The sequence below is a fragment of the Carassius carassius genome, chromosome 50, assembly GCF_963082965.1.
Source record: "Carassius carassius chromosome 50, fCarCar2.1, whole genome shotgun sequence".
Taxonomy (NCBI): Eukaryota; Metazoa; Chordata; class Actinopteri; order Cypriniformes; family Cyprinidae; genus Carassius; species Carassius carassius.
The window spans coordinates 10,590,178-10,643,803 of record NC_081804.1 but is presented as its reverse complement, the minus strand read 5'-3'; the positions used below and the strand labels follow the sequence as shown (position 1 = coordinate 10,643,803).

Genomic DNA, 53,626 nt, shown 5'->3' with positions numbered 1-53,626 from the left:
GTTTACAAAATAAAAAATAAGTGCCAAAAAAAAAAATTGATTTAATTACAGAATTGTATTTATATGAACAACATTTCACAAAACAATTTTTTTGTGTGATTGTTTTTTGTTTTTATTATTAATATTATTATTACAGTTTCTTAGAATATTTCGCCAGTACTAGTCCAAATAATGCAAAGGGTAATTATACCAATTTTTCATCTCTCCTCCAGAAAAATGTGCATTCCACTCGCTTTGTGACATACTTCTGTGAATTTGTTCTGCCCAACCTCAGTCTGCTCACCAGCCCTGTAGCAGAATTGGACATCCAGCTGGAGGTGTGTATCACATGCTGGGAATCATGGAATCATTTCTGCATATTAAGCTTGTATATATTTTTTTTTTACATGGGGGGAAAAAAGCACATCTTTATTAAATTTCCCCCCACTCGCAGATATTCGTAGGATACTGGAAAATGAACTTAATATTTTCTGTTTTTCAGGTACTAAAGTTATTAGCTGAGATGAGTCCATATTGTGGCGACATGGACAAACTGGAGGTCAATCTCAACATGCTGTTTGAGAAGCTACTGGTAAAGGCATATTCCTGACCTCACATAAGGATTTACATTTAATCATTTAGCAACCGCTTTTATCCAAAGTGACTTACAAATGAGGAGAACAACAGAAGCAATCAGACCAACAAGAGAGCAACAGTATTCAAGTGATGTGACAAGTCTCAGTCGAGCACAGTACACATAGCAAGGGTTTTTTGTTGTTGTTGTGTTTTTTTAAATAAATGAGAAAAAACAGATAGAATAGGTAAGTGCTAATATGAATTGGTTGAAACGAGATTGGACGAAAAAGAAAAATTTAGAAAGCTTTCATCTCATGCTTTGGCTCTGCATCTTTCTGTCCCCTAATGACTTCAGGAGTTCATGCCCCTGCCTCCAGAGGAGGAGAACGGAGAGAATGCTGCCAATGAAGAGCCCAAGCTGCAGTTCAGCTACGTGGAGTGTCTGCTCTTCAGCTTCCATCAGCTGGGCAAAAAACTACCAGACTTTCTTATCGACAAAATCAGCGCAGAGAAGCTGAAGGACTTCAAGATCAGGTCAGAGCTCATAGTAATCATCTAAAGGACAACAGTGATATTGAATTTTGCTATTGAAAGCATTTCAAATTAAGTCTTTATATAGAAAAACGTGGTAGTACCAATACTAATGGGCTTTTGTGATCCTAAAATACCACAGCAAAAACAAATACTTTTTCAACTTTAGAATACACACTACTGCTATATACTTTAGCTATATACTGCTAATACTTTTATTCAGAAAGGACCCAAATAAATTAATCAAAAGTGACATTACAAAATCTTTCCTTTTCAAATAAATGCTGTTCTTTTTAACTTTCTATTCATAAAAGAAACCTGGAAAAACTAAAATATTAAGCAGCACAACTGCAGTAATGATGCTGAAAATTCAGCTTTTTTGCAACACAGGAATAAATGACATTTTAAATTATATTAAAATAGAAAGAATTTTTAAATTGTAATATTTAGCAATATTTCTGTTTTTACTGCTTTTGGTTAGAATACAAGACTTTAAAAAAATTGCATTACCGGTACATTACTTTGTGGAAGGCAGACGAACTCTGCATTAAATGTATTATATTTTTGTTGTTTATTTCTCAGGTTACAGTACTTTGCACGGGGGCTCCAAGTATATATTCGACAACTGCGTGTCGCTTTGCAAGGCAAGACTGGAGATGCACTGAAGACAGAGGAGGTATGATTTTATACTTTTTACACTGATCTTTGCTTTGTAAAGTTAATAGAAGTAAAGGTATTTATTTACTGCAATTCACAGGTGTTTGTCAATTTACCTAATGAGTTTCAAAAACCATGAACAAGTATACTGAAAGATGTAATGTGTATTCTAATTTTGTTTCTTCACAGAATAAAATCAAAGTCGTGGCTTTGAAGATCACCAACAACATAAATGTTTTAATCAAGGTAACATTCATGAATTCTGACAGTTTTGAAAGTCTTCGCTGTTTTGTCAAATATTGATCTAATTTGTTTTCTTCTATCTTCTCCAGGATTTGTTTCATAACCCTCCATCCTATAAAAGCACAGTCACTCTGTCCTGGAAACCGGTGCAGAAGACCGAGGCGGCAGCAGCAGCAATCGGGTACATGTACAGATCAACCTTGGACATTCAGATCACCATGTTTAGTCTGCTTATTAAAGGTTTTGCCATGATCTCTGTTTGTCCTACAGCCAGAAGAGGCAGTCAGTAGAGGACATTGGGGCAACAGCCACAACAAAGAAGCTTCTCACAAATCTGCCCAGGAGGGACGCCCGACAAATATACAATCCGCCCAGTGGGAAATACAGCGCCAGCATTGGAAACTTCTCTTACGGTGAGTATCTTATCAAAACTTAATCACTAGTGCTGTATGAATTAGTATCTGTACATATAAATGATTTCATCTGTGCCATCAGAACAACGAGGAGGCTTCAGGGGCGGCAGAGGACGGGGCTTCGGAGGAAGAGGCAACAGAAGCCGAGGCCGGATTTATTAAGAGGACTGCATATGCTTCTATACCCATGCAACTACATTACCACAACACATTATCTTTGACAGAGTTTCTCCCGTCTGGTCCTTCCTGCATCTTACGGCCCTCCATCCATCCTTTTTCGCTCTACATTTTTCTTAATTTTATTCTTGAGTGTGTTTTTGAAAATCCGTTCTCAGCCTCCTGTCATTGGTTACAAATGTGTTGGTTGTTTTCTTTCTGGATCATCTTTGTGGAACAAAAAACTGCCAAGGTGTGTTTTTTTTTTTTTTTTTTTTTTTTTTGGGTATGGTGTTTTTGTATGGTGACATGCATCCTTTGTATCTTTTCTTTTTTAACTTTTTAATTTTTCAGAGCTTTTGTTGGATCAAAAATTACAGATTTGTAAGTGAAAAATAATATCCTTCTGAATTTTATCAAACTTGTGTGGGTAAAATCTTATGCTGACTTTCTTAATTCAGGACATAAATATTAAAATTTGTATGACACCCCTTATCCCCAATGTTTGTTTAACGTAATTAGGGTTAAAATAGGTTTTTTAGTTTTTTCAAAACAAGTAAAATATTCCACAGAAATTGTACTTTTAGAGTAGGATTGCCTTGTCTTTTCAAACTGTTACAAAAAATAATGACCCAATCATTTTCAAATATTGCATGCATAGATTTGAGTTCACTTTCGATTTCAAACATGCATGATTAGTTTGTAGGAAGCATTCAAATTTTTGATGGAGGAAATCAGACATTTATGTATTACAGCTGATGGTTTTCATTTCAAACAAGATTTTTCACTCACATTAAATCTTTTTGCCTTTTTCAACAGCTTTTCATTGGTTGATATATGAATATTGGGTTAAATATTTAATCTGCATCGAAGATGCCATGAGTCTTGCATTTTACATATTTGCTATCAGCATTCATGTGCTTATTAATAGTTAAACTGTCCTAACTGTAGTTAGCATGAAAGAATCACACCACTAGATGGCCATCCAAGTGCACAGTCTGCAACCAATAAAAGCATATTTACATTCAAAACATGACAATTTAGGATACTACAGAACTTAAAACGGTTGAAGACCAGTTTAATGTTTGTTTGTTTTTTCTAATCACATCCAAATCTTAAGAACTCTGCTTTTCTAGTGTTGTGCATCTACCAATCATTGTTCACCCAAAAAAAAAACAGGCTTTATAGATGCATCACAAATAAGATGCAAGTAGTCAATAAAAATCTATTTTAATGATAATTTAGAACCTAAAAATAAAAACCTAAAAATACGAGACGTTTGTGTAAGGGGTAACGTTTAGATAGAGGAAGAGAATCGAAAGTAATAATAGTCTAATTTAATCAGATATAGATTATAAGGGAACTCAATTTCGATCCTTCTACAATAAAAATATGATTATCAAATTACTAATTAAGGCATTTTTGCTATGTCAGATGAAATGACCACCTCGTGAGATGTATAGCAAACAAAACATGCCACAGACGGATTTTAAGTGTTAAATCTGTCGGGGTTTTTCCACACTTCAACAGGTGTGTCGTTCCGCGCTGTTCATTGAACGCTAGGTGGCGCTATCAGACAACTATCAGCGTCGGCTGCTCGTGACTAGGTATTTCCCAAATAAGTCAATGTACGTTAGCTCTTCAGCTGAGAGAGAGATAAAGTGACTTAATAAGAAACCTTCTGTTTATGATCTATTCTGATCGTTAAAGACGCGCTTTGCTTTTGGCTTTTAACAAGACCGGAACGATTAAAGTGCAGCACGACAGTGCAGTAGGCGTCTGATAGAAATCGGCTATTTTTGTAAGACGCGATAAATCGATGGACTAATCAAGAGGTGTGCAAATAAGCTGGAACGACAAGCGTACGATATCAAACAATATGTTCATGGTACTGCACTGAAAGATGGACTCAAATGTGTCGGTTCTTTTTAGTAGGCCTAAATAACAAAAAAAAACAAGCGCGATCAGTGTAGACTATTTTCTAATTACATGACTCATATGAACCGGTTATTTTAAGTTAATTAAAAGCAAATTAAATAAAAGCGAATGACTCTTATGAACTGATTTTTTTATAGGGAATTAAAAACACACAATGTGACCAATGTGGTTCGATTCCAGATCAAATTTAATAATAATAATAATAATAATAAATACTATTAAGAACAATTTCTTTAAATTAATTAAAAGCATTCAGCTTGACTAGTGTAGTCCTATTCCTGAGTAAATGACTCTTATGAACCAATTATTTTAATTAAAAAATAAACAACGTGACCAGCGTTGTCCGATTCCCGAGTGAATGAGTTTCATAAACCGATTCTTTTCAGTGAATCAGAAGCATTCAACATCACCAGTGTAGTCCGATTCCCAAACAAATACTCTAATGAAGTTCTTTTTAGGGAACACTTAATGAATCGGTAAGAGCTGTTATTGTCTTTATGTTGTAGTAACTGACTGGTTGTAGTTAAACATGCCCATCATGAGTTCTCTTGTTATCAGTGGTATTACATACAAATGTTTTATTGGCTTACATTTTTAGTTTAATGTATGTTTAGAAGCATTTACTAGTTTATTCCGCCTCTTAAAAAAATCTGTATAAATGCAGCTTTCAAGATCTGCACTGAATTTATTTCAGATTTGTTATGTTTGTACTGATAAAGTCTGAAATCATCTCATCATTTGGCAACAGACCATCCAAAGTGTGTAAACACAATAAGAATAGCATTTCTTATGTCTAAATGATCTTTCCTCAATGTTTCTGCTTGAAAAGTAGAACCATTAATGGAACAATTAACAAATGGTTTGTGAATCAGAATCACAACCAGAATGGTTTAGTTCTTAAATAAGCACACAATACATATTCATTTGTTCGCAGTGTTGTTCTGCAGCAGAAGTTGAGTTGTTGCACCTTGCGCAGACAAGCGACGCGACTCAAGGATGGCTGAAGAACTGCAAGAAAAGAACGCTATCCTCTTTTTCATGAAAGACTACCATCCACCCCCTCATGTACAATGCCTGGAATAGTAACAGCACTGCCAGGCTTACTAAATATAGCAACCAGTGACTTTTAACATGTCAACTAGGAAGAATTGGTTTCCATATGTGTGGCTGTTGTGGCTATACACATAATACTATAAATAGATTAATAGCCTATGCAACATGTCTTCAATGATTTATAACCTTTGATTAAATTGTTGCACATCAATGTCAGTTAACCCTGCCTATGTTAACCATAAATACAATTTAGTACCTTTCTCTCTTTTGTGCAGCCTTGTTATAGGCTATGTGAATGGAGACAAGGGGCAGGATGAAACGTGAAGGATCATGCGCTGTGGGCAAAACAGCAGCTGAGAGATGCAAACAAGGCAGGACCCTTCGGGTTTTAGGTTGCTTTTCTGACATTTGGTGCACCCATGAGTTCAGGTCCCAACTAACTTTTGAATGAATGAATTAGAAGAAGGGGGTAATGGATGAATAAATGGCAGAGAACTTAATGGATATTGAGAAGATGTGTACATGAAAGCCCAGTCTGATTTTCTTTCTTAACATGTTACGCAGGAGGTACATCATGTGACAGCTTGCCCGTTCATAAATATTCACGGTCTCTATTCATGCAGACTCGTCTCTTGAGGTAGTCATTGTGCCTCGGCTCTGAACCATGTGATTCTGATGGGAGGGGGAGAGTCTATAAATAGCTCTATAGCTCGGCTTCTATTGACATCATTTAGGCAGGAGAGATGGAAAAATAAACAGAGAGAAAGGGCTATAAGGGTGGAGATTCTTAATCTGAGCTTGAAATTCAAACAAACTCTAATCAATTTTGATTCCCCTCTCAGCTCTCCAATAGAAACCACCGGGACACTGTCCACTGTCCATGAGAGCATCTACCTCTCTCCCCATGGTGGAACAAACCGAGGAGATAGGGATGGGGGGGGGGGGGGGGGGGGTCAAACAAAGGAAAAAGAAACGTGTGACGGAAAGCCAAAGCAAATATTTTGGATTATGTTGTTAATGGGAACTGGAGGAAGATTATGGCCAAGTCTGCCTATGTGTCAGTGTCTGTCAACAATATAGATCGATGACATCCTCCCATCCCAGCAGATAAACTTCTGGTCTCTGTGAATACTAAATCGTTGTTAGGTCTGGGAAATGCAAGGATACTGATGGCTGAAGATCACATTAAAGATGTGAGAAATGCAAAACTTGATGCTTGGAAAAACGTAGGATTGTAATTCACAATTCTGAGTCATTCGACATAATTATTGGCTTTATGTGTAATGCATTGAGAGAAACTTGGACAGCACATGTAACGGGTCCAAGAAACCCCCAAATCTTGCATATTAGATGAATGCCTTGTAAGTTTTGACTTAAGACTTATAATACCACTGCCACTTGTGGCTCTTTCCTGTAGCACTCAAATCACTATTCAGATTTACTTGAGACAGAGATTGTGCACTAGATGTGATATACAGTATATACAGTAAACACTCACCTAAAGGATTATTAGGAACACCATACTAATACTGTGTTTGACCCCCTTTCGCCTTCAGAACTGCCTTAATTCTACGTGGCATTGATTCAACAAGGTGCTGAAAGCATTCTTTAGAAATGTTGGCCCATATTGATAGGATAGCATCTTGCAGTTGATGGAGATTTGTGGGATGCACATCCAGGGCACAAAGCTCCCGTTCCACCAAAGATGCTCTATTGGGTTGAGATCTGGTGACTGTGGGGGCCATTTTAGTACAGTGAACTCATTGTCATGTTCAAGAAACCAATTTGAAATGATTCGAGCTTTGTGACATGGTGAATTATCCTGCTGGATGTAGCCGTCAGAGGATGGGTATATGGTGGTCATAAAGGGATGGACATGGTCAGAAACAATGCTCAGGTAGGCTGTGGCATTTAAACGATGCCCAATTGGCACTAAGGGGCCTAAAGTGTGCCAAGAAAACATCCCCCACACTATTACACCACCACCACCAACCTGCTCAGTGGTAACAAGGCATGATGGATCCATGTTCTCATTCTGTTTACGCCAAATTCTGACTCTACCATCTGAATGTCTCAACAGAAATTGAGACTCATTAGGCAACAATTTTCCAGTCTTCAACTGTCCAATTTTGGTGCAAATTGTAGCCTCTTTTTCCTATTTGTAGTGGAGATGAGTGGTACCCGGTGGGGTCTTCTGTTGTTGTAGCCCATCCGCCTCAAGGTTGTGCGTGTTGTGGCTTCACAAATGCTTTGTTGCATACCTCGGTTGTAACAAGTGGTTATTTCAGTCAAAGTTGCTCTTCTATCAGCTTGAATCACTCGGCCCATTCTCCTCTGACCTCTAGCATCAACAAGGCATTTTCACCCACAGGACTGCCGCATACTGGATGTTTTTTCCTTTTCACACCATTCTTTGTAAACCCTAGAAATGGTTGTGCGTGAAAATCCCAGCAACTGAGCAGATTGTGAAATACTCAGACCGGCCCGTCTGCCACCAACAACCATGCCACGCTCAAAATTGCTTAAATCACCTTTCTTTCCCATTCTGACATTCAGTTTGGAGTTCAGGAGGTCAGTCTTGACCAGGACCACACCCCTAAATGCATTGAAGCAACTGCCATGTGATTGGTTGATTAGATAAGTGCATTAATGAGAAATTGAACAGGTGTTCCTAATAATCCTTTAGGTGAGTGTATATATATAATATTCATATTGTCATAATATCATCTATCACTTGCAGTCTTTTAATTTGTATTTTATTTACATTTTATTTTCTTATATATATATATATATATATATATATATATATATATATATATATATATATATATATATATATATATTCAAAATCATTTTAAAATAAAAGATTAGATTTTATTATATCATATTAATAATTAAATTATAATAATATTTAATATTATAATAATATATCATTAGAGTATATTATGTTAATATTACAATATATAATTTTTCCTGATATCTTTTATTTTTGCTCTTTTTGCAGGTTTGTGATTTTCACTGTATACCAGCAACTCTAGGAGCCACAGACTCGGGACTGCTGTCCCTGTCAAATTTGAGGTAAGGTGGGTTAAGTGAGGAGAAGCTCAGAGCGAGCTCGAGCCCACACAGCCGAAATAGAGGTATTTTTAGATTTAGCGGAGGGTGCAAACGTCCAGCTTCACTGTCAGATCAAAGCCGCCACTTATGACACTCCTGGCAGAACTGGTATTTTAAGGGAAACATGATGACAAATGTTATACTTACGTCCTTGATCTAAATATTTACCTATTTTCAGTCCCCCTCCCCACACACACACACAACTCGTCACCGCCCGCTCATTCACAATCTTCCTATTTTAGCAGCAGGAGTCCGACAACACTCCGGAACATCCCGTGTTTTGCGAAGGTAGGATCATCCCTGCACATCGAAGTACATAGCGTTGTTTTATGAATAGGAGCTTGTGTTCATTCATACACTTGTAGGCAACACGGACATGCCGATGAAATGGTGTCTTCATGGGTTTAATATAGTATAAACAGCTTTTGCATGCATAAAGTGTATTTAAAGTTCATGTCTGTCGGGAAAAGACTGCATAAAGCTTGATGCGATAGTTGAGACTATATTTCAGCACCACGGACAGAGACACTCGAATCGCAAAAACACCACCTTCGCGTGGCTTGTGACATGTTTAGATCATTACAATAAGTAATTTAATAAATAACGACACAAAGAGTAAAACTAGTTTAAGAAGATTTTTAAATGAGTTTTAAGTGAACTGCCACTAGTTTTAGCAGCTGTCGAATGGAGTTTGGCGACATCATGCGGCAAGACGAGCGAATCTACCACGGAATCCATTGGCAAATGAGTTTTTCACGATGCCTGGCGACTGCAAGGAGTGGTTTCGCTTTGGGAAACCGGGGCTGTGGTCACTTGCAGCGCGGACATTGTCTGTCTTTCACCTATTTAGCCCGAGCCATTTTCATCAGCGCGAGGCTGTCTGCGAGCACAACAGGGACGGTTGTAATCAGCAGCCATAAACTGTGAAGTGGGAGAACCTAAACGTGACGTCAATGCCTAGTAACTGACGCAGCCCTAAAAGAGAGAGAGAGAGAGAGAGAGAGAGAGAGAGGGAGAGAGAGATTCTGCAAGCTTTAATGTCATCGTTTGTATACTGCTCTAAAGACAAAATTTATTCCGCTCGCAGTGCGACTGATTACGATTGTTTGCCCGCGCGGGTCCGTCTGTGTGTCTCAGTGTGAGTGTGTGCGTGCGTTCGTATGTTTTTTTATGGGCAGCGAATCCGTCCCGAGTTTCCAAGCTAAAGTTGCATGGAGACACGCTGCGTAAGACGCGTATAATAAAGAGGATGGTGTGCAACATAAAGGAACAAGGAGAGCGAGAACAACTTGTGCTGAGAAAGCGAACATTTAAGAAATATTTTGCCCATAAGAGAGAGGGGCACTGAAAGCAGTTCGTTTGAAAAAAAAAATGGAAAAGAAAAAAGAAATCACTGCAGCGATGCATCGGAGGCGAGTCAGATGGAGTTGGCGAGGCAAAATTAATGTACATTACATGCACTCCACGTAACGCTCCTGAGCGATGTCTTTGTGAGTGTTTTTTTTTCTTACTGGTCGCTAAAAATAGCATCAGTGTTTGATCGTGGTCCAGAAATAGGCAGAGGGTATCACTTGTATAAAAAGGACTGCGATTCTGAGAAAACTTGGACATGTTGCTAAGGATAGATATGAATCAAGGGCAGTATTTGATTTTCATCTTGCTTGTTGTTTTTGTCACGTATGATGGTTTTATATTCATGTCTGTGTTTTCCCTGCTTTCAGCCAGGGCTTCCTGTACTGGTAAGTACACATTCGCGACGATTTCTTTGGTTTGATGACATGTTTTTTTGATTTGATTTTAAAAATTTTTTGCACGATTTCTTGCATGCATTGAGTAACGTGCCATTCCCTCCACCGAACACCAACCATTTGTTTCACGCATAGGCTACTGTGTGCACTTCTGAAACAGGTGTTTTGTTTTCATCCTTGGTTAAAAATGAAATAAACCACACTCTTCTTCAGACCAGGAATCTCGCGATTGGTAAATAAGTGAAATCCACATCCCAACTCCTTTGTCTGACGGCGCTGTTGAGTCGGTGTTTTTTTTTTGTGTTTTTTTGCCTCTTCGCTACAGCTGTGAGTGTGAATTGAACCCGATGACACTAGAAGAGTGAGGGGACATATCTCTCAAAATATGTGAAGAGGAAAATAGGCTAATAAATATGGGTGGAAGACGCCGCGCCAAAAGGAAAATCATCAGCAACAGCCGATCAGGGAAGCCCTGCTGTGGCGTCAAGGGGTTCCGTGCATCCAAAATCGCCCTTAAATAGCCAGCCCTGTTTTGGCCATTACCTTTGAAAGGGATGCCACTCGGCACACGTTCTCAAAATACATCTTAAGGTTTTTTGTTGTTGTTGTTTGTTTGTTTGTTTGTTTGTTTTGTGCAATGTTCCCGCGTGCGTTTTTTGAACACTTCCATCAGTTCGAGACTGCACGAGACTGTGTAACTATAGGCGGACTCACATGGATTACTCTTCCGCCCACGTCATTTTCATTATACAGTACTGTAATCTACAGTTTTATATTGCAGTGGACTATAATACTGATCTTGTGCCAAAACTAACGCGTTTGTGCAGTCGTGCAAAAACAATCACGTTGTGTTCGCCAGTGTTGTATTTATCAAAGCATCTCTTAATAAACGTCTAACTTCAATCCTGCAGCGTGCGCAAGTGCCTTAAGCGTTAGCAGACAGTATTTTTCAATAAAGTACATGTCAGAGTATTGAGTCCAGGAATGACCGCTAATCTTTGCAGAAAAAAAAATAATTACCTTGACCTTTTCAAAGGCACTGTGGCTCTCTATACACCTTTCCCAGACATAGCAAGATCTTCTTAAGTCAATGCTGGCGTTGTTGTTATTTTAGTCGAAACATGGTTTTATCCGAATCGTGACTGCTATAGTGATTAATATGTGCGCGTTGGCTGCGTCAGGAGATGCAGTCGCTGTGCGGTGCAGACAGAAGGGGGAGAATCGTGACTGACTGGAGACGTCCGCAAATGATGCTACCACCAAATACAATCCTCATAATGGTGGCATCTGAGCTTGAATTTATTTTTGTTTTTAGTTTTTTTTTACACCTGTTACATCTTAAGCCATATCTCTTTTGCCTAGCCACCTCAACCTTCCCTTGCACCACGAAGGCGCAAGAATAATATCAGTGATTAAGGGGAAGGGAGGGGGGAGATCTTGGTTCGGGATGAATTTAGACTAGGGGGAGGGAGGAATTGGAGGGGGGGGGGGTCAGATATAGATAGTGACCCTCCCACTCCGTATAGTTCCTTGCATAGTTTCAAGAAGAGCCACTCTTTAACAATTTTGATAAATGATCGAATGGATGCAAGAAAAGAACTTCACGGGTAAGTGAAATGAAGTCACATTCCACAGCTGGACTGAGATTATGGCCAAGATATATGCCAGAGGGATCACACTTTTGATGTGTTGTCATGCCTTTATTACTTTTTTTCCTCAAGTTGTGAGAAATTGACGGCTGTTGATGCATTTGCAAAATGTTGTTGTTGTAAAGTTGGATGTTGGACATTTATGTAACGTTCTTCTGATGCCAATCGCTTAGTAACGCATAATTGTTTTGTTTGTTGTGCCCGCTGGCGATGATGCAACTGTAATGTATAGAATTTGTTATGTTCTGCTGATAGTTTAGAGACCCCCGTGTCCTCACTGAGTGGTATCAGCCCGTGAACTCTCTGTGGTCATGCAATGAAATCACCTCAGAAGCATGTCGTGTTGTTGTCGTCGTGCTGGCGACGTGCTGCTTTGTTATACATGCACGTAAGAACCCCACGCCTCCAAAATGCCAGTCGTTTTGAAAACGACCCTAATGTCTGTTTTGAATGGATACATGTCGATGTACTTGCAGACATGAATGCACGCCACCCCGACATGGTGTGTGAGAGACGTGGCAACCCATTTTGAAACGTGACACGGCGAACGAATTCGGCTTCAAACAAAAAGGATAAAACATTTAATATTTTTGTCTTAAATTGAATATTTCTGGTCACTTGCGCCAACTAGGATACAATTTGGTTTCCCCTTTCTTTTTTCCTTTCTCTTTTTTTTCAAAAAGAGGGGTCCCTATATAAGCAAGAAACCGATTGGTGGATGACGATTTTTTGTTTGCGCCAATAAGATCTCTTGCTGCTCTCTATTTATTGCGAGCAGATTACAGACTGCTCTCTCCTCACCAAGAGCGCTTCATCTGCTCAATTCTCCGACATCACGAACCAGAGGATGTATTTCATAGTAGCAACAAAACGGCGAGGCGAAAAGAAATGGTCGCACTGTATACATAGTGTCTTTGTTTAGATGTAATTATCGCAGTGCACATCGGCGACTAGAAAAGCCAGCGAAAATAAACTACTGGGAAGGAGTGAATTCAGCACCGCGGACAGCGCTCGCACTCAGAACACGGGCATTTGGATGCTGGCTGCTCTCAAAGCTTCCCATGCTCGTAGAATGAGAATGAGTTGGATACAGTTCAGCCACGGAAAAGGGCTTCGCGATCTAGCTTTTCACGATGTCTGGACACAATAGGATTGGGAAACCAGAGCCATGCACAAGCCACCTGGATGTCACTATTTGATGTCACGGACTTCAGACTGCGATTTGTCTTTCGCGAATCTTTTTGCGGTCTGGGCTTGCTGTTCATAAGTATCTAGCTGGGAAGCCCTTACCCCAAAAAGCATTTGCGGAAGGCGCATTCACCGACTGATCCACTGCGTGGATTAAATGCTTGCATTATTATTATTACTGTATTTATTTTCTACAAATACTTTATTTTTTTACCTAAAAATATGTCATCACTGTATTGCGGTTCAAATGTAAAGCCGAACTTCTCTCCCACTTAAGTCCCCAAAGTCTAAGATCCCTCCCTGTCGAGAGTTATCTGGCATCTCCATTGCCAGAATATTTTCTCTCGTTAATGCGATTACAAAAAGTCACCCAAACAAAACCACAGTTCCACCAACGAGCCTCCCAGTTTGCACGTGGGGAAAACACAGTGGTCCATTCGGGCAAGAGAGAGAGAGAGGGGTCATCTCGTTAGTGTGCCAGTCACTTAGTAGCCAAACAATGTCGAAATGACCCCACCCTGTTAGCAAAAACATATAAGATGTTATAACGCAGTTAAAGTTCTACACGGGTTTAAGATTCAAATATCAGCCCATTGACAGAGTGCCAGTGTGTGTGTGTGTGTGTGTGTGTGTGTGTGTGTGTGTGTGTGTGTGTGTGTGTGTGTGTGTGTTTCTTTTCTTTTCTTTTCTTTTCTTTCTTTTCTTTCCTTCTTTTTACACACACCCTCGTTCCTTCTCAAACTCTCTCTCTCTCTCTCTCTCGCTCACACACACACACACACACATTATTTTGGAAATATGACACCTAGATGAAATATGACACACCTACGCACACACAGGATATAACATGTAGACACATTGGGTGATAAAGATTTTATGCCATGCAGATACAGTTCCATTGAGAAATTCTCAGCAACCGAGAAGTGACGTGATCCAAGTCACTACAATTTTGAAGTCAGGTCCCCTTGGTACCTCATCAAGTCATTTCCCGTTTTCGGTGACACTCACCTGTCCCCTGTCCTATATGCGAGAGAAAGTGCAAACACAAATGCCCCTATTATAGGCTACAGTATTTGGAAAAGGCTCCAGAGTCCCTTAGTGACGACAACCCTAAATTCCTTCAGGTCAGACTAACATGAATTTCTTCTCAACCGTATGTGTTCCCTCACATTATTGCATTATAACAAAGATGCATTCCTTCGATTATATGGTTATGAAATTAGAGCAATTAAAAATGACGTAGAGAAGAGTTCCTCTTGAAATTGGTTATAAAATATATATGAAATCTTTAACTTTATGTTAAATAAAGTTAAAGGACTGTTTAATCTTAAAGGCCTGAAAAAGTTGCTAATACTTAAAGAAAATTAGTTCGACGTTATGGTCAAACTTTGCAATGTCGTTAAATTAAAAATCCTCTTTGCTGATAGCTAAACTGTGAAATGCAATAATAAAAGTGTTCGTTTGAACACGTTTTTGAACACGTTTTTTGATTCAAGTGATTCATTTGACGCTCACTCGAAAGAGGCGAGCGGAGACTAAAGGCTGATTTACAGGTTTTCGGATGAAAATTATATTAATGCGGATTTAAATGCCCTAATACATTTAAATCATTATATTATATTTGACTGCAAGAATCCGTGATTAAATTGGGTTAGAACTATTCCCTATATAGGAGGAAGCTCTGATGGCACGTGCCATCGTGAAAGTGTTTTCTTTAGTCTGCTAAAACAGCATTTTAATTTCGGTTCGTTGAACTTATACCAATAGTTTCAATATTTTCTACTCGATTTCAGGAGATTTTGGAGTTTTCTGCATGATGGGTTAAATTCCAAGTGTTCGAAAAAGTGCAAGAAACTTTTCCAAACTAATACATTTAGCCAGCAATTACTGTTAAGCTTTAAAGTTTACTGGCTAGATTTTATTACTGACCTATATGACTTTTTGTACTGTCTAAACACATTTAATGAAGCGTTTCGTGACGTCCGTGTGTGTCGCTTTAGTTCCAAAGACTCCAAAGTGAGTGAAACATATTCTCATGCTCTGCGTATTTAAACCCTTTTTTTAAAGTGCACAAAACGTGTTTTTTGTGTGGACTGAATGGCACGATGCACCTGCGAAGGCCCTCATTTGTTTTTCATCCCTTTTTACTGTCCCCAACTATTTTCAACATCTTGTTCACCAAACGTGCCTTGTATATTTTTCAGAAGCTGCTAAACGGCGCAAACGATCCCACTGCTATTTATGTACAACTTTGTGTTCTTGTATTTGTGCACACGACAGGAAAACTTGATGCATCCATCGTGTCAAGGACGAGGGTGAAATGAACGATCCCAGACGGTGTTGCTCGTGACGTCACCGGCGTCGTAAGTTCATTCTTTCTGTCTCAGCCCTTTGCAAGAGTGGCCTCTGTTCGTGTCACTGTCTGTAAGCGCTTGAAACTGCAGCAGGGACAGGTTTTTTTCCTCTCAGTACTACAAGGTTTTAACAGTTCAAGTTTTCTCTGTTATTTTTATGTTTTTATCAAGCTGTTGTATTCAGCGGTTTCAGGCCAGTGTAAGGTCTTAAGTGCTCCGGTGTCCTTTACAGTTAAACAGTCTGAAAGTCACTAAGGTGGGTGTGGCGCCCTGTATAGTGTGTAACATAACAATTACATGGCCATTTAATAGTCTTTCTTTTAGTTTAACATGTGAGAATTATAAGTTTTGATAAAAAAGCATATGAAGACTTTTATTGGTATTGCTTATGTAAAATAAAGCATGATTTATTTTATAGTGAATTGGATCACTGCTCTGTTTTGTAGTGTTATATATTTATGGGTATTATACATTAAATATTTATTGCTATAACAATTAGGTAGAATGCAAATACATTCTCAGAAGTGTAAGTGTGCTTGATATGTGTAGACGATATGTGATATGTGATTTAATATCTGTAGTAAAAAAAAAAAAAAAAGGTATTTAAGTGTTTTTTAAGTACAACAAAAGTACCTAAAAATATTTGGTAGTTTTTGTGTATGTTTTAGCTCTCACTGCATGCTGTTACTTATATTACAGTCGCAGACTTGTATTGAATGTCTTAAGTGAATTGACCACTGAAGTTATATGAGATATTATGTTAAGCTGCAAAATATAAAAAATGAAGCTACGTTTGTGGGAAAAATTATATATGCATTGGCTTATCAAGAGTTTTAGTTTTCTGTGGAGTTAAATATCTTAGCGTGTGACTTTTAGAAGTATTTTATTGCTCATTGCAGGTTAGTTTAAAATAATGTACAAGGATTCTTTTAGTTCAATGTTGATTAATTGGAAAAAATATAAATGTATCATAAAAATATTTATAACATACAGAGTTAAGGGGCATTATTAACAAATGGCATAGTAAGAAAGACCTTGCAAGATAAAATTATCCAATTATCCAATATTTTTTATATGTTTTTCTTTTTTTAAGGAATAAGTTCCACAATATTGTTTGATTTGGTCTTTAAACACTATAAACTTTTTAAACCTCCCAGCAGAAATTTCACGACATGATGTTGAGGTGCTGAGAGTCAACCTGAGACAAAGAGTTTTAACACAGATTTTAAAAGCAATACTTACAGATTACTGTACTGTAAAATCTTAAATATTATTTTGTACCTTTTCTGTATATAAGTCATATTTACCAGACAATATTAGATTTTTTTTTTTGTGAAGCTAGAGATGGACTGCAACACCGTTTACCATGGGCTATTTTCATTTAACAGTCTATTTAAATTGCAGATTTAAACACGTATTAAAATAAATATTACATTTCATTACATTAAAATAAATATTGACATTACTGTTATAATATCTCATATTTATATTGTTTTTTTTCATACCTGTAGTCTGTGACTTGAGATGCATTCAGATCTCACCAGCACTACACATAGGTCCTTTTTTTTTATCAGAGAGATACTTTACTCATGGCAATATATTTTTTTATATGTCTCAAGAATGAATTAGAAGAATGAATTCAAACACTATGTTTTATTTTTTTTAAATTAGCTACAGGTTTCTTAATTGATTAACAAGGGGAGCAGAAAACTTCACCCGGTCAATTTTAACTTATTAAAGATGCATATCTCAGAGAAAAGACCCTATTGTTTAGTATTATATGTTAGATTTAAATTGTGCTTTTTTTTCTAAACAAATAATGCTTCATTGTTTTTTTTTTGTTTGTTTGTTTTTGTTTGTATCTTTAATTATTTGTCTTTATCTTTGAATGGTATCACAAATTCACGTTAAACTACTAATAACTACAATCTAAATCAGGATATAAACATAAAAACAATTTAAAAGCATCACAAGTAATTTACAACTTCCATTATCTATTATGATTAAAAATATAATGTTGCAGTTATTAAACAGCATACTGATTTTTATGTTGTTCACTTGTTTTATCTTATTTTCCCCCCTCAGCTCATCCCCTCTCAATGTATTACTTTCCAGTCTGAGGAGGACATGTCATGTCAAAAAAAACATATCCTCACAAATATTTCATTATGATACGCTGATACACCAGTACTAGTTAAAGCATTTTTACCTCATTCTTTGACTTTCCTAAATTGTTTGGAAAATGACAATGAGGTGGAGATTTTAAATTTTAACGGTCTTTTTAATCAGTCCACAGGAACAGGAAGCCAACATTAGTGTGCCGTAACAATAAATAATACTTATGGAATGATGCCTGCATGGACTAACAAGAGGGATATTTGCATACGTGGCCCCCCGTCCCTTCTTTCCCTCTTTTCTCACATTCCCTCCATCCATACATGGATGAGTCAGGCAAGGTGTGAGGGATGAGTCAGTTCCGGGTGGAATTTTTAGGGAAGGGATGTGTCTGCTTTTTCATAAGAGGGTGGTCCCATCATGTGAACATGGCATGACCTCACTGGCACAGAAATAGCCATTCACGCATTCACTTGGCATTCACTCTGCGTAACCAGTGCAGAAACAGTTCATGCCTGTGTATATATATTCCCAGTTAATTCCATTTTTTTAGTGAAATCTTTTGGTAAAATATATTAATTTAAATTTGAGCCTGAAGCTTTCAGTCACCTAAACAGCGCTAAACAGCAGTGAAAAAAAACAAACAAAAAAACTTATGCTTATGTTATAATTTAACCTTATGTCCATTAAAACTGGGCTGTTCTTAAAAATATCTCACTATGATGAACTGCTCTTAGTATTTCACAGCCAGTCATACAGATTTAAATAAAGTGTATTGAAATAAAACTGTGATATAAAAGTGTGTAGGAAGTTTATAAGCTGTAATATAACCTAAGGTTGTAATTTGAACTATGAATGGGAAAAAAATCTAACTTTACAGTGTACATAGAGAATAATCTAAAATAATCAAATATAATCTAATCTAAAAATAGTAGTTATTTTGTATTAAATTCAGTAATTTATTTTTTAAATCAACAATTTAAGCACCGATAAAGATTTTATACGCTGTGCGTGTGTGTGTGGGTGTATATTTATGTTTGGCTGCATGTCTGGATGTTATTTTGGGGTTTCTTGGTTAATGTTTGTGTCTTTTATTTGTAGAAAATCTGCTGATGATTGGAGGTGTATGCAAAAGTGAGATGTGAAGCAAACTGACTGTTGTTCCTCGTGGAAGGAGAGGTATGGCTGAAAAAGGAAGGGTTTACAAGGTATCAACCGAAACCTATATAGACCCAAAAACATCTACAATGAAGCATGGGAGTGTCCCGCACTCAAATGAGTTGTAATGCAAAATGCACTTTCTGTGCCATCACGTCCATTCACACCTTAGACTTTGATACTGAGTGAAACTCAGTGACCGGCAAATCTTGACCAAATCTTGATCAAATGTGTAAATTGAAGGAATAATTTTGCTAAAGTGAATTAGTTACAGAGAATGTTCAAAAATAGTAATTGAGAACATGAAAAGTACTTTAACTGGCAAGAAACAAGGAATGATAAGGAAACAAGCAGAATTAGCTTTTTTGAGAAAATGTCATAAAATCACCTTCAGAAATGTAAATATCGTTCTCTTTGTCAAAGAAAATCAAGTGAGCAAAACCTTCAAAGCATACATTTCATTGTGTTTTTGAATGCTTGCATCGTCTGATTTGATTAAAAAATCTTCCAAAAGAGTATTGATATTTATGACGTGTTAAAACAAAAAATTCGGTTTTTAAGTGGTCGCTGATCATGTATATAATATAAAAAAAAAACAATATAGATGTGAAAGGTCAGGTCTGAAAGTACAGGCTCAGACGACATATAAAATATGACGTATGAGGAGGGGAACACAAAATTGATGACAAAATGGATATAGTTTATATATAAAAAAATAACAGCTAGTTTTTTAAACAGTTAATTTAAAAAAGCATTTGAAATTTGTTATTTTTTCTCAAACTATTAAAACCAGCAATCCAGAAGGGATTCATCAAAAACAGAGCATTGCACAAAACTGTTGACTGAACAAATTAGTTCAAATTAATACAATCTATTTGTTGAAGTGAAAGCAATACATTTTGACCTGTGTATGTATAAATGTTGTTTTAATGATACATCAACTAAACTGACATTAAAAGATGATTAAAAAGCTTAGTATGTATTTTATCTGGTATTAAGCTGTTCATCTTTAGTAATACAAAAACTTTAATTAAAAACAAGACAAATATCTTAGTAGAAACTTATTTTATTCAAATCATATGGAAAGTAATAGAAACCGGTGAACTACTCAGCACAGTCACTCAATTTCACCCTAGACTTTGAGGTAGTATGCACATTTTTAAGCCGTCACACACATTTTTAGAGGGTTGCAAAAGTTGTGTGCCCTGTTTTTGGTCTTTTGTGTGTGTGTGTGTGTGTGTGTGTGTGTGTGTGTGTGTGTGTGTGTGTGTGTGTGTGTGTGTGTGTTTGTGTTTTGTATATGAATGTAAAGACTGAGCAGACTGACGTATAAACACATCAGATGTACAAGCATGCTAACTCAGTGGTACTTGATACACTGGAATATTTTATATGTAATAATAATAATTTTGCTGTGTATCAGGTTTCAGCATAGCTTATCATTAAGTATATGTACAGTCTGAATGATTCTGTAAAGCTAATTGTCATCATTTTGTTTGATTTTATATTGATACAATCTTAAACTTAATACTTAACCTATTATATATTGTACCCCTTAAATAGTCTCAGGAAACACATTTGACCATAATGACGTTGTTTTTATGACCGTCATGAGCAGATTTTCATTGAGCAGGCCAGATCTGTGTGTGTGTGTCTGTGTGTGTGTGTGTATCCAGGGCCCACAAATAACTGAGATGTGTTGCTTGTGTCATATGTTTGGTTGTACCACACAAAATGCACTGGGAATGTGTGTGCAATTGTCAAAATGCTTTGTGGATTGTGGATGTGTGTGTAAGATGTCTTGTGTGTGTATATATACATCTGTAAGAGAATGTAAAGGCAGATGTGTGTGTTTCATCAGTATATAGATGGAGGTGGAGTGAGTGTAAGAATACACAAGAATACATAAGAAATGTATGTGTTAGTTTAAAATGTCTGTGTGTGTGTGCATGTGAAATATGCAAATATACCATGCTAATAGTGACGTGTGCACATTTATGTGGTACTAAAATGAGTGCAAAGGGAATATGCATATGTGTAAGTATTGAAGAATGCGTTATTTAATCCATTTATGTGTGCATCAAATAGATAGGAATAGAAATAGAAAAGAATTCAACAGATGAAGCGAGTGTGTGTGAGTCTACGTATGTGTACATTAAAATGAAAGCATGGTTATGTGTCAGTGTGTTAGAATGCTTTGTATATTATTTTAAGGACTGTGTGTGTTTGCTAAACCGAACATTTGAATGTACATTTTAAGTCATGCACAGATATGTATAAATGAGTGTGTGTGTGTGTGTGTATGTTCAATAATAAGTGTAAAGCATTTTTTTGCTGTTTTTACAGACATTAAGTGTGTGTAGTTTGCGTATGAACAAAAAGTGTGTGTAAGTGTATATCAGAAAGCTTTGTATCATTATCGCAAGGCCTCTGTGTGTGTGTATGCAAAATGTTTTGAGTGAGTGTGTGAGTAAAGGGACGTGTGTTTGTTTTTTGTCAACTGTACTAATGATATAAGTGTGTATTTACGCACCTAGAGGAGCGAACATGGATATGTGTGTTTGTGTTGTAAGGCTTTATGGGATTGTTTCAAGGCCCTTAAACCGCTTGTGCGTGAATGCATACATATATGAGCGTGTAAATACGACTGTGTGTTTGTGTGTGTAAATATGCACAGAATGCTTGTGTGTGATTGTTTGAGCACATGTAGACGGCTGTCGGCTGGATATGTGTTTACGTTAGTGAGCACACGGCCGAGAGGTTGTGAAACATATGCATGAGCTTTGAGAATGAGAGAGCAGGGCAGACGAGCCCAATACATTCAGTTATATAGTGCAGGATTGTTTAAAATACATTTGAATTCATTACATTTTCTTTTAAATGCAATTTTAAATTTAAATATATAGTTTTGTAAATATATTTGACGTAAATCTTATATTTATGGGTTTGGTGTGTGTTCAGTAAACAAACATACATTATTTACAAGTAAATTTGCTACATTTAAGCTTATTTTATGAAATAAAATGATGCAGAATAATTTTAAAGACTGTCATGTTTATCTAAAATACAGATATGAAACTTTAGTAGTTTAGGGCAGCTTTGCTCTAAAATATTCATTTTGACAAATTTTGTATTGCAGATGTTTAAGAAAGGACTAACATAGAATGTTTTAAATCACTGGTGTCTATACAGATGTGATTAATATGAAAAGGTTGTTTAAAATCTAATAAAATCTATGAGATGAACAAGGATGAAAGTAGACATGATACAGGTCTTTGGTGCGTGTGTGCGAGCGAGCGAGTGTGTGTGTGTGCAGCAGCATGTGTGATATTGTTTTGTGAGCAGAAAAGAAATATTGTTAGAGAACACACCCTAAACAAATATTTATTTTTCTGCAAATGTTTGTAAATCACTGCTGGTGTATAAAATCATAAATCTTGATATGATTTTGCATCCTTTATCTTTCAAACCCTGTCTAGCATGGCAAAGGCTTCAGCTGTGAGAATAATGTAAACGTTATAAATGTTGTGTATATTTTATGAATGAGCAGTAGTTGTGATAAAAACTTGAACTTTAAACTTGTGTTTAAAAAATGTATTTTAGTGAAATATAATGCCATAAATTATTTATTTTTTTAATTAGGCCTATACATAAGTGATGCATTAAAAATACTAAAAGGTGCTTTATTTTCCTCCCCCATAGGATAAAAATCTGGGAAAACGTTACCTTGTATCCTGCACACAAGATCAAGGTCAACCCAACATATGTTAGACTGCTGTACACCTGTAAATGGATATACAGCAAGTTGATTACTTTGTAGGAACAACATAACATCGTCAGGTATTTGCAATATCTGTCTGTAAACTACTTGTCACGTGCACAGACGCCTGACATGCATGAGCTCTGAGACGTAAGGAAATATGAAAGTGATGTAGTACGTATTTGAGCTAAAAATAATTTTCTTGCACATAAAACCATGTATAGATAAATTTGTTGTAATTATTTACCTTAATAAGTGAAACTGTGCAGACGAGATGCACATGAACGCCTGTGTTGAGCTGTGTTGTTTTAATTCTCAAAGACGTGAAGGCAAACACATACTGATTTAATCTTATTTGCTCTAATTAAATTATAGCATATAAGTAGCTTCAAATGGATTTGTTGTGACTGTGATAATAAGAACGCGTGCGTAACACGAGCGTCTGCGTCTCTGTGAAAATTACAGGCGCGAGTTTTTTTAGCTTCTGGTGCATTATAATTGTTAGGGTTACATATTTGTGAGATCTTAATATCTTGTTTAACATGTTGAATGAACATGTCAGGCGTTTGCTGTCCACTGCACGCTCTGCTGCTGCTGGCGTATCACTCCCACGGCCCAAACGAGTTTAGGACTCAAATAATGATGGGTTTTTATTAGTTCTTTCGCTAAATATGCTTATTATATCGTATATATATGTAATATGGTTTCATAATTTGTGTTTAGGGAACATTTTGAACACAGTAAATGTGAAATATGACTTGTTGGAGTTATCAAAGGGTCAAATGGGTTGTGTCCTGTAGAAAGTGGGGGTAAATAAATGTTTAAATTAAAAAATAAAGATTATAGGCTTCGAGATATTCTTAATCTATTCTGTGGTAGATTAGTGAGTGTCGAGGACTGAAAGCTGTAATGTGTTAAGCTATGTGAGAGGAAACGCGCGCGTTTGTGTGTGTGTGTGTGTGTGTGTGAGAGAGAGAGAGAGAGAGAGAGAGAGAGAGAGAGAGAGATAGTCTAATGTCGAAATTGTATGTTTTAAGGTTTGTCTAACCAAAATATAGTTAAGTAAAATATCTAGAATTTGCATCAGGTATTATTTTGTAAATAAAAAATAAAAAAACTGATAATGCACTATGTAGCCTATTGGATTGCTTGTGCCTTACTTGACTTTTATTTGTATTGCTTCATAATTATAGTATTTTCTGCTTTGCTGTTACTGTATATCATACAACCCAAATGTGCTTAACAGTGTGAGCTGAATTGAGTAAAATGAGTCAAGTGTGTTTGCTTCAGTGTGGACAACATAAGAGTTCTGCATTTCTGAGTATTTAAATGTAATTTCTGTATAGTGCACAGAGACATTAACTATTCGACCCTGACTAACTGTTTTGCTATTTCATTACATGAAACCATCTTTACACGTGGTGTGAGAAATATATGATGTGAATATGTTGCAAAATCTAAAATTTTTGTCGTTCACGTGACAAAGTTATGAATCACGTATTGTGTAATGAAACTTTGCTTTCTGTATTCTCATGTCAGAGAAAATAAAATGTTTGGAGTTATTTTTGAGTCAGCCTGCTTAATTGTCTGTTTTTAAGTGTGGGGAAAACTGGAAAATCAACACTATGTGACAAACTGAAAACGTTTGTGTGTGTTTAAAGCCTGTCAGATATAAAAAAAGAAAGTCAAATGTAGCGTGAGGGGGGCAGTACATAAAGAAAGGTTTCCACAACCAGAGTATCTTACAATTAAAAATACAGACATTAAAATGTTTTTCTTGACGACGCCAATGCTTTTTTCTACTAAACAGCATGTGATTTACATGTTACACGTGTCATTGGAATTATTCCTGTATCGGTGGGCTTATATTTTAGGTTAAGTTTCGGGTCGAGAGTGAACCGAATGGCGACAGTAGACAAGGATGTGTTGGAGGGATCCGGTGTGTAGCAGTCTGACTAAATGTCAAACTGACAAGGTTTGACATTCTTGGACGCGAGTTTCGCTGCTTACAACACTCGTACATCGTTTTCGTACCTGTATGCATGTGTAAGTCGATAAAAATGTGTTTCACAACTGTTTACACTGTATTCTAACAGGTTGCTCAGCTGCATATCTACTACGTGCCTATGTGTTTACATAACCATCCTCTATTCCACGTGACTCGAGCCGAGAGTTCTCGCGATGTTTCGGCGCAGCGCTGTGTGGTGATTGTAGTTTCATGTGGAGGAGGTTCACCATTTGAATGAATAGAAATAATAAGCTTGTCTACATTATAAAATAAGCAGAGTTTCTCAAAATGCGCTTTTAAAATCATCTTAATGTGGGTTATATGCTATTCACGGTGAAAAATATAAATTGCTTCCCCATCCAATGACTTATCACTTGTTTTTTTTTTATTTTTTTATTTTAGTCTTTTTTTTTTTATTAATAGCACAATGAACCAGGTGAACATCAGAACAAAAACAAACAAAAAATATATGTGAGGATACAGTAACAATTACAAGGTAATTAAATATATAAACATTTTACAATCATAAAAAAATTAAAATTTATTAATTATTTTTTTATAATATTGGATGTTTTTAAGGCTTTTTATTGGAGGAGATTCTTTGAAGTGATGAGTGAAGCAAAAATAAATCATAAGTGAATATTTTACAATAATCACTTGTTACAGAACTGGAGGATCTTTATTTGCGTTTAAGTTTTACATTACATAATTTTACATTTTTCGCATTATTTTAAATGATTGCTCTTATCACAATAAAACAGTTTTATTGTACTATTATAAAAACACTTCCCAACTTCCCAACACACAGACACACAAAGTGTAACAATACTGTTAAATATTACACTGTAAATTAATATAATGTGATGTGGATGTGTGATGTGTAAATAATGTATGGCTCTTCATGTATCTATGTATGTATATGTACATTTTTTTATTCTTTATACGATGTTTTTGCAATATTCAAAATAAAATGGGAAATTGAGTCATACATGTGCCTATCGAACTAAAATGCAGCAAATAAGCTTGCCCGTCTTTTTTCCTCCCAAAGTATGACTCATTGATGTGACAGCGCCGGTGAATTAATGTGACTGGCGTTCATGTCGACCAATAGTCTCTCAGCGACTGCTCAGAAGGGGCGGGACAACAGGAGACAGCGTGGCCAATGAGCAACAAACTTCATTCATAAAATAGTGTGGGGGTGATCGTTGGAAGCGTGGGTTTGGAGGTTTCGTAACCCTGACTGAAACAGAAAAACCGGTTCTGAATTACAACCAATGACATTATTTGAATGGAGGTTACTGTTATGTTTGTCCAATCGCTTCTCACTCAGAAGAGTTTTCGGCCCGCCCCATTAAAACGGGCAACCGAATGAATGAGAATAGGCTCTTTGTGATTGACGCGCGAGGTACCCAATGAACGGTAGGTTTTGATTGACGGACGCGAGTTTCGGCCAATCAACAATGGACGTGGGCTCGCATAGGTGGCAATGGAGAATGTGGGAGGTGTGCACTTAAATCTGGATAGACTAGTATGTTAGAGGAGTTGTAGGGGTGTGATGCCACAACCTGCTTATAAAGGGGCGCACACATTGAAGCTTTAAAGCAGTACATAACGACTTATTTTGCAGGACATTCACCACGCACAGCCAGCCGTAGACATGGAGTCGTTTAACGTGGTGGAGACGCTAAAGCCTGCCGAGAGAGCGCTCTTCTGGGTCGGTGCATTTATCACGGCCTCGCTGGCGCTGTGGCTGCTGTACAAGATCATCACTGGCTTCAGGATATGGGTGCTGGGAAACGGGGATCTACTCTCTCCCAAATTGGGAAAATGGGCAGGTAAGTTAAACGACAGGCTGGGAATGAGAGACATGGGTGGGATAAATGTAATGCGCATTTGGCGCAGCCTTAAACAAAATAAAAATGAACTTCATGATTTTGGTAAGGACCTAAAAAAATTCAACTTTTTGCGCATCAGATATAATTGAACACATTTTTGTTATCGTTTACTAAGTCCTAATGCTTGTATCACTCTCATAAATGAATAATCGTTAAGAAAAGATCAGATCAGCAGACTAATTGAGGCATTTGTATGTTATGCTTATGATCAATAGAGGCGACGTGTGTCCCAGGTTGACTGATTGCGCCATACATTCATATATTATGCGCAGATAGCATGTCACTCTTGAGTCATTCAGGTATGTCAGCCTTTCGACATCTTTAAAAACGACTAATTTGATTTTAAAATATACTAATTGAGTGATGTAGCCTATATAGCTGCTTACAAAAACATTGTCAATTTTGATGTTTTATTGAAAACGCATACTTTGTACTATACAACCAGTACAGCCAAGACATCTGTTAATAATTTTTCGCATTTCAAGTTTTTCCTGAATCGTATGTGCCTGGCCTGACCCAGTTATCCAGTTTCCCGGCTGCGCTTGTCAATGTGTGTCCCGACAAATGCGCTTTTCCACGTCGCTTTGACAGTTTCGTGGGTTAAATGCGGCTTAATCTTTCAGCAGATGCCTTTGTAGCCGGTGTTGTCCGCTTCATCTTTTCACTGGGGCACTGAGGTTGGTTTTGGCAACATGACGCAGTTTAAAACCCCAATCTTAATTATAATGCGGGTCCATACCACGTGCGGCATGTGAGAGGAGACTTGTGTGTGTTGCTTAAATGTACAAAAGGCGTGAGGTACAGCGCAAATAATTTCTCCTGAAGCAGTGGTACTTTCAAATGCTTTTAAAGATTTTGAAATGGCTCATCATGCCAGTCTTTCATAGCTTAGGATGATGCCTAGACAGCAAGTGCACTAGCGTTCAACGCCCCTAGCGGTCAGCTGGGGTAGTGCACATGCAAAGCGATTTGAGGGTCGCAGCATCTTCGGTAGAGAGTGCTATGATTAATTTCAGCCCCTCCCCCCCTTCCCCATCGAATGACATTAGCTGAACGATACGTCTTGCAAAAACATGGGTTGGAAGGCATCACCGCTTGAAAGGTTTGAACCGATATGCCTCATTCAGTCAGTTAGATCACCTGTGAGGAATGTAGTTTCCTGTTGAATGTGTGTCAAAGGTGACAATCTTTACTACATTTAACACCATATTATCGATAAACACTATTTAAGAACAAATTAACTTGAAAAGTGGAAAATATTGGTAAATAATGACCAAACCAATTATTGATCATTTTATTTCTATATTTTTTTGCATATAGACACAGCCTAATTATTGAATATTTTGCACTGGGACATTGTTTTCAAAGACAGTTAAAACATTTTTACCAACCTATTCTTATTACATTTAATATATACTGCTATTTTACTTGAACATTTATTTTGCCTTCCAATTTTATACATGCACAAACATACAAACCACATAATTTTAACTATTCACAAACCTGTATATGTATGTGTGTGTGTGTGTGTGTGTGTGTGTGTGTGTGTGTGTGTATATATATATATATATATATATAAGTATATTTCTCCTCAATTAACACTAAATGATCAAATACAGGTATAACCACAATTCAAATTTGGGGAAATTTTGGAGTGAAATATGACCTGCACATTTTACCACTAGGTTTCGCAAGAATCGCCCCTATGCTCCCTAGGTGACACCACTCCCTTTCACATTTTGCTTTCCTTCGTACATTCTGCCAATGTGATGTCAAAAATGGAGGTGAAGAATGCCACTCCCTGAAACTAAAAAAGCAGGGTACTAGTTGGACTCGTTCAGTTTAATATGTGCTGTCGCTCACAGGTTGGAGGTGACTAAGTGGAGTCGGGAGGGGGGAAACTAGTTCCTCTTCCTGCCAATCCAGAAGCACAGGTCTTGTTGGTTCTTTGACACGTTTGCAGTTTCCCTCACCTCTTCACCTTCGTCTTACAGACTTGTTCAAGTGCATGTTGACGTTATGATATCACGTCATAAGATGTTTTTTATTTATTTTTTTATAAAGGTATAATGTGCTGACTTTGCGGTACCTTGAAGGTGAGTCATAAAGAGGAATGTATGAGCAAGTACCAAGAAGAAAGGCCCTGTGGTGTGTTCCTGTAGCAACCAGGCATTCCTCGCCTGAGTCGCTTACTAGAGACCCCTGGTGTCTGTCTTGGGAAATGCACTGCTATGGTTAAGGTTGTAAGCCAGAGGTTTAGTTATTGTGCATGATTTTCTTGCAGCTGTAGAAGCACAGGCTTTTCTTAGACCATTGTTATTAGTCAGATGTGGCCTCTCTCTCTCTTTCGCTCTTTTCACTCTTTGCATTATTAAAGTATACATATTACAGAGGAAACCCAGGCAACATTCTTTTAAGGAATCACAGATGTGTTAACAAACGGTAGAACTATTAAACCTCAAATTAATTCAGTGACATCACTTTTTTGAAAGTAAACTCTGGGGTTCATTATCAGACTCATTTTGATCATTAATACATGTTTGAATGTCACATTTCACCTCAAATTTAAAAGGAAATGCATATTTTGCATTAAGGACATTGTTTAGTTTAGGACAATTAAGATTTGCTGTGCATTATGACATTACAACAATTAAGCACATTTCCCTAAATTCTTATTACAGTAATGCTTTAATAATAATAATAATAATAATGTTTTTTGTGAAAATAATACAAGTTCTATTCACTTGGGATTCTCATCCTCATGCTACAATTTTAGTGCATGAATATGTAATTATTTAAATCCAGTATGAAGGCAAGAATATTTATTAAATGTGTATATTTAAGTTTCAATTTAAAATCTAGAATGTTATTTTAATGTGTGTTATATAAATATATATTGTTCACACACTTATTTTATATTTTAAACCCCTTTGCTCACATTATCCTAATTCTTTTTATAGAAATGCCTTTACTTTCTTTAAGAAGCAAAATGAGATTATTATTATTTTTTTTTTTTTTTTAATTTAGTGGTGACGTATGACCTAACCATGTTCTTGACAGGATTCGTCATGTTCCATCTTTCAGAACCCGTAACTTTGAATGGTGAGGAAAAGAATTCCATCCAACTCATCAACACCACATTAGGAAGCCCATCACTGTGTATAGGCCTATGGTTGAGTTTCGTCTGCAGTTTGTGACTGGTGCAGTGTACTGTGAAAACGAGGCAGGTTGGCCTTTCTCTCAGCCGAGTTGTGATGCTGACCAAGCAACACGAGGAAGCCAGAATTACAGCTTCATCACCCCCACCCTTCCCCATCTCTTTTGTCCTCCAGTGGCTCACTTCACCCTTCCGTAGAACACTAAATGTGTTTGAGAATCACAGTTATGTAACAGAGCTGCAGTCATTCATGGGGATGGGGGCGATTGTGTCACACAAACTTGCTTTGGCATTTAAATCAAGGAGTTTTACTGATTGAAAACCACTATGGCCTAGGCCTTTCTCAGTCCGGGTGAAACTTAGCAGCATTTTGACTTGTTACAATACAGCTAACGCTCAACATTCTTATTCTTTCTGCATGTGAACGCACAAGTTTGTGAATAGCAGCGTTAGCCCATTCATGCTAGCTAAAAGAGGACAATGTGAATGAAACTATTCCCAGGTGCGTGTGAGACAGTGAATGTGGACTGCAGCTTGTGAATGTGTGGGCCCTCCTGCACCGCCAGTGAATGATGACAGAGTGTGACTGGCTCTGGTCTTCAGGTGAGGTGATTGAAGGGGGCTTCAAAGGGAACACTGCCGTTCATGTGACTAACACGCTTGTTGCCACGTGCTGGAACCGAGGATGCTGGGTAAAACTGCTACCCCTCTGTCTATCCCTATCTCCATTCTCCATCTCTTGCTCATCCCCTCCGTCTCCATCTCTTCTCCCCCCTCCCGAATCTGTTTGTTCGCTCTCTGCGAGCCCCCACCCTCCCTGTTCTCTTCTCTGTCACGACTCGGCTCCATTTATTTATTTATTTGCTGGAAAAGGAAATCTTCCATCTGGCGTTTAACGTTACACCTACAAGTCACATCTCATTCCGACCTGCTATATCGCGCGGCGTGTAGCATATCTCTTTGACCAGAATGATAATTTGGTCTCAACCAGAGAATTTGCACTCATTTTAACCGTTTAGATGGCATTGTACTGTTTTATTTATTCATTTTGATTTTGCAGTGCGCTAATATCAAGCACAGTGTGTGTGCCTTGCAAAAATGTGGAAGGCCTGTGGTATGTTAATTGCATCTATATTCGACCAAAAAAATAATTTAACCAAAAATGGCACAATTAACACTATTTTCTTAACCGTTTAGATACCATTTCCGTTCTTTTAAATTATTTTATTTATTTATTTTTTTACAATGTGCTATCAAGCATGATACTTGCAAAAAAGTCTACGTTTAATTGATCTCAATGGCTATTTTAATTGTTTCTACCATAATATATAATAATACTAATACTATATTTTTTAAAAAAAAATGCGTTGTTATTAAGCACAATATAGCCTACGCGCCTTTGAATTAAAATGTTAATATGAATAAGACACTCTTCTCCTACAGTACTTTTACCTCAGTGGTCCGTGACAGGTGTTACTTTTGCACAAAGTTAGTTTGTTACTTTTTCTGTTCTAATTCATTTTTGCAAGGAGGAGACGGTTGCGAGGAGAGCTATTGATTTTTTTCTCTCTCTTTTTTTGGAACGCGTGTGTCTTTTTGCTGCTATTTCTGATATTGCACCCACTCACCCCCACATCTTTTTTTTTTTCTTCAATCCACCTTCATCGAGTATAGATGCTATTTTGGGTGCTGAATTGCTCTGGTGTGTAGTTTTTCCTGCTGGCCATGTGATTGGCTTGTGCTATTTAAAGCATGTTGCTGCTTTGGGGGGAGTGGGTGGAGATGTTCGCGTTCTGCAGTGCTACAGAGCCAAGAACGGGAACGGTTCATTCATGGAGGGAGAGAGAGATGCGACAGATTGCATACAGTAGCGGTCTGAATGTGAAAGGCCTAATCAACCCCCTTTTTAATCTCGCTACACTGGCCTCCGACGTTTTCCTTCACGATTGTCCTCCGCTGCAAGCATTAAGTCCCTGTTCCATAAGAATCGGTCAGCTCCCACCCCCCCCCCCCGAAGGCTCTACAATGAGCTGGGTTGCTGGGGGATGCAGAGAGAGACTGAGGGTGAGCGGGCAGCATCTTGTTGGTATTCAAGAGCTGCGGCTGTTCCAGACGAGGCTGCTATTTTTACTCATTAGGCTGCTTTTTTTAGCGCTGGAATATAGAGTCGGAGGAGGGCCTGTGCGGCTACTTATTTCTGAACGTACAAGAGCACGACTGCTCGAGCATTCTCTTTTGCAAGGGGTGCTCTTCTGGGCCTATTTTTATACATTTATTTTGAAGCTTGCTAATAATGTTCATGCTAACAAAATACTCATGCTCAGGGAAGTGTCAAGCATCAGTTTTCAGAATGTAGCCGCATGAATGCATCTTCATGGTTTGTCACAATTAAAGTGCTTCTGTGGGATAGTCTTGGGTTATGACAGTGCTTAATGATCGGTCTCGTGTTAAAATCATCCCCTGAATGCTCCTCGGATATCTGGGTAATCTAGATGTTGATTAGTCTTGGATTGTGTCAGTTTTTTGTCAGGCCACATCTTTTCTGAAATGCAACCCCAGTTTTAGTGACCTTTTGCTTTTTAAATGCTCCTATGTTGGAGGAATGTTTCTTAAAATGCTTGTAAGAGCAGAATTTACATTTGTGTTCTTTGTGACTAAAATTGTATGTTTTTCTAAAAACTAAGGAAGTACAATGTTTTTGATGTCCGTAATATGAGTATTGTTCTTCCACCATATCCAAAGAATGAACTATCCCCTGAATAACAGCGAAGAGCTTGTGAGGATGAGTTTGAAAAGGAGGTTGTGTATCACTTTCTTTTGTTCCTTCTCTCTTTCGATCCAGTGTTCTCGCTCCCGTTGTCGTGCTCTCTCTTACTTTCCACCCATATCTGACTTTGCGCAGTCTCCCATTACCCCCCACCCTCCCGTTTCTATTTTTAGCAGCACCCAGGATCCATCCTCACCCCTCCTGTGCAGTCGTGCTCTACAGACGTCATCAACCCCCCCCCCCCAGTCTCCCCCACAGCCCTGTTCTTGCGAATGACCACTGCCTATGCCACACTTTGATCAGCCATCACACATTGTGTCTTAATCCTTGCCTTTTCTGTTCCTGTGTATGTTTGTAAAACAAGAGCCTCATGGGACATTAAGATGGGCCTATGAGTGTTGTCGTGTTTGAGTTCATTAGCAATATTTTGTAATCCATATCTGGTCAGACTACATGCTGTTTTTAAGTCAAAGGGAAGTACTGTTGATGGAAAAAGAAAAATTCTTGTTATTGGAAAATTCATTATAAAATCAATAAAAACAATTCTGAGTTCTGTGTGGAATTTATGGTTGCAAAAAACCCCCAAAAAACCCAAACATATTCTGGCTTTTAAAGAATAGTCATAAATGTGAAGGGTGTCCTTCTGTGCCGCTAGCATCACTAAATGGAATGAGGAGCATGACTGTTTTCAAACATCTGATGGCCACGCCCTCAACTAACATCATTGGTTGAGCCAGTGTTGTTGGTCAGAATTGTTAAATGCAAATAAAAAATGCATTTGAGTCACAATGTTTACACCTTTTTTGATAAAAACAATCTAGAAATGGCTAGTTTTCTAAAAGCCAATGTGTCGTGAGCTCAAACTCACAACCCTTCGATTGCGAGTCAGACTCTAATCATTAGGCCACGACTTCCCTGCCATTGAACTGATAGCTCCGCACATTACTTGAGCCAGTGTTGGCATGTTGTGCTGGTTGGGATTCTCAAACAAGTTTTGAAAATGTCAGTGCTACACTTTTCAGGGAAATCAACCTACAAATTGCTACTTAGAACAATTTTTACATATTAAGCTAAAAAATATAATAGGATTTTAACATAAATTAAAATGACACCCTTCAATTTTATCGTCACTTAGATGGCAGTTTACAGGTGTAGGATTGTTTTGATTTGAACCTGGTCTATCCGAGTAACTTTTTGCCTAAAACTAGCTTTTTGACAAGTTTTTTTTCTCTCTCTCTGTGTGTGTGTGTGTGTGAGTAAAATTAGTTAAGATGCTGCAAACACTGATCCCGTCTTTTTCTTTCTGCTTTTTCCAGTTGTGACTGGAGCCACGGATGGGATTGGGAAATCCTATGCGGAGGAGGTAAGGGTTCCTCTTCTTATTTATCTCTTCGCTCCACGGAAAGCACAGTGACTCATCACAAGACAGAGGTTTCACTCTGAGGCCATGAGAAGGAGGGTGACTAGAAGACTGCTTGTAGAAAAAGACCTGTGTTACCTCACATAACTCGTACAGTTAAAAGCCATTCTTTTATGTCACTGCTAACTCCCAAAGTTAACATTCAGCTTCATCTTTGGCTTTTTCCGTTAAAATTTAGTAATTCACAATTGTGAAAAAAATAATTACTGTTTTCAAACAGGTTTCCCCCTTAGACACTCCTATTGTTTGTAAGTGAAAGTGAAAGTGAAGTGTCATTCAGCCAAGTATGGTGACCCATACTCAGAATTTGTGCTCTGCATTTAACCCATCCGAAGTGCACACACACAGAGCAGTGAACACACACACACACTGTGAGCACACACCCAGAGCAGTGGGCAGCCATTTATGCTGCGGCGCCCAGGGAGCAGTTGGGGGTTCGATGCCTTGCTCAAGGGCACCTAAGTCGTGGTATTGAAGGTGGAGAGAGAACTGTACATGCACTCCCCCCACCCACAATTCCTGCCGGCCCGGGACTCAAACTCACAACCTTTCGATTGGGAGTCCGACTCTCTAACCATTAGGCCACGACTTCCCTTAAGCTAGCTCTCCCCGTCGGGGAATCGAGCCCCGGTCTTCCACGTGACAGGCGGAGATACTGTCCACTATACTAACTAGGAGCTCCACTATACTAACGAGGTTTGTTATTGGTCAAACAAATAGCCCCGCCCCTAAACACACACTATTGGTTGAGCCACTGTTGCTATGCTGGTCAGAATTCAAAAAAAGTTTTGAAAAATGGCACAATGTTTACACTTTTCTTCTAGCTTGATTCTAGTTGTTTTTACATATTAACCTTAGGAGAGACTGTCTTAACAAAAAATAACAGACTTAATATTTGACAGACAATGAGCTATGACAAAACTTATGTTGTAATATTTCCTCCTCTCATACAGTTGAAATATGTCAATTCATATTTAGTTTTAGAATTTCTAGGAAAAAATTAGTCGAATATTCTATTTTAAATTCTAACAGTAACTCAAGTATGTTTTTTTTAACCATGAAAATAGCCAAAGAATGTGACCTGGACCACTTTTAGGAGATGTTTTCATTGCAATTATCAACACAAATATTTTGCATTGTTTCTCTTTGTCCTGAATAAGGTGATTCAAACTATCTTCTGTCTTTTAGCTTGCTCGACGAGGATTCTCCATGATGCTCATCAGCCGTTCCCAGGAGAAGCTTGACAACGTGGCAAAGTCTCTCGGTCAGTGTTCGGCCAACTGTGTGTTAGCAAACTGCAGAACTCATCTCTGTGAATGACAGACAGTCCTCCTGATGTTAATGAAATAGGGTTTATTTTTAGCCCTGGCCTGAGAGGCAGAGTGGGGAGAGACTGGGCAGTGACTGGGCAGAGAGCTGATGCAGGCTGGCAGGAGTGCACAGTCAAAGGTCAACGCCGAGCTCCAGGAGTCATGCACAAAACTTCTCCGAATAGGGCCAAAACACTGTTTGCCTTTCCTTTTCCAGTAAATGTGAATTCTTTAGATTCTAGATAATTGCTAAGATGATGTGCATGTAACATGAAGATTCTTCAGTCTGTCACTGGTCCCCTAAGTGCTGAATGGCCAAACATCCACTGTTAGACCATTAAGACGTGTGAAGTTCGCACTGCCATGATCATTCACACATAATACAATAATAATTATTGTTATTATTTTTGTTTCCTCCCCTTCCTTTGAAGTTTTTAGGGTTTATATGCCTTTTTTTTTATTCCTTAAATTGCATTTATTTTTGGTATGAATGAAGTGTGACCGGCCATGATATTGTGAATGGGAGTTTTCTTCTTCTGATTTGGCCTCATTGTGTGCCCTGAATAATGAAGTAACAATGCCTTGATGGTGATTCTTAACCCGCCCATGATCAAACACCCTGTCAGGAATCATATGAGCTCCATGTGGATGCAGACAGTTGTTTATATTAGCATAAAATTTTATTATAATCAACTTTTAAAGCTGTCTTAAATGCCAGCGCTTAACTGTTGAGGTTGGAAGGGGAAAAATCCCAGTCTGCCAGTTCCTCAGTCGTACTGGCAACACAGAATGGGTGGGAGGGGGGATGTTATGGCTAGTCACGATCCAGAATGTAATTTGCCAAATCTAATTCTCAAATCTCACATTTGCATAGATCATTTTCCATTTGGGGTGTTAGAAATCACAGAGAGCAGCATTCCACAAGCCCCCTGGACAAAAAAAAAAAGAAAAAGACTTTGGAGCTAATTTATGTGTTCTTGATCTTAAAATAACCCTTCTATATATATATATATATATATATATTAGTTAGAATATAAAAAACCTTCCCATCTCGCTGCGAGACCTGAGAGGAATTTTCCTCTCATAACTGGAACAGTGTTTAGACAAATGAGCCTTTGGACAATAAATTCTAATTGCTGCAGGCACATCAAACAAGCAGAAGAGGGGAGGGGAGGTGTAGGAAGTTCCTCTGACAGCCATTCTTTGGTAAACAGCGCCTCCTGCTGGCCAGAAATATGTGTTTTGGTGCAATGGGCAAAGTCCCAGAGAAGTTATTTTTAGAACAGCAGCAATAGCAGGGATGCCTGCTCTTGGACAGAGTTCTCCAATGCCAATATTAGGCCTGCAGCTGGATCGATGACCCTTTCAGCAGTTTTCATGGGGATTTGCATCGTTTCTTTGAATTAAGCATCTGTTATGTATCTTAATTACAGAACGCACATATAAAGTGGAAACAAAAACCATCGCAGTGGACTACAGTCAGGATGATATCTATCCTAAAATTGAAAAGGGTCTCGCTGGACTGGAGATTGGAGTCCTTGGTAAGTTTTTTACTTTGAAAGCAACCCAAAACTTAAATTTGTCTTGAAGCTGACATGTACACAACTTTCATTCTCGATTCCCTATCCGTGTTGCTTTTAAACCTTTTATTTGGCCTCCTCTTCTCAAAGTTTTTTGTTGTTGTTGTTTTTTCCACCTGAAATCGTGATTGAGTTTTTTTTTCGCTTGTAGTTTAGAGCTCACGTCTCATTCCTGATTCCTTATCTCCACCTAGTGGGGATATTTAGAACATGCATACGGTATTTCAGGTACCCAATGTCAATCATATTCAACCACATCTGATTCTATATTTCTGTCTTGATTCATAGTGAACAATGTGGGTATCTCATATTCGTACCCTGAATTCTTCCTCCACATCCCTGATTTGGAGAACGTGAGTAACTTCTCTGTCTGAGAAGGAAGGTTTAATTAGTAGTAGCCATTATCGTTAAGAAATATTCACCTTTTAATTTGCTTTCGCAGTTCATCACCACCATGATCAATGTCAACATCACCTCAGTGTGCCAAGTAAGTAGACACAAACAACCTATTGATCTGTTGAACAGTTTCGGAATTCTTAATTAAAAAAATTCTAAAATTCTAAAGTACTGCAACGTGACCGCTTTGATGTACTCCTCCTACTGTTGTACCTGTTCTCTCTCCCCGTGTTGTGCTGATCTCCACCAACGCTCCCCGTGTTCACCACCCACGCATTCTCTCTCTCTCTCTCCCCCTCCCTCCCTCACTTTCTCTCTAATGCAGGAGTAATATATTAGTCTTTCAGATTTATTATATTGTCTCAAGTCATTTGTGGAGCATGTGAGAATGTTTCTTTTTTTTTTTCTTCTCTCCAGATGACTCGTCTGGTGCTGCCCAGAATGGAGGCAAGGTAAGTCCTGGTGTTTGATATGAAAATTCCTAAAACAGCCGCTCTCACTAAAAAAGGAATTCAGTACAGCTTTTGAAAATAGGGTTTTTTCCCACCTGAGTATTGTTCCCCCCACTGTTTGTGTGAAATTGAAAAGTAACAATGCACTGATCCCATTGGCTGCTGCTGAGTCACGTGCAACTCTAGGGCTAATAATTGAGCTGGGCAAAGTTTGTACAAATAGGTCCATCCTTCTGCTATCCCCAGCACTCTTCTGCAGCTGCAGGGGTACTGCATGAGAAAGCTGGTGCCATGGCAACCCACATGGCGACAATCATTAGATGTGTGTTGAAATGAAGTACGATGGGTGACTGCAGCGTTCAGGTTTCCACACCTGGAAATATACCCTATTTGATGTCAGTGTCAAATGTGATTAGTTGAATAAAGTTTGCTTTTTCATTGCAGAGCTAAGGGTGTCATCCTCAATATCTCCTCTGCCAGTGGCATGTTCCCCGTCCCAATGCTGACCATCTACTCCTCCACCAAGGCCAGTATCTTCACAACATTCATCAGAGAGATCAGTGGTCATAGTTGTTTCAAAGTTGTTTATATTAAATCATCTAAAGTTAAATTGGTCGGATCATTGTTTTAAAATGTAATAAATTAAATTATTTACTTGTCCCAGTCCATATTGGATATTTAATTTTAATTTATTTATTTATTTTATTTACTTTTTTCTATTTTTTTTTGTATGTATAAGTGTAATGTCAAGTTTTTTTTTTCTTCTTCTTTTTTTTTTCCTTATATGTATAATTTAGGGAGGTAATTTATTTTAGTTTGGTTTTATTTTTTTGAGGTTTTGATTTTTACTTGTTATCTTTCTACAGGCCTTTGTGGACTTCTTCTCACGTGGACTTCAATCAGAGTACAAGTGCAAAGGGATCATTATCCAGGTAAGAGAACCAAGCATTAAATTAGAATTTTATTATTAATATTACTATTGTTTTTTTTTTTTGTTTTTTTTTTGTAAAGTCTCTTAAGGTTTTTGTTTAGACCTATCAGATATGAATAGTAAAGATCCAGCCAGCCTAAAGTGCCTTTTTAGTGAATTACATCAAATCTCTCTGTCCCTACCAGAGTGTGCTGCCTTTCTTTGTGGCTACCAAGATGACGAAGATCAGGAAGCCCACCCTGGACAAGCCCACCCCTGAACGCTATGTAGCTGCTGAACTGACCACTGTGGGACTGCAAGACCAGACTAACGGCTATTTCCCTCACGCCGTCATGGTACGACAGCCTGAATGTCTCATCTAGTGGTGTTTCACACATCATTTCATTGATCATGTTATCACCCTAAACTTCTTTCTTATATCGGTGTCCCACAGGGCTGGGTGATCGACGTTCTGGCCCCCATCAAGCTGGTCCTCTACCTGGGCCTGCGCATGAACAAAGCCCAGCGCGGCGGATACCTCAGGAGGAGAAAGCTGCGATAGATTGAAGATATCGTGTGATGGAAACCGAACTGGATGAGATGTTTTACAGAACATGTGCTGAGATTTGAGATTCACTGGAGTCATTTTGAATCTCACGTCTTTGAAGTGCTTCGTCTTACTTAATTTTTTTTTGTGTGTGTGTGTTAAATGTTGTGTGTTTTGGATCTCTTTGGATAAATATCTGGACATACTCACGTTCCACAATGACTCATTATTATTGACTTGTTGCTGGTTGCCAGAAATGGAGACTAATCTTCTTTATAGGGTGAAAGAAGTGCGGGGAGGGTTTTGTGGCCACTGCTGTTGTAAGCAGAGGGTTATTTATATGGTGATGGTGTTTTATATTTATTTAATTACTAATTAATTATGCATTTTCTTTTTATCTGGTACTATCTGTTTGCAATCTTGTTAGCTGCCAATAACTAGTTTGCATTCGTGCCTTAGACCTTCTGATGAGTGATAAATGGGTGCTGGCCTTTCTTATCATTAATTTAACATATTTAACAAATCTATGGTGAATATTTCTTTTAATCTTGTACTGTATCAATATAAAACCAAAGGTCTGATTTAAGTACATTTTTGTACATTTGCTTTTTTAGACTGTAAGTTTACATGCCAGATTTGGTTTATTTAAAACCTGTGCCATTTTATAGTCGTATAAAACTAGGTCACGTTTATTGAAAAGGAGATCTAAAGCACGTTTACATGATTTTCTCCACTCAAGACTTAAAGGTGTGGTGGAATGTCACCTGTTTGTCTTGAGTTTCATCCAGAGGTGGATTTGAGGAATACCTCCATAGCTTGGATCTCCGTGTGCTTATTTACGGACCAGTGCCAGTCAAGCTAAAACATCCGGGTGCTTAAACCTCTTTAGTTGCCCCTGGTTTAAAGCTTGAATGTTATCCTTCCAGACGTGTTGAAGAGTGGAACAAAATGCGCTGCTTTACTGATGCGTGACGATCTGAAATCTTGTTTAATAAAAATTATTTCTGTATTGGTTTTTGTATTTTGTCTTTTTTAATAAATTGTATGACTCTATTACGGTTTTGTGTCTTTTGTTGGATTTAGGTTTTAAATGTTACAAAGCGATCGATAAAACGTTTGGCCTTAATTAAACACTGATTTAGAATCGACGGGTTTTGATGCTTTTTGTACTCCAACAAGGAAGAAATATATAGATGCATGCTATGTTATTCTTGAAACAGTACATGATTTAACATATTTTACTACACTGAATTCTCTTGAATGAAACCAATGTATGGATGTAACTGATGTGCAACAGATTTGCATATGATAATACAATTATACAATACAGCTTCAAAGTTTAAAGCTTTGCCAAGTGTTATACAGTCATCTTATTTTAAAAAATGTAATAATCTATAAAATAATATATATATATTTATATGAGGTATTTAACTTGTCAAGTGCCTAATATACAATTTAAGATAAAGCAAATTTATAGTAACTATTCTAGTTTCTAAATAATTTCACTTGTAATACTGGAAAACTACTAGAAGTAGACCTATGTAGGAGCATACGATACGTAGTACATCTTAAACAAATATACAGCATTGTATTTGCATTATACACATATTTTATGCATATTATAAACATGTTCATATTAATACAGCAGGGTACTTCCAGAAGAAGGGGGTAGGAACCGTGTTGGTTTTCACCGTGTCATTGTAGGAACACGGACAGGTTTCGCCGAACACCAGAACTGATTGTGTTTCTTTTCTTCAACGCTCTAAAGAATGAGATCAATTTAATTGAAACTACTGAGTGTAAGTGTTGTTTAGGTTGTTCATTTCTGAGACAACGCTGACAGATTATTAAAAATTTACTGGAAATTTAAAAACAGTGTCTCAGTCTGTGTGAGGTGTGCAAATTTTAGTATACAAGATGTCATAATAAGTCTGTTTACATCAAACATAGCTTATGCGGTTTATAATATAATTCTCTGTGCTCATCATATATACTTTTGAAAAGACTGGTTTTATAAACTGACCTACAGGCACATTCCAGAATGAAAGCGTTATCCTTGAATGAGTGATTTACTGAAATTTCCTGAAGATGGCAGTAAATATCTTCTGTAGTCAATTGCAAAACTTGGAAAAAATAAATAAATCATGTCCTTCTAAGGTACTAAAGCCCACTGACATCATGTTTTCTGTCTTGTCAGATAAGTTTTGAGTTTTTAATGAGTGATAAAAGGCAGCGAGCTAGAGTTCAGGGCTCCTGGGCCAAACCTCTTCAGAAACCACAACAGCCAAGCGGTATGCCATCTATCTCCTCTTATAACTGTACAGCAAAGGTTAAAGATGTCTACAAATAAATAAAACTGAATTATGTTGACATATTATTCCACAACTTGGCTTGATTGAAATTAACAAACAGTGGTTTTCAGGTCTGCAAAAGTCATGAAAATGAATACAATTTTGAAAAGAACAGTGATTGAATAAACGATTTGTGTTTTTATGATTTTTACCGTAAATGCTTAAATGAATTACTTCATGTATCAATGTATTGTTTGCATGTATTGTTTCAGCTCAACATGTCCCGTCGGCAGCAGGATCATGGAAATCTGCACCGCGATCATTTGAGTTCCATCAGCCAGCAGACGTGAGAGCCATTCTGTGGCTTTTTTATGCTGTTTTCTTGGACAGTATGTCAAATCTGAGTTTTCTGATTTATTCTGTATTTCTTTTTCAGCCCATCAGAGAGATTCCTGTGGAGAAAGTGATCGAGTGTGTGACTCAGTCCCAGACACTATCAAGCAATAAAACCTGTTGATTGACACACCGTCTATATCTAGTGTGTTGTTTTCTTCTCTTTCTCAGAAATGCTGGTGACTATGAGATTAGTCAAGGGCCTACTGGTGTGTCCAGGTAACAATGCTCACATTTAAAGTTGCCTTAACTAAAATAAATTACTTTCCGAAGACATCTTCCTGCATTTAAGTAATTGTGTCCTTTATTTCTGTCCAGACTGCGACTCATACCAGGGTTTCTACCGCAGGAGGAAGCTGACTGGATGTTTAGCAAGCTGCTCGCTGAACTGCCATGGTCACAAAAGACCAATTATAGGATGATGGGTGAGTTGCATGTTGAGGTAATGTAAATTGAGGGGGAAAAAATGTCTTTTAACCTCCTAGTGAACTGGAGATAAAGGCCCAATCCCAATTCTGTTTTATACCCCTTCATCTAAAATATTGATATACTTAAATATACTGATATTTATATTTCCAAAAATATTATGATATTTTGCTTGCAATGTTAAACTTTAAGATATCTATTAGTCAATGAGTATAACATTATAATAGACCACTTACGTAATCTATAATAGAAATATCAGTTGTCACTCTGTATCCCCTAATAATGTCTTAGTAAGATGATATTTAAATGATGATTGAGAGCTGAACAAATAAATGTTTCTCAAGAGCACGATGAATCAATATGATATTCACATTTCAACAAGAATTTTCTACAAATTGATGGATAATCGAGGAAAAGTTAATTCAGACTAGTAAGGGGTTTGTCTTGAAATATTATTAACAATATTAAAGTTGTTCTTATGTTGACTTCATAAAGATCATTAAAGATTTCACAGCAAAATGACACGTGAACCATAAACTGAAGGGGGACATTGTTTCAATTATACTAAAATGCTTTTTATTTGATAAAGATGTTTAATCTACTAAATTTAATTACTATAAATCATATCTAGTAGATTGTGTCCATCAGGCTTTTCAAGTTTTAATTATGTTCCTTTATCCAGTATGATACAGTAGGCTTAATAGGGTTAAAAAGTGTCATAAAAGCATCATAGCGGGGTGTAGTGCACAAGTAAAATTTACACATTTTTTTATATTGTAGGATTTGCACTAATTTTTTTCAAGTAACTTTCACACATGGAATTAAGTAAAACCCACCCAACTATGTCAAGTAATATTTAAAAAGTGAACAAGTGCATCAATTAATTTTATTTCACCTTTAAGTCAAGTGTTTACACAAAAGTAAGTATATTTTTAGTTTGTCACTGCACTTCTATTACCACCGCTATGTTCATTGAATGAAGCAATGAAGACCATAGTCATCATAAACAGATTGAAAAAATATATTCATCAGCAGTCATCATAAAGGACCCATGCAGTTTCAGTTAATGCATCTAAAATGATTCATGTACTGTAGTCCCAACAAAAAAAATAAATTAAACTTCAGATTTACATATTTTAAGTGGATAGAAATAAATTAAATTTGTTCTTTTTATTGAAGTAAATTGAACCAGCAGCAAGAACATTATTTTCCAGTCGCATACGAGCATATGTTGAGCCTTGGTGTTAATGTGGGAAAACTGGTTCTAATCTGACCCAAGACCAAAGCAGAAGAATCAAAATAAGCATGCTTTTACGCACATGATGAAATTTTGCGTCTGTCCCACTCACTTGTTCACAAAGTGCTCTTTCCACAATGACTCACATTTTCCAGGCCTTCTTCATCAGTAAATTGGCAGGAATGCCACTGCCTCCAGTTTCTCTCATCTGTTTACCTTCTCCAAGACCGACATCATTTGAAAAAGTCCCAAATATACCAAATGTCTAAACAGTTGCTTTGGACTAAGAGCAGTTCACGTTTGACTGTGACTGATCGAGATCGTTTTTGGCAAATGTTCTTGCTTCGTGAGCTTTCAGGCTGTTTGTTGTGGAGAGATGTGCTATTAGTTTTTAATCATTTTGAAATATGATTTTATACCTTCCAGAGTAAAAATATAGTGGAAAATTCCTCAGTTGTGGAATTACTTCAGTTTCAGCTGTATAGCTGCTCTACAGAAGACAATAGTTTCATTATCCAGCACAATTCAGTTTAAGCTTTCTTCTCATCTGATAGTATTAGTGGAGTCATTATCGGTAATAATACTGAATATTAACTTGATATTACTTAATAGGGATGGTTTACCCAAAAATGAAACCAAGCTGTTTCTGGTCCCCATTGACTTCTCCATATTCTCCATACTATGGAAGCCAATGGCTACCGTCAACTGTTTGGTTATAGCAACACTCTTCAAAATATCTTCTTTTGTGCTCAACAGAAAAAACAAATTCCTTGAGGGTGAGAAAATGACAGAATTTTCATTTTTGGGTGAACTGTCCCTTTAATTTTATTTTAAATAGACATTAGGCAGAATTGAAAGTAGAAATAGCTGAACATGCTTCATATTCAGTATGTTTTTCACTTCAGGTGATGCATATGAATCAGAATCAGAATCAGAATCAGAATCAGAATGAGCTTTATTGCCAGGTATGTTCACACATACGAGGAATTTGTTTTCGTGACAGAGCTCCGCAGTGCAACATAACAGCGACAGAACAAAAAACACAATAAGGAATAAAAAATACAAAAAAATACAAATAGGTGGGTAAGGATTGACAATATACAAATTGACAATGTATGGCAGGTATATTAAAAAGAGCATTTATGTATGTACATGTATATTATGTGGAAAAATTGTAACTGTACGCTAAGTATGTGTGTTTGGATAAATAAGTGTATGTGTATATAAATATAAATATAAGTAGTATAGTGAACCCAGTATATGAGGAACCCAGGCTCACTTGTTGGTATGGAGAGCTCCCGTATACATATTCACGTTCCGCTATGCAACCCAATGCTCAGGTATATCACTATTTCATACTGCATGTGAGCAAATAAAATGAAATCTAGCAATATATTAAGTAAAGCATGTATTTCTGTATTTTTCTCCTATTACAGTGGCATCCAGTTCTCACCACTTTACGTCTGGCCGTTGAGCAGAAGAGCGGTCACAAGTTTAACTCATTGCTGTGTAACCTGTACCAGGACGGTAAAGACAGCATTGGTTGGCACAGTGACAACGAGCCGTCATTAGGACCCAAACCCATCATCGCCTCTCTGAGTCTGGGCGACACAAGAGTGTTCAGTCTCCGAAAGCAGCCACTTCCTGTGAGTCTGCCAATATCACAGTCATGAAAGGGTTTAAATGATGGGAATTATAGCTTGATAAGGATGCATGATATTTTAGCACTGTGATTAATCATAATAAAACCAAACTTCAGATTATGGCTGGCAGCTGTTGTCAACAGAAGAGAAGTTTAAGGGATCCCTGTGGTTTTACGCTAACAACTCGATGGTTTTGAAAATTCAGGATTCATTAGTATTGAAATTTCACAGTGCTGTTACATAAAATTAATATTTTAATTATTTTTTTATTTTATTTTACAATGAAGTATTATAGTAGGAATACTAATTTTCTTATTTTGTCCATTTTTAATTTTGTAATACTAATAATCATATAAAAATAATAATTATTAGAGTAATTTATATGTTATCACAATTATTTTTTTGCCAAATTGTAAAAGCACAGTAATTTTGGAGCTTTAAAAATGCTTCGCGTTTTAAATGGCAGAAAAATCACAATTTATTGGTATATCGACTGATAATAGAGATTTTATTTTTAAATTTGTCAATATCTGTCAATATTGGATATTTCATTTAATATATTTCTAGAAAAATTAATCTTTAAAAATGCTGATAATTGAATAACTTTTAAGTCTAATGTTTGGATATTTAATTTAATATATATTGGTTTAAAATTAGTTTAATTTGATTTCAGCATTGATTTCAGCTTGTTTGTAAAAAAATTTCATGAAATTTTTACCCAGTTTTTGGCCATAACATGAAAATAATGATTGACTTATCCATCAGTACATTGAATTAAAGGTCAGGGTAGATTTTGTGTATGCGTTTCAGGAAGATAAAGGAGACTACACCTATGTGGAGCGCATACGCATCCCACTGACCCACGGGACTCTCCTGGTCATGGAAGGCTGTACACAGGTGGACTGGCAGGTACGTCACTTTTAACTGCTCTAAAGGAAGTACCGTATTTTCCACACTATAAGGCGCACTTAAAAGCCTTTAATTTTCTCAAAAAACGACAGTGCGCCTTACAATCCGGAGCGCCTTATATATGGATCAAGGCGCTCTATCAAAATGTTGACATTCCCTTTAGCACAGCTCCATCTAGTGGATGCATAATGCAAACCCAGTCAAACGTTTGACGGCAGTATCTTCTATTCTATGCGCCTTATAATCCGGTGCGCCCTATATATGAAAACATAACAGAATCAGCAAACCAGGAGAAATCTAGGCATTGTTGCACCACAAGCTCAAACAGCAGCAGAAAAAGCAAATGCAATGATTTCTCTGGTATTTTGTATAGTCTTAAGTGATTTTGTTCTTTACTGATAGACATGAACTTTTACAGAGTATGTATCTTCAAGATTCAAAGTGACACAATAAGAACTGGCATGAGATTTAGTCTAATGTGAGCGTTTGAGCTGCCAGTTAATAACAGTCTTCTGAACACTGTTGATAAGCCAGACTGTGGAGAAAGGCTGAAAATGGCTAAATCGAAGTGGAAGGGTGGAGATGGTGTTCCTTTGTTTTGGCTCGAGTATGTTCTGGAAAACTAATCACACGTGGTAGAGATGATCTGGAACAGTCCACCATCCAGAGAGAGCGTTAAGTGCAGACACTGTTTTCTGCTGATGTGTAACAGTGTGAAGGGGGAAAGTGAACGTGTTTCCTTACTGCAAACTGAAGCAGACAGTGTTTCCAAGAAAGACTTTGCATAACATTGCACGTAAATTACTACAGATAATTGGGAGAATTCACAAAACATGACATCAGAGCAAAATCTGTGTCTTATTCACTACGTACTTGTAATAATTTGACTGGAGGCTAAATGCTGTAAAATAGCAATGCTTTTCATTTAAATTAAGTCACTATAGTCGCTCTTTTCATGCAAACACACCTCTATTAAATATGATGATAATATTGAGTATAGTATAGTAGTAATGATAGTTGTCATGATAGAATAATAATTTGGTAATGTTATTATGACTGTTCACAATACTAAGAAACTGGCAAATGTAATTAAATGTGTATTTTTTTTGTCATTTAATTTCAAAAACCTGCTGGAAGTTATTTTTGTGCTGTTTAAGAGTTGTTTTTGGATTCCGACTCCAAGATAAACCACAGGCCTTTGGTGAGGCACAAAGAACAGAGAAAGGTCAAGAACATTTTATGGCGACATCTGAAAACTGTTCAAGAAAGGTCACTCGCGGACTGCGCCAAAAAACTTCCAGGCGATCTTATTAGTTTGACATAACTCACACTGACCTGTCAAAATAAAGCTAGCTTAACCCATATGTATGGCTGTTCGCAGTTGCCTTTAAAATGTCTTCGAAACATTTAGAGGCTTTGAAAGCTGTTAAATAACTCTCAGCTGCTTTTGCTTAGTCAAGCTACATTCTCTATCATCTGTCTGTATAAATATACATGACACAATGCGTAATCATATCTGAATTATGTAATACACATCATGCATCACTGCTGTCTTTTGAGGCGAATGCCAAGGCCAGTTGGAGTCTGATTATCTTCCATTAACTTTGTCCAATGGTTACATTGCCTTGTTGAGAGTGTAGGTTTAACATTACTAATGTTTTTTTAAATAGCACCAGGTGGCAAAGGAGTACCATGACCGTGGGCCTCGAATAAACCTCACGTTCCGCACCATATACCCAGAGCCAGAGCGTCCCAGTGGGAGATTTGTGAGATGATTGCTGGGAGATGAGGAGAAGAGACTGTGGGTTTGAAGAGATCTGGAGAGGTCTGTCTCATTTACAGAGCACCAGTGATGACTTATATACACAACAGACTACACATCATTTCTGTTCAGTTTAATTGTTTATTAACATGTGGAAGTTCATAAAGACCTTGAACAATGGATTTTTTGTTTACATAATGATTATTTTCTCACTGCAATTGTCCACAAATTGCTTATGTTATAAGAAAAAGTTATAGGGATTACTTCTTTACAATGTTTGGAGAATATATGTCAAAAAAGCAGTGCCAACTGGCTCATATTTCAGTTATGGCCCCCCAAAGGCTCTTTTTCTAGGTAAATTGCTGTTTAAATATTACATGTTGTGCAATTTTGTATTTCTAGCTTGTGGTGAATAAACTTTAATTACATACATTTGTTCAGTGTCATTATAGAGTTGGTTACGCTACCGTTCAGAGTCTGTAAGATTTTTTTTAAATACTTTTGAAGTCTCTTATGCTCTCCAAGGCTTTTTCAAGGATTTAATTCATTTTAATTGTCTTTACTGTCACTTCTTCGATTTGATTAATTTAATGCGTCCTTGCTAAATAAAAATCTTACTGATCCTAATTTTTTGAACCATGGTGTATGTCTTTGTGTTTAACAACTGTTTTATTATCAAAATTACACATATGCAACCTAAAACATTTTATCACTAAGGTAACAAACTCACAGTAAGTCTTTTGTCCTTTTTGTATGATTATGAGGTTTATTATATTTTCAAGGGCTGCCAGACTTTCCAAGACATCTGTTTTTTACAACTTGCAGCCCTCAGACTTGTTTTCTCTGTGCAGATGGTTGGTAAGCTACTGTGTACACTTGACTGCTAGCCTCTTCTCATTATTGATGAGTCACGGTCGAGTTCTTGTGTGGTTGGTTAAGAGCTGAATGGCAGTCTTTGTGTCCTCACACGTCACCGCCAACCTCGAGAGACCAGGACTACGTTAACATGGTGGCAGCTGAGCCAGCAATGCTGTCAAAGAAAATGCTCTTAGTTTAAAAGCATAACACACAGTTAAAAATGTTCTGTCATTTTAAATTGTTGCAGATTCGTTCTCTAGACTTCAAGGCACCAAGGGTCAGATATGGGGCTTTTATGTTACGCTTTTAAAGACTGTATCCCTAAACATGGGAACGCCATTGAACATAGCATAGCATATCTCAATAGCAGAGATTTTCCAGAATGATTAGAAACTGCAAACCCTAAATCTTTTACTCTTGCTTGTGACATCCAGTGATTTGTCGGAGCTCTTTAATTTGAGTTTCTTGGTGTTACTTTCTGCTCGCCTTGGCAATGCAACAACTTTCAGAGCTTCCCCATAAACCCCGACCTGCACATGGAAATGGTGCTTCTGTTATGGAATGCAGGGACCCTCGCTGTGTAATGGGATCATTGGCCATTATTTTTCCACTCCAGTTAAATTGTTATAAATTCATTCCCAGAGTGTGCAGGGAGACCTGTTTGGTTAGGGTAAGTAGTGTACGCAACATCTGTCATGACTGAGCTCTTAGTGAGAAAAAGATCTTTGCAACACAAATGAGAATATATGAGAAACTTGAGAGATTTGTGTTTGTTGTTTAAAAGTCCACCAAAACTTTGATGCTTCAAAAGGTTCACAAAGAGAAATAAGTCCATATTAATGAAACGCTTAAGAATGAATTGAACTCTTCTGAAAAGATAGAAGGCTTTATATGCTGAACAGATGTAATGAAATTTTTATTTCCATATAAACATTGATCAACACAAACAGAGCTCATCAAATGTAGTAAACAGAAGTTTCAACGCTCTTGTTTGACACGCAAGAACCAATGTGGTTTGTTCTCGCATGTCATTCAAACATGTTAAAGTTTCCTCATACCAATGGGGTCTGTTTATCGCAAGTTTTATGCGTGCACATTAAATTTTCCGCAAGAACCAATGAGGTTTGTTCTCACGTCACACAAATATGTTCACTTTCTCTCAAAAACCACCGAGGTTTGTTTTCGCATGTCACACAAATGTGTTTGAGCTTCTGTTTACCATATTAGATGAGCTCTATGTTTTTGTGTTGATCAATGTGTGAATAAAATCCTAAATTGAATCTGTTCACCATATGAAGCGATTGCACAAACTTTTTCTCTTTATGAAGTATTTTTGGAAGTATTAAAGTTTTGATTAATGGCCTTTCAATGGAGGGACAGAATTCTCGCAGATTTTATTAAAGATATCTTCATTTGTGTTTTGAGGATGAATGTAAGTCTTACAGGTTTGGAACAACATGTGGATGAGTAACTGATGACAGAATTGTTCTTTTTAGGTGAACTATCACTTTAACATAAATTGATTTTCAAGATGACACTGAAACCTTCACATTATTGCTGGCCAAAGCACCTTTAAATAACCTTCTGGCATGGTGTCCAGTATGCTGTTAGCATTTCTCAGTTGCACTAGGATCATAACCGAAAAACCATTGGGTAAAAAAAATTAAAATACAATAAAAAAACAACAGCCAAGTCCAGTGGCCCATGTCCTGCCAGGATCCTCACTCCCAGTAGCCCTTCAGTGGCCTTTTATTAAAATGACCACATGGATTAGTTATTAGCACCTGTCTGAAAGCTGGAACTGGTCCCTTGTGTCCATCCACAAGGGTCTGCGTTCATGTTACATCAGAGTTATGTTATATGTTACATAGAGTTTTTGTCATATGAGTTGGACTTAGAGCCAAGATAATGTTCGTAATAACAGCAATTTTCAGCAACGTGGAAATGTCCAGAAGTCGTTCCTTTTCTGTGAAAGATTTGAGGTGACATGAGCAACATGGACTGTGTTCTTGGATGCAAAGTCCACAACTTTTTTTCTCCGCTGGCCGGCTTGAACTTCATGACACACGTTTCCTCTTCTCCTAATTCCCAGATAAGAGAGCTGTATCACGAGTCTAGACACATAAGGCTAGGCGTGGGCACAGATCCCTTAGAAATTGGCAGTGTTTTATCAGTTGAAGTCGAGGCCTGTGCTCCATCTCTTGTTTTCTCATTCCCACCAGTTCTAATACCACCAGTTCTCCAACAGACTTAGGGGAAAACTCCTCCTTTTCCCAGCAGAACATTGGAACAAAAACAACATCCCCTGTAAGTACATTTCGCTTTCCACGACACATCTAGATCGAGATCATGTTTACTCCCACAATACAGTGTGCAACAGAGCTAGTTAATTGCTATTTGTTTCAGTACTTCCAGGAAGACATGGACTGAATATAGCTTTGTGGAGTCATATCTAGGAATCCATATTTAGGCCCTGATATGATCTTGTTTGCCGTATATCTAATTTCTGTCTGTACATACATAGTGATGCACAATATATTGGATATATGTATATATATATATATATATATATATATTTATATGAAATTTTTTTTATTAGTATCATTGACTGTTTTTAATTATTCATGCTCATTTCCTTTATATTTGCATCATTTACATTTAAATTACCATCATCATCATCATCATTTAATACTCTCTCAGAGTTGCTTAAACATAACCTTTACCAAATTACCAAATTACTCAAAATTAATATCTGTTTTTCATGCTGTTCATGATAATGTTGTGACACATTTATTGAATTTCAAATAAATTAATTGTAGTTTTTTTTTTTTTTTATATAGTCACATTTTTATATCGGCAATTTATCGGTTATCAGCCTTGGCATAAAATGAATGATTGGCTTATCTGTATCATCCATCTCATTTTAAGAAACCAAAAATCTAGCATTTTTAAAAGTGTTATACTTTTCATCCTGTTGTATCTCTTGAAACCAAGTTATATAAACTGACATATTTGTGTTGGTTAAAATAAATAATCTGTTGAGGTAATATAAGTAGCTTATGTTTATGTGCTTATGTGTACAGGACTGGAATGTTTTGGTGCATGTTGGAGAGGTCAGTATGTTGGCTCTGCTAATTTTGGATGTTATGTCGGGCTATAAATATATGGCTTTTTTTTGGCCGCTGTAATGTATTCTAGCCAAGCCAAAAAAATAAACAAAGTGGCTCGGTGAGATTTATCTTCACCTCTTTTTTATCATGTTAACACACACACTGCTTAATGTGAAAAACTAATTTGTTAATCCTACTTATAAGCACATGAGCTATCATGCACAGTTTTATATATATGTCACTTTCTTTCTGTATTTCTTTTCTTAACTGTATGTTATCGTTTAATGTTATGGCACAATGTGTGACTAGTTTGGTGAAGCATATGACATTGGTACGGATGTGAGCAATTCTAAGCTCCATATCTGTGGATTACATCTCCTCTTATTCGCTATTTAACTACTCTTTTGCCTTTGGATAGCTCTCAGAATGCATCAAAAATTTCTTAATTTGTGTTCTGAAGATGAATGGAGGTCTTAACCAGAATGAGGGTATGCAATTAATGACAGAATTTTCATTTTTGGATGAACTAGCCCTCTAAGTTTGTTTGTCTAACACAATTTCTTAAATATTCTCCAAGAAAGGCTTTCTTAACCTGTTAATGGATGAAAACCAGATGAGACATTTAACAAAAGTCATTAGCAGTTTTTGTATCATCAAAGCTCTCTTTATCATCCACTGTTTGAGTGAACCAAACCTCCTTATAATGGACGTACATGTGTAAAGGCATTAACTTCAAAACAGATTTGAGAACATTGAAAAAGAATTACCTTTTTTTAAAAGGTACTAAAAAAAATTAAAATGTAATACAAAAAACATTTAAAACAAACAGATCTTTAAAGGAAAAATCTTTACATATGCATGCAATGTGATTAGCAATAAAACATGCAATTTGTAATAAAAAAGGTAGGTGTGATCAAGCCGTACAAAAATGTACAAATGAGATTAAAAAAAAAAAGTTCATGAGACTATGATGATCTGTAAACCTTTTGCTTGCTTCTGTGACAATGGCAAGAGGTCTGAGCTTGAGGATGAAGAGGGGCTCCTGTTCAGTTTGTTCAGGATTGCCCAGCTGTCCCTTGCTGTATTTATTTAAAGTATTCAAAATACCAGCAGCTGTTGCTGATCATGCAGTAGAGAAGATTATGGCTAAAATATATTTCATCTCTTTGACTGGCATTTCACAGTTTTTTCATAGATGGAGACCAATCTATGAAATGATTTATACATGCAGTGAATGCCTTTTTTTATATAAAATATTTAGTTGTTGTCTAGTTACAAAAACAGTTTATAAAGAGGGTGGTTTATTTTTCAAAGGCATCATGGGGCCCTGGCTTATGGTACATGCAGTTTGGTTTTCGAAGACATGTGTCTTTGCTCTTTTGTACATCCCTTCTGCATTAGTCTAGAAACGAGCTATTAATCATCTTGATGTGTTCCTGCAAATGTGGTGTGTGTAGTTGTCCTTGACATCATTACATGATGATACCCTATAGCGTGTGGATAAACTTGCATGTCTGCAAGTGTCTGAGAGCTGGCCTCCCCATACCAAAATAGATGTTACTTAGAGCAGACTTTATGGAAACCCCTTGACATTTGATATATGGGACGAGAATGAGTGTGCTGAGAGTAAGTGAGGTGGCACCGTTATGGTTTCCTGTTTTGCTTCTTAAGGGTCATCCTTAGAGTCCATGACAAAACGGGAGACGCCATGGTGTGTTGTCACAATGTCCAGCCCCCAGTTTCATACACTGCTCCCAAAATGTCTCTGGGCTCATCAGACATGTCTGGCATGGACCGTTCGAGGGTTAATGACAAATCTGAATAGCACAGGAAGAGAGTGACGAAGAGTGAGAGGCTGCTGAGAGCTAAAAGAGCTCATTACGGTGGTGAGATCATGGTCGTGGCACTACGGGGAGATTC

At 37.2% G+C, this 53,626-nt stretch overlaps 3 protein-coding genes across 3 annotated transcripts in view; all 3 read left to right on the top strand.

The window, feature by feature from the left end:
- Positions 1-2,684, top strand: part of LOC132133150 (apoptosis inhibitor 5-B-like) — a 6,098-nt gene extending 3,414 nt beyond the window's left edge. The window contains exons 7-14 of the mRNA XM_059545887.1: positions 213-317; positions 482-571; positions 911-1,089; positions 1,669-1,762; positions 1,933-1,989; positions 2,076-2,167; positions 2,257-2,399; positions 2,482-2,684. Coding sequence (XP_059401870.1) covers positions 213-317; positions 482-571; positions 911-1,089; positions 1,669-1,762; positions 1,933-1,989; positions 2,076-2,167; positions 2,257-2,399; positions 2,482-2,561 — 840 coding nt within the window. The 3' untranslated portion in view covers positions 2,562-2,684. The remainder of the gene's footprint in view (positions 1-212; positions 318-481; positions 572-910; positions 1,090-1,668; positions 1,763-1,932; positions 1,990-2,075; positions 2,168-2,256; positions 2,400-2,481) is intronic.
- Positions 2,685-26,170: 23,486 nt separating this feature from the next.
- LOC132133136 (very-long-chain 3-oxoacyl-CoA reductase-A) lies at positions 26,171-40,130 on the top strand. The gene is made up of 11 exons (XM_059545868.1): positions 26,171-26,478; positions 33,779-33,825; positions 35,071-35,146; positions 36,626-36,733; positions 37,061-37,125; positions 37,215-37,259; positions 37,586-37,620; positions 38,065-38,146; positions 38,487-38,552; positions 38,737-38,886; positions 38,985-40,130. Exons 1-11 carry the CDS (start codon positions 26,301-26,303, stop codon positions 39,090-39,092), a joined length of 960 nt encoding a protein of 319 aa, XP_059401851.1. The 5' UTR covers positions 26,171-26,300; the 3' UTR covers positions 39,093-40,130.
- Positions 40,131-40,742: 612 nt separating this feature from the next.
- LOC132133123 (alpha-ketoglutarate-dependent dioxygenase alkB homolog 3-like) lies at positions 40,743-48,170 on the top strand. Its single transcript, XM_059545850.1, has 10 exons — positions 40,743-40,876; positions 41,275-41,368; positions 41,641-41,714; positions 41,805-41,839; positions 41,933-41,980; positions 42,080-42,190; positions 44,665-44,764; positions 44,861-45,070; positions 45,878-45,976; positions 47,647-48,170. The coding sequence occupies exons 2-10, from the start codon at positions 41,293-41,295 to the stop codon at positions 47,749-47,751; spliced, it is 858 nt and encodes a 285-aa protein (XP_059401833.1). The 5' UTR covers positions 40,743-40,876; positions 41,275-41,292; the 3' UTR covers positions 47,752-48,170.
- Positions 48,171-53,626: the final 5,456 nt, after the last annotated feature.

What these genes read in the sequence shown, in the direction of transcription:
- LOC132133123 (XM_059545850.1), top strand. Translation starts at nt 41,293, where the DNA reads ATGAGTGATAAAAGGCAGCGAGCTAGAGTTCAGGGCTCCTGGGCCAAA. An exon ending in AGTTCCATCAGCCAGCAGAC is followed by an intron (nt 41,715 to 41,804) that starts GTGAGAGCCATT and finishes TTTCTTTTTCAG; the next exon opens with CCCATCAGAGAGATTCCTGT. An exon ending in GTACACAGGTGGACTGGCAG is followed by an intron (nt 45,977 to 47,646) that starts GTACGTCACTTT and finishes TTTTTTAAATAG; the next exon opens with CACCAGGTGGCAAAGGAGTA.
- LOC132133136 (XM_059545868.1), top strand. Translation starts at nt 26,301, where the DNA reads ATGGAGTCGTTTAACGTGGTGGAGACGCTAAAGCCTGCCGAGAGAGCG. An exon ending in GGAAATCCTATGCGGAGGAG is followed by an intron (nt 33,826 to 35,070) that starts GTAAGGGTTCCT and finishes TCTGTCTTTTAG; the next exon opens with CTTGCTCGACGAGGATTCTC. An exon ending in CCATCTACTCCTCCACCAAG is followed by an intron (nt 38,147 to 38,486) that starts GCCAGTATCTTC and finishes ATCTTTCTACAG; the next exon opens with GCCTTTGTGGACTTCTTCTC.